The sequence below is a fragment of the Podarcis filfolensis genome (assembly GCF_964270895.1).
Source record: "Podarcis filfolensis genome assembly, chromosome: 5".
Taxonomy (NCBI): domain Eukaryota; kingdom Metazoa; phylum Chordata; class Lepidosauria; order Squamata; family Lacertidae; genus Podarcis; species Podarcis filfolensis.
This window is the reverse complement of record NC_139608.1, coordinates 64,302,220-64,363,167: the sequence shown is the minus strand read 5'-3', so window position 1 is coordinate 64,363,167 and position 60,948 is coordinate 64,302,220. Positions and strand designations below refer to the sequence as shown.

General features: G+C 43.6%; 3 protein-coding genes across 6 annotated transcripts in view; all 3 read left to right on the top strand.

Annotated features, from left to right (window-relative positions):
- Positions 1-781: 781 nt before the first annotated feature.
- On the top strand, positions 782-22,844 carry LOC310762737 (lysosomal acid lipase/cholesteryl ester hydrolase-like). 2 transcript variants are annotated; one of them, XM_083614206.1, is made up of 10 exons: positions 782-923; positions 8,177-8,288; positions 9,426-9,543; positions 10,268-10,466; positions 12,684-12,793; positions 14,148-14,287; positions 15,279-15,428; positions 19,018-19,089; positions 20,380-20,445; positions 21,984-22,844. In XM_083614206.1, the coding sequence occupies exons 2-10, from the start codon at positions 8,184-8,186 to the stop codon at positions 22,215-22,217; spliced, it is 1,194 nt and encodes a 397-aa protein (XP_083470332.1). In that variant the 5' UTR covers positions 782-923; positions 8,177-8,183; the 3' UTR covers positions 22,218-22,844. The 2 variants fall into 2 exon arrangements, with proteins under 2 accessions (XP_083470332.1, XP_083470333.1); XM_083614207.1 differs by having other exon boundaries at positions 797-927.
- Positions 22,845-27,718: 4,874 nt separating this feature from the next.
- Positions 27,719-51,363, top strand: LOC310762736 (lipase member M-like). Its single transcript, XM_083614205.1, has 10 exons — positions 27,719-27,904; positions 36,083-36,190; positions 40,426-40,543; positions 41,062-41,260; positions 42,788-42,897; positions 44,217-44,356; positions 47,302-47,448; positions 49,354-49,425; positions 49,841-49,906; positions 50,687-51,363. Exons 1-10 carry the CDS (start codon positions 27,902-27,904, stop codon positions 50,918-50,920), a joined length of 1,197 nt encoding a protein of 398 aa, XP_083470331.1. The 5' UTR covers positions 27,719-27,901; the 3' UTR covers positions 50,921-51,363.
- Positions 51,364-59,894: 8,531 nt separating this feature from the next.
- LOC310762726 (lipase member M-like) overlaps positions 59,895-60,948 on the top strand; it is a 14,515-nt gene continuing 13,461 nt past the window's right edge. Inside the window, exon 1 of one of the 3 annotated variants that reach the window (XM_083614185.1) lies at positions 59,895-60,141. In XM_083614185.1, coding sequence (XP_083470311.1) covers positions 60,107-60,141 — 35 coding nt within the window. In that variant the 5' untranslated portion in view covers positions 59,895-60,106. Of the gene's footprint in view, positions 60,142-60,644; positions 60,865-60,948 lie in introns of those variants that run through there. The other 2 variants (XM_083614186.1, XM_083614187.1) reach the window with 2 other exon arrangements.

Genomic DNA, 60,948 nt, shown 5'->3' with positions numbered 1-60,948 from the left:
CTGCAGACATGGGCGCAAACACATGTGACAATGGTGGTGCCGGAAAGTGAGAAGATGTAGGTATGATGCATTCAACTTAACTTGCAGGGATTTAATTTGCAAAGAGAATTGGCTTTCAAATAAATGATGCTGCTGTCATGAATGTACCATGAATAAGGCACATTAAACATGAGCTTAGGCGGAAGCAGAGGCAGATTTAGGGAAGCATGACCAGTTCCCCCCAAACTGGGTGCTGAACCAAGAGGGGTGCCGCAGGGTGCCACAACTGTGATGTAGCACACATACAGAATGGAAGGTGAAGGGGTACCAAATTTTGGTCTCACACAGGGTGCTAGTGAAATTTAAAAGACCAAAGTTTGCCCCTGGCTGAAGCATATGTATCCGACATGTGGTACGTGTAGTAATGACATGTGTACATGTGGTAATGACAAAGGAACTGTGGCATAAAACTTAAGGGTTGCTAAAAGGCTAATGGCAGAGGCATGACAAGAAATCGTTTATTAAGCAGATCACTTTAACGGCGTGGGAATTCATTTCCAAAACATGGGCTCTCCACCTTATGAACATTCGTGCAGAATATTAGTAATTCGGGGAAGCATAGATTTGCATCATGTCCTTTTCAAGGCACAAAATCCCATTGCTCGCTATCCTCCATCCAATGGAGTGACCCCAGATTCCACAGCTGCCTTGTGGATGCATTCCCTCTGCCATGACTGTGAGTTGCCAAGTGCATTACTACACATCACCTGTCATGTGAATTTATTTCCTTAACATCTGATGTAAGTACTGGTTGGGTGTTCCCAGCAAAACATAGAAGGCTCTGCCAGTCGAGTCTTATCGCTAAAGAAGGCACCAACAATATTATATGCTGTGGAACGCATTAAAAAATCCTGCTCCTGTTGAAACACAGCAAGAGGACTCTGGTTGGTAATATGTTCCTTGACTCTATTTTTGCTTTTTGTTTGGCTCCATTTCGAGGGTTTCATTAAGGAATAGCAAGGTATGGTGTAGTTGTTAATATTTTTTGAAAGAAAGTTTAAGCAGGTGTGGGGAAACTCATGGCCACCCAAGGCCAATGGTCAGCAAGGATGGGAACTGTCTAGACAGGCAGAAGTTAAGCATCCCAACTTAAAACAAAGGCAGCTCCAAAGATTACAAACAAGTGCACATAGAGAATGTGAGCTGCACTGACTCTGTTCTCACTTCTTGTACCTTGCAGAGAATCCCATATGTTTTCATGTTTTGTAAACAGCTATGGAAACTAGAAATGAAAATAAAAACTGGATGCAGTAGGGCTGGCAGTTGTTAACTATATTGTATAATTTGCAACACAATTCTTACTATGCATACACAAACAAGGGCTAACTGGTTTAATATGCAATGTTTAGGAAAATGAATATTAATTTGCTTATGTGAATTTGTAGCCTGTCACTGTGTGGCTTCATGTGGCAAAATGTTGCTCTGCTGTTTCCCTTCTACCAGAGAATTTTCACCTTGTGCCACGGTCTTTATAAATATGACCCAATCATTCAGAACCAGCCACACAAAATTAGTACTTGTGCATGTATGAATGATGCACTGCCGGTTTTCTCCAGTGTCTAGGAGTCCGTTTTGCAACCTTTAACTAGTATGCCAGCTGTGGCTGCTCTTTGAAAGAGATAGGTTGGCAACAGTGAGCCACAGATTGATAACTTCCAGATTTAATTTCTTCAGCGTGCTTTACCTGGGGCTGCCCTTCACTTTGGAGCAGAAGCTGCAAAACAGTATAAGTGCATGGTTGCTCTTTGAGGCAGCCTATTGGCAACAAGTGATTCCTTTGCTGAAAGCATTGCACTGGCTGCCAGTTTACTGCCAGGCTAGATTCACGATTATACATTATTATAAAGCCCTAAATAGTTCTGGACTAGGGTATCTGAGAAACAGCCTCTCCTCCTGCAGCCTCCCCCAGTCTGTTAAAATTGTTCATGGTACAATCTACCTGTCAAGCTGCTACCACAGCAACTCCCACGGCCGGTTGCCCAGGAACATACAAAGACAAGGAATGTTCTTACCATCCATTTTTTATTCAGTATTTACAGAGCGAGGCTCTAAAACCCATCCTCTTGGATAATGGCGTTGTCCTAAGTGAATCTTCACCCCACCATCTCGCCCACTTCCTCATTCATCAAGCTCAACGTCTCTCCTATGGGTGCTAAGAAGTCCCCTTTGAGCTCTTTGCTCTCCTACTTTCAAGGCTCGCTGGGTTCTGGGAGATGGTGGGTCTGGAATGCTTTCTAGTGATCATGTGTCAGCCAGCTGCTCCGGCTCAGCCTCTTCCTCTTCCATTATTTCCCAACTTTCCCCTCATCTGCTTCTGAGCTGTGACCTCCCTCAAACCCATGTTGAAAATCTAAACTGTATTCCTCTGCAAGGGTCAGGCTGGGGAGGTGGTCTCCACTATTCCTCCTCTGCCCAGTGGTGTAAGAAGGGGGTGCCGTGGGTGTGGTCTGCCCCAGGTGTCATCACTGAGGGAGGTGACAAAATGGCAAAAATATGTGTTTTTGAAAAAATGACTCCCGCACCCACTGCACCCTGTTGGCTATTTGCAGACTAGTTACGCTGCAGAGAGCTTGCTGGGGGCACCAAAGAATATCTGGTCTCGGGATTCTTTGAATGAAATTTAGCTTGCCTATAGCAGAACAATACAAAGTTTTGTTAGGAAATGGCTTATCTTCCCTGTAAAGGTGAAATCACACACCATAGGTGTTTCCTTCCCATTCACATTTTCTAAACATAACATTTCAACAAGATCATCAATTTTTGCAATTTGATGAACCAGAAAAGATCCATTTTTGCCTTTCTCAGTTTGCATGGATAAATAATTTTTAGCTATTCCTAATTCCACCACATCAAATTTGTTCTGTAACTGTGATACTACCTGTTCATATTCCTGTTTAGTTTTTGTAGAAATTAACATGTCATCTACATACGCACATATTTTTGTTACAGAGTTTGCCCTTTCCTTTATAAACACACAATTGTCTCCCTTTCCTTGCGAAAAACCAATATCCAGAAATTCTTTTGCTAAAGTTTGGTGCCAATTCCTTCCACTTTGGTGCAGACCATAAAGGGATTTTTTAAATTTGCATACCAAACCTTCAGCGGCGTCTATGCCTTCAGGAACATGCATAAAAATGTGTTCTTTTAAATCTGCAAAGAAATCTGCAGTTTTTATATCTAAATGATAAATAGAATGTCCACGTTGTGATGCATCTTTTAACAAAAGCTTAACCGTTTCATATTTTACACTTGGTGAATAACGCAATCATAATCATAATCTTTGCCTGGAATTTGTTGAAAACCCCTAGCAACTAATCTAGCCTTATACCTTACAATTTCATTTTTGTCATTCATTTTAACTCTCTAAACCCATTTTGAATCAATAAGTCTCATATCTGGGGTTTGTGGTACAAGAGACCATGTATTATGCTCTTTTAAAGAAGCTATCTCAGAGTTCATAGCTTTATATCAATTTACAGCTTGGTGCTTAGGTAAATTCCGAACATCATTGTAGCTTTTTGGCTCAAAAATCGCCTTATTGGCATACACAGTATTAAAATGTTCATCTGCAAAACGTTGTGGCTTCTGTCTCTATCTGAACATCTCAGTCTGGAAGGAGAGTCAGACTCCTCAGACTTAATGGGAGTAAACTACTAGCTTCAGGTTGTAAACTACTAGCTTCAGGTTGTAAATCATTATTATCCGACTGAAGAGATGTCTGTAGACTAAGCTCACAGTCAGAAAACTCAAGAGAACGTAACCTCCCCTCGGGTGCCTGTAACTTTAAATCATCAAACAAATTACCAGATTCAACAGGCTTTTCATCTTCTTCCATTAATTCAGAATCACTATTCTTCTTCTTCTTCCTCAGCATTATCTATACTGTTAGTATCTTGGAAAACAGCAACTCCATTCCAATTTACTGTTTGTATCATGCTTCTGGTAATATGAAATTTGCCAGTTGCTGGTATGTAAATTCTATACACCCCCTGCTGGTAGCCCATTAATTTTCCCTGAACACTACGCTCACCCAATTTCTGCTTAGCGGGATAATGCATAATTACATCTGAACCCCAAATGAGTAGGTATTTCAGATTAGGGCTTTTTTAAAACAACATCTCATAGGGGGTGACATCTAAACCAGAATGATAACATAGCAAAAAGCATTGAGTGCTTCAGCCCAAAAAACTCTGGGCAGATTAGCATTGTGCAGATAAGTTTTAACCCCTGCCTGGAAGTCACGCTGCACAACTTCAACAAGCCCATTTTGCCAGGGACTTCGGGGGCAAGATAACTCATGAGTAGTCCCCTGCGCTTCCAGGAAATTCTCAAAAACCTCAGAAACAAATTCCCTGCCCTGGTCAGAAAACAGGTTCTTAATAGATTTGTTAAAGTGTGTTTTTACCCAGCTGCAAAAAACTTTGTACTTCTCAAATGTTTGTGACTTTTCAGCTATTTCATAAGTCCAACAATATCTACTATACTGGTCTATGAGAGTAAGCCAGTACTTAGAACCTCCTAATGATGGGAGTGGCCCAACTAAATCACAACGTACACACTCAAATGGCTCAGTTACTTTCCTATCTGAGCATCTACCCTTGCGTGCAACCTTACTCTTATTTTTGCAACAGGATAGGCATTGCATAAAGAATTTACATGGCTTTAAGTTGAGGCCATTAACAATATTCTTTGTCTTAATTACATCAGCAAAATTCAGAAGTCCTAATAGTCTGTGTGCTTCATGGACACACCCGGAATGTGGCCTTACATTCCTCAACCCCTGGCTTGACTGTGCTGCTCTGCAATTTATAGGTGATTGTGAGTAGGTGCAAAAATACAGTCTATATAAACCATCAGAGTCCCGGGCATACAATAGACATTTGTTCCCATCGAAAAACTCACACAGTGACTTTAAGAATTGCACAGTTATGCCTTGACGAGCAAAACACCTTACTGACAATAAATTATCTACTGATGGGCAGTAAATCCAGTTCGCTATCGTAATGTTTAGAGAGTCAAGTATAACAGTACCCCACCAAGCGACTGCAAGACTTGTGAATTGGCTAAATGTACATTACCAATTTCCTCTTCAAAAGAAATAAACAAGCTTTGATCATTGCAAATATGCTGAGATGCTCCAGAGTCCACAATAAAAGACTTCTACTTGGCACCTTTAATTCTTTTACAATCTGTTGTCCGAACCTGAACAGCTCACAGCTCATTTCTGTCTTTATGATACAATGTCGGCTGCTGGGCTGACGACCGTGATTGACGAACAGAAGCAGACTTAGGAGTACTTTGCTTCCTTTTGGATCTGCTGTCCTTTGCAAAATGTCCTTATTTATTGCAGAACCAAAAACACTTGGCAACTTTAAATGCAGTCGTATCACCACAAGTTTGCATATGGTGTTCCTCATTATTTCTGGAAATAGGAGTGCTTATCGTGCAAGCCTCCCTTCTGTCCAACTCGCCCATTAATCTTGCTGTTACCCCTTCCACAGTTATTTGTGCTGGTGGAATGGCAGATATCTGGCTAGCTACACCATCAAAGTCCTCATTAAGGGACTCTTTTCTAATATGTACTGCTGCAAGACTGTCCCACATTTCTTTGGCAGTTTTCTTATTCCTTATATAGACTACTTGCTGGTCACTGACTGCCAAATTAATTATTGCCCTGGCTTTTGCATCTCCTTTCGACCAAGCATTAGTTACAGGGTCAGGAGGGTCATCAGTTACATAGGTCCACACTTCCCGAGAGGTCAAAAGTGCCTCCACCCGAAACGACCATAAACTGTAGTTCTCATCTGTCAGCTGTGGGAAGGTCAGAGCTTTCTCAGCTTCTGGAACCCAGTCAACCATTCTGGAACTCTTCCAGACCCACAGTACCGCACCAACAGGAGAAGGAGTTTTGGTTTTAGTAACAAAAACAAAAACTCCTTTGCACTAAATATATCAATAAGCATGACCAACCCAACCATCAGGGTACTGAGAGAGCTAGGTGCTGCTCTTTATATACTATACTCAATTGCTGACACAGCTTAATTAACACAACTTAACAGCACCTGCTATACTGCTTCACAGCTGTAAAACCAGGTCATGTTATTTGCTCTGGCCCTTAAAGACATACACATCTTGTGGAACAATAATGAACCTTCAGATTTAAAGAGACCATTCAACACACACCCCTTCCTACGCCACTGCAGGAGCAGTCTCCCCTCAAGTAATTTCCAGAAATCAGAAGCATTGCTGCCTCCAACTCTGCAGGGAGAGCACAGCCTTTATGGCTAGTAGCCTTCGACAGCCCTCTCCTCCATGAATCTGCCTAACCCAGAGGCATAGCTAGGTGAGGCAGGGGGCACTGGGCACCATACTGCAGGGCCTGAGCCACGCGTCTCTCCTGAGGGGGAAGTGGCAGGTGGACTGCCTTCAAGCTCTGCACAGCTTTTTCAAGCAGCAGGCGGCTTGAGTCTGCCCACTGCCTCAGCCGCCCTACAGCTGAGGGGGAGGCTGTGGAGAGGCTCCATGCAGTAATAATAATAATAATAATAATAATAATAATAATAATAATAATAAATTATTTATACCCGGCCCATGTGGCTGAGTTTCCCCAGCCACTCTGGGCGGCTCCCAATCAAGTGTTAAAAACAATAAAGCATTAAAAATTAAAAACTTCCCTAAACAGGGCTGCCTTCAGATGTCTTCTAAAGATAAAATAGCTGCTTATTTCCTTCACATCTGATGGAAGGGCATTCCACAGGGCGGGTGTTGCTACTGAGAAGGCCCTCTGTCTGGTTCCCTGTAACCTCTCTTCTCACAATGAAGGAACTGCCAGAAGGCCCTTGGCACCGGATCTTGGCTCCCCCATGGCAGCTTGCCCTGCCCCCATGGGTGGCTTGCTCTGCCCCCGACTGCAGGGTGCGTGTGCTACCCAGGGCACCTGAGTGGCTAACTACACTGCTGCCTCTGCCCAGTCCCTGTAGGTAGAACATGCTGCAACTCAGGCATTAGTTTTATTTAGTTAGTTCATAAAATCTAAGTACCGCTTGTTTGTATAGAAAAACTTCAAAACGGTTTGCTAAAAAATATTTTTTTAAAAAAATTATCCCCCCCCAAATTACACCATAATTTAAAACATATAGAAAGTAAAAACTACAGTGAAATAAACTGAAACTCGTACAAATTTTCTAAAAATCTGGGTAGGCTTGTCTAAATAAGAATGTATTCAGCAGGCGCTGAAAGGAACACATTGAAGGCACCTGCCTAATATCAAGAGGCAGGGAATTCCAAAGTGTTGGCACTGCCACACGGAAAGATCGAGTTCTTACAGATGTGTGGGTATTATGTGGATATTATGTGAAGTGGTCAAGTAGGCACATGTGGCGTAAGGTGATATCCTAAGTAAACTGGTGCCTTTAGGCACTGTGGCTCCAGATCCCTGGAATCATCTTCTCCTTGAAAGGAAACATGCGTCAACATTTCTATATATTTAGACGTTGGCTGAAAACTTTTATCCCCCAAATAGTCTGCTCAGGTTCTGCAATGTTGGTTTCGTGTTTTTAATACTGTTTTATCATTTGCACAAAGTTTAAAAGTTTTTGGGGTTTTTTTGTATGGTACTAAGGTGGCTCTGTGGGTAAAACCTCACTGCCTAGGACTTGTCGATCACATGGTCGGCGGTTTGAATTCCCGCGGCGGGGTGAGCTCCCGTCTTTTGGTCCCAGCTCCTGCCCACCTAGCAGTTCGAAAGCACCCCTAAGTGCAAGTAGATAAATAGGTACCACTTTATAGCGGGAAGATAAATGGTGTTTCCGTGTGCTGCACTGGTGCTGGCTTGCCAGAGCAGCTTCGTCACGCTGGCCACGTGACCCAGAAGTGTCTCCGGACAGCGCCGGCCCCCGGCCTCTTAAGTGAGATGGGCGCACAACCCTAAAGTCGGACACGACTGGCCCGTACGGGCAGGGGTACCTTTACCTTTACCTTAAAGTATTCTTTGAATGTAGAGCAGTTCATATATTTTGGAATAAATTATTAAAGTGTATATATTTTGTCAGCATTACTTGTGAAGTGATAGCTGTGAGTTTTCCTCACCCTGTCTTGTTTTCTCCTCTTCCATACCACCTTTACAAACAATACAAAGACAGAAGATGTGGTGGCTTGTTGCCATCGCTTGCTTAATACTAGCAACTGGAGGCTCAGAAGAATTGAGTAGGAGGAGAAGAGATGCAAATCCTGAGGTTCACATGAATGTCGTAAGCTGCATAATCTTTTTATAAATGTTATCACAGATGCAGGCCTGAGATGGGCCTGGAATGCAGATCTAAGGGAGCGGAAAAGCAGCACTTGTTCCTTCTCTTTTCCTTCCCCCAGTCTAGAACAGGGATAGCCAGCAAGGTGCCTCAAGCTGCTGTTGTGGGGCTCCAGTTCCCATGAGCCTCAGCCTGCATGGCCAACGGTCAGGGCCTAATGGGAGTTCTAGCCCAACAACATCTGCAGGGCACGGTGTTGGAAATCCCAGATCTAGAACATCAAAAGCATAACTATTGATTAATGGGGTGGGGATATGCAATTAGGAGCAATGACAAACAACCCAATGGGGAATGCGGAACTTTTCCTTGAAGTGATACTGAAGAGCCTGGGAAACATGAAGCAATTCTGCTTCCAGTTTACCTCCTGCTGTCATGAACTCTGTGCAGACTTCTTGGCAGAGTGGCTCAAAGGGTGGAGGAAGAACTGGACAAAAGGGGGAGGTTGATCTTTGGGAGTAGCTCAGTGGCCTGAGAGGTGCAGATCCTTCAAGTGTCCCTATTTTTCAGAAACAGTCCCAGATTTACAGAACCTGTCCCAATTTCTGATTTGATTCCAGAATGCCCCGCTTTTGCTTAGGACATCCCTGTTTCCATTGGAGAAATGTTGGAGGGTTTGGAATAAGATGTCCCTATTTCCATCAGAGAAACATTGGAGGGTATGGAGGTGCTGAGCTGGATGCTGGAGAAGGGCTGAGTGGGTAGTCATGAGTACGCCCTGCTTCAGTGCTGTCAGTGTCCAAGAAGAGCTGCCTGACTTGGCTTCCTGCTACTGAAGCACTTCTCGCTTCCGGGGACGTGCCTGAGTCTTAATCAGACAGGATGTGATGTGGCTGAAGCAGTGTGAGCGGACACAGCCCACTTACTTACCCAGTTCCATAGCTCAGGGTGGGGGCTGCAGATATGCCTATGTCGATTCCTAGGGCGGCTTCTATCAATCCAGGATGTCCCAGTTAAATTGGGACACTTGAGGGGTATGGAGTAGGTCTACCAGGATTCACCCAAGGTGGTCTCCTCTCTGGCAGACAGATTAAAACATTATGAATTAAAACATCTCAGCAATTTATTTTATTTCTTTTTCAGAGTGAGCTGATCTGTTACAGAGGATACCCCAGTGAAGAGTATGAAGTCTTAACAGATGATGGCTATTATTTGACAATAAACAGAATACCTTTTGGAAGAAAAAATCTTACAGTCAGAGGTATCTGGTAGTGTATTTTTCGCTCCTTAGGGCACACCAGACCATAGGGCGTACCTAGTTTTTAGGGGGGGAAATAAAGGGGGGAAATTATCCCCCCCCCAGCCCCAAAGAGCAAAGATGCCAAGACAGCGAGCGGGATCCATCCCTCTTCCTCTTTAGCCACACGCAACCTCTCCAGAAAGTGAACAACAGAAAGAGAGAGGCGGGAGGCACCACTGAAATTTAGAAGTCCAAAATCTGCCACTGCAACTGTCCTATGTTGAGCAGGAAAGCTGATAAGTGCTATCAGCTGAATGCAGTTCCAAGCCTCTCTGTAAGTGAGAAGCAGCCTGCTTGGTCAGAATCACATGGAAGCATCCCCATAGAAGTACATGGAAAGGTATTGAGCAGAGCATGCTTTCAAGGTCGCTTCAAACCTTCCAGGAAAGTCAGTGGTGGGGTGCGCATGCCTAGTGCATGTGGGGCTTTGGGAGCAGGGCTGTTGGCTGCACACACGCCTGTTTCAGTGTTCACATGTTCTTTTGAATGCTTGAATAGGGCTTTGCTAAGAAGCCTCTTCTACAGTCAAGGCTCCGATTCATGTGCCTAACAAAGTTATTGACATAATGGACTGAAATATAAATGATGGTTTCCGAAGATGAGAGATATTTCTTAAAATCATCTTTGTTATCATGGCACGGAAATTCTCATCTGCTTTGTTTTAAATTTTTCTTTTTTAAACTAGGTCCCAAGCCTGTTGTGTTACTGCAACATGGAATACTTGCAGAAGCTAGCTTCTGGGTCGAAAACATGGCCAACAACAGCTTCGGATTCATATTAGCAGACGCCGGCTATGATGTTTGGCTGGGGAACAGCAGAGGAACGAGCTGGTCTCAGAGACACCAGAATTTGTCAACTGACCAAGATGAATTTTGGGATTTCAGGTAGTTTGGATAGAAAAAAGTAACAATATCGTAGCAATTGACAGTATTATCTTGCACATTAACTATTAAATTATGAAGATAATATAAATATTCATGAAATTTGCAAACACCTATTATTCACTCAGATTATTCACATTACAAAAGCAAGCATGGCTCATCTACCTGAGTAATGTCAACAGTGATTGGCAGTGCCTCTCCAGGGCTGATGTCAGAGATCAAACTAGGGACCTTATCCATGTAAATAATGGACTCCTACTATTGCACTACAGGCCCCATGCCATCAGTTATTCAGATATACACAAACTGATGACAAACATTCCATGAACTTTCAGATTATGCACCTATCATCTTCTCTAAAGAGAAGCTGGTAGGTAGGATACATACCAGAAGTAATGCTCAATGTGTGAGAAGAATTTTGTGTGTGTTGGGGTGGTGGTGGCTATTAACCAGTGCAATGATATAATTTTGCTGAAACAATTAAGATATTCCCTGCCTTTTTGAAAGACTTTTTGACCACAAAGTCATGGAACTCTTCTCTCTTCTCATCCCTACCAGCAGCATCTACATGTTAGGCATGGGCTTTAGTGGGAGAGATCTGCACAGCATAAACTTATATCCAGCAAAATCAGAGTGCTGTTGTTGATCATAATAGTTAGTCCTCGTTAGGGATGGAAGGATCTGTCTGTAGAAATCTACAAGCTGGAGGTTTTTCACATCCTACAGATCTATGTGTGATTTTCTATGTCTGATGCCTGTTAGAAGTAAAACGTGGATCCCAAGACCCTCAAAATAAATTCTGAACAAAATTGGTGAAGCAGCAAAGAGTCTATTGAGTACAATGCGTTCATGCAAGAGCAGGTGTCCAAAGTAGGAACAGCCCAAATTGGCAAGGCACAATCTTATATTCTTTATACCCAAAGCACAGGTTCCCTCCCTTGTTTCCCCACTGGCTGGGTACATGCAGGGTTTACAGCCTATCATGACCACCTAATTAAAATACTAAAATCCCTGCCTTTGTTGACATCTCCCATTACTCTAGTTCCAACGACTGCTACTCCTGTTTACCTTTCTCCTTATGGTCCATGTTTCTTATGGTTTTACACATTGACTCAAGCAATAAATCCACATCCCAACCACTAGTGGGTGTAACCGAGTCCCATATTAGTTGAAACGTACAGATAAATTGCATAACGGCTGCAAACAGCCCTATCTATAAGCCTCCTAACCACAAGCTGTTCTAAAAATACATGTAAGCAAGTTTCTGCTGTCTGCGGTCATCTAACCATTGCAGCCTTGTGGCCTTTTGAAAAGGCAACATTTTTATTCCTCACAATGCCCCTTTCCCCTGATTCATATGTGAGGGCACCATTGTGGCTGGGTGAACCTGCTACTCCTAGTTAGGGATGGAAGGATCTGTCGGTTTTGGTTCTCTCAGTTTGTCATTTTTTCCCCAAACTTAAATTTGGTTCTCCACATATCTGCAGCAATTTGAAAATTTTCTTTTTAACAAGTCTTCAGGAAAATTCTTCAGTGCTTTAGTGCAGATTTCCCTTGATATATTTTGGTGTGCACATTTTATCATGTCATTTTCACTAATTTTTATTCACAGTTTTGCATAATATGTGTATTTTTGCAAACTTTTGATTGGTTGGAGGATGGCATCACAACATATGGATAAATATGAATTTTGAAAGACGGCCGTGTTTCAGTTGTCATATTGTCTTAGAAAGTGCGAATTTGAAAAATTCAGGTTTCAATGCAATCTGAATCAAATCCCTCCCCCTTCCCTCATCATACCCTTAATTTCAATAGGGTTACACTGAGCAGGACAGTAACTAAAAGCTATAGATCTCTATGCATGTTGGATTTCCACATATGTACTGTGACCTGCACGATTCCAGAATGTGTGGAAAGAAGTAGAAGTCTACACACTGAACATCTTCACATCCTACAGCCTGCTTTTATGTGTGATGGTTCTTCATGAGATTCATGTATGAAATGAAAAAACGGTGTGTGGGTGTGATGTTTAGTGATGTTCTGTTGCTGGAAGCCACCGCTGCAAAATTAAAGTGGAGAAATGGGATGGTGGCGCCATCACCTGGTTCTGGACCCACATTTCAAGCAAAACCTTCCAGAAGGCAACTCTAGGTGAACGTCTAGGAGTTCAGATGAAGATGTGTCACTAATTTTGCCATAACATTTAAACCTTTTCTTCAGTTTCCATGAAATGGCCGTCTATGATCTTCCAGCAATGATCAACTTCATTCTGAAGAAAACTGGGCAGAAGCGACTGTATTACGTAGGCCACTCTCAAGGCACTACCATTGGTATGCTAAAGTGGACTGGTCCATTTTTGTCTCTTTCTCTTGTTCTCTCTCTTTCCAAAAAAATGTCCTATGTTCTGCCCTTCTGGATCCTGGAGCCAGCTGTAAGGATTCAAGTCTTGCCCCCAACACTGGCAATGATTTTGTGAATCTGTCAGCACTGATTTGCCTGCATTCCCTTTACGATCTTGCTTGACTCACCTATAGGTTACATTGGACTCTCCAGGGAATATCGGGTGGATATGGTTTCTAGTAGACCAGGGATCAGAAATAACCACCCCGCAGGCTAGATGCGTCCCAGATCCAGCTTTCAATTGACCTTCTGGGTCCCCCCGCCCTGCAACCATCAGCTATTCAGTGGGAATGAAAATAACCTTTGATCTTACAGAATAAAACCTTACAATAAGTCCCATAGTTATCGTGACAACCCTGACCCTGTTGCGCACACAGCTATGGTCCATACCTTCCCAGTGTGAGGTCCATTTTAGGGCTTTACAGTAACAAGGGAAACAGAGCTCAGTGCTTGTCCCATATACCTAAGATTATATTACAGTTGCTGTGTAGTGATACCTTTCAAAGAATGCTTATATGACCTGAAGGTGAAGTCTAGAATAGGTACCAGCAGGGCTCTTTTCTCAGCCAGAACGTACCAGAACTCAGTTCCAGCACCTCTCAGGTGGGCGCCATTGCCATTATATGAGAACTCATGGTGAGTTCTGGTGCCTTTCCCCCCAGAAAAATATCACTGGATATAAGGATGTTGTTATGTAGTTTTGGGTAGTTCCAGGGGCAGAGTTCATTGTAAATCTGTTCATTCACCTAATGAGTATATCTGTAAAAGAGAAACTTTTAAAGAATCACCTACATTACTTTACTGGCAACTGGCTTCAACCTAAAGCGAGGAGGGGTGATGGTTGGGTTTTTCCACTCTTCACTGCCCCTCAATTTCCTAACAGCAGCTCCAGTGTCCATATAAGGCAGATATAGGGAACCCGTGGCCCTCTAGACGCTGTTGGACTCCAACTCCCATCAGCTCCAGCCAGGAATGATGGGAGTTGTGTTGCAGCAACATCAGGGGGACCACAGGTTCTCCTCTGCTATAGGGCCAGGGAGCAGAGGTGGATCTTGGGGTCTCACATTTCAGTGGTGCCCTGTGAAACGCCAAAATTCAATGCCTTCAATTATAGTAGCAGAGCCCCCAAGGATCTGCACCTAGTGTGACCAAGCCGGTTGTGCTACCCAAAGTCTGCCTCTGCAGGGAGTACCCTTTAAACTGGTGAATGAATTTCTTAACATGGTTATCAGCAGCTCCAAATGCCCACTGTGTTTTTCTCGTTCACCCTCCTCTCCCTTTCAGGTTTCATCGCATTTTCAGTCATACCAGAACTGTCTCAGAAAGTCAACATGTTTTTTGCCCTGGCTCCTGTGACTTCTCTTCAGCATGCAACAAGCCCTATATTGAAAATAAGCCCCATGTTTCCTGAATACTCATCCAAGGTACCCGTCAATCACTATTTTATGACTGCGGAAAACAAGAATTTGCAAATGGAAACTCAACCCCCTTTCAAAATTTGCTCATCTCCAAATTATGGTTCTCCGGCCAAGTAATATGTACAAAAAAATGCATAAACCAGGGTAAAATATTCATATACAGTAAATAGTGAAAATAACATACAAAATGCATTATAATAGGGAAAATTGCTCTGCAAAAAATATGTGTGCTCGCCAACATTGCATACAAAAATGTGCATTGCTCAGAAATTTTCATGCAGACTTGTTTTTTTTTGTTTTTGTTTTTAATCACAAACTTGATGTGGGAATTATGCAGAACTGAGCTTAAGCACGGGAGAATGAGAAACGGAGAAAAATGAAATAGACTGATGAGCCTATCCACACCCACTGGCTACAATCATGGCCACCCCCGGACACATGCCACGCACCCCCCACCATGCCAGGGCCTACGCCCCCGTGAGCAATGCATCAAGCCCACTGGACACGTACCATGCCCCTGCGGGAGGTGCATCACACACCCCGGGCTCATGCCACGCCCCCACGGGGCTCACGCCATGCCCCCACAAGTGACGTGCCACGCCCCTGGGATGCGTGCCAGCCACTCCCCCACCTACTCTCTATCCCTGGTGCCGGAGCATGCAGCTTTGTCACTGTCCACACCCCCAACCTTCCTGCATTGAACTGGAAGGTCTGAAGGGGACTTTTAAGTAGATTTGGTTGGACAGGCATACAACCCTCCCTGTAACTGGATCTGGGTGTTATCAGCGAATGTGGGAAGGTTGGAGATGGAGCAGGTGCAGCTGGCACATGCAGGCACACTGAGGGCACATGGTCACCACATGGTTTCCTCCTCCTGGTCTCCGATTTAAACCTTTTAGGAGGTGCAGTCAGGGAGAAGGAATTCCCTAGAGGCATGTAGCTTATTTTGCCACTTTATGAAAGCTTCATTATATGTACGGTCTTTATATCTTTACAGAGCATGCTTGCCAGAGGAGAATTTGTTTTGTCTCGCAAGCCTGCGAGAGACTTTTGGCAGAAATTATGCCGCGCTTCTTTTATGCAGAAATTATGTGCGCACCTCATGTTCACTATTTCGGGTGGATTCAATGCAACAAATCTAAATATGGTATGTAGATGTGTGAAGAAGGCATAGTAGTTGATTACTGGTTTAGCTATATGTTCTACTTTTCACAAGCTTTCGTTTTTGAGGCAAAAAAGCTTCCAAAGGGAGCAAAAATTCCATTGCTAATTTAAATCTTGGTTAGAGTCAGATAAAAATGCTTTACACACTGGAAAAGTCCTGTTGAACAGAAATAATAATAATAATAATAATAATAATAATAATAATAATAATAATAATAATTTATTACTTATACCCCGCCCAACTGGCTGGGCCTCCCCAGCCACTCTGGGTGGCTTCCAACAGGATATTAAAAACACAATAAAACATCAAACATTAAAAACTTCCCTAAACAAGGCTGACCAGCTGTCTTCTGAAAGTCAGATAGTTGTTTATTTCCTTGACATCTGATGGGAGGGCGTTCCACAGGGCGGGCGCCACTACCGAGAAGGCCCTCTGCCTGGTTCCCTGCAATTACCCTTCTTGCAGTGAGGGAACCGCCAGAATGCCCTCGGTGCTGGGTCTCAATGTCCAGGCAGAACAATTGTGGTGGAGATGTTCTTTCAGGTATACTGGCCTGAGGCCATTTAGAGATTTAAAGATCAGCACCAACACTTTGAATTGTGCTTGGAAACATAAGAGGACTTACTCCTGAGTACATACGCCTAGAATTGCACCATTACACCACAATCCTATGCAGGCCTACTCAGAAGCAAGTCTCACTGACTTCAATGGAACTTACTTTCTGGAAAAGGTGTACAGCATTGCAGCCTTCGAGGGTTGGCATGTTTGCATATGTCCAGATTGCACATGATATGATTTCAGATCAGAATGTGTTTTCAATGAAACAAATCTGTGCACATTTTTTGTTTTTCTTCTTTTTCTTCTTCTTCTTCTTGGAAATAATATTTATTAAATTTTCCATTTTAAACCAATTAAAACCACATTAAAACATTCCAAATTACAATTAATCATAAAAAAGCCAAATACAAATGCTGAATTATCTATCTTTTTGAGTGTCTTCCCATGCTCTGAAGTTCGCGGAGTGCTGATCAACCAATTTCGCATTGCATTTCATAATTCTTCAGTGAACCACTCGATGTTAATCCTTCTGTCTTTTATTTATTTTTATTCCTTCAGCCACTGGTCTGTTCAACTTTCGCTTTTATAAATCTGTGTGGAATCTTCCTTGTTGAAATCCATATTATATTTCTGCTCTCAAGGGCCGTAATATTCCAAGTCTCAAACAAAGAGACGCCAGCAGCCCTTGGCAACTCTCCTGGGTTCCCCTCTGCACGTTCGCAGCATCTCTTTGCAAGCTGATATTTCTGCCAGATCTTAACAACTCAGTCCAGGATTTTTCCCACTGAAGGTAGCTGCCAAGTCCACACTCAGACCACATATGAACAAATCAAAGCGGCTACCAAATGCTTTTCCAAACCAGCTGTTTTTTTAAGTAGTAGCCTTTCTGGGGGAGGTTTTACCAAATATAACTGGGAATACAGATATCAAGAAATAGAACATTAAAGGCTTACCTCCCCCTGGGACTATATAATTACCGGTAATCTATATGTTGATTCAACAAGCTGGTCAGACTTAGCAAAGTTACTTTCAGTTCTCTGTGGCTGCTTGCAGATTTTAAACTGCATCACTCCGCTCTGCCATAAATCTCAGGCAAACATCCAAAGTTCTTTGGTGTCTCTCCAGCTGTTAATGAAATGTTGCTTCTACGCTGATACAATAAATCAAACCGGGGTGTCCTTTCATCCTCCTCTTAATTAACTCATAGTCCAGATTCCACACCATCCTTTTCATTTGTTAGGTTTAAAGTCTACTCACATATCCCAAGCAGTGTCTTAAGTTGTAGCAAAAGTCTTTCTCCAGATCTAATCCTTCTCAGTGGCTGGTTAAATTTGCAAGTTATTTTCTCTCCGCTACTTCAAAGTAAGCCTGCTAAATAAGTCCAAATTTTATCTTTAAAAATAAGCAGGAGCCCTCTGCTCATGACGACAACATTCGGAGAGTTACCTAGGCATGTGTGTTTTCCACTCAATGCCCTCTGTCCCCACAATCCCTCGGGATGGGTGTCAGATATTGGGCAACTGCGGCTGAATCTGCCTCCTCTACAACCCTGGAGGAGTTTTGGGGAGGCTAATTACTCCCATATTCCCTCCCTTATCCGCATAAAAAGGCTCTGATGGGAAAAAACACACAGCTGTCAGCCAGTCATTTCTACTACACTTCAAATGTTTTCTGAAAACTGGTGTTTGCCCAAATTCCTCATTCTCACTGAAACTGCATAGCTTCCTGCTCCAGTCCTTTTCTCATTGCAATGTGTCCCCTCTATTCCCCACTACCACCACAAGGTGGTGCTATCTCAGTCTTGGAAACCTGAGAGAGGCAGATGTGGAGCAGCTCGGGTGACCATTGTTAAACATGAAAGGTGAGCAAATGGGATGCCAGAGAGATTAGAGTTCCTGGGTTTACAGCTCAGGGTTTGTCTAGACTGGAAACAAACCATGGCTTAGCTCACAGCAGTGCAAGAGCAGGAGGACCCCGAGAGGAATGAAGCAAACTCCTTTCCAGGAATCTTCACACTTGGAACTAAGCCAAGGTTTTTAGCTTAGCATTTCATGTAAACCAATCCCCTAAGTACTATGCAAACACAAAGTACCATACAGCAAGAAATTCAGCTATAATCAAAGGAGTAGCAGTATGACTGGGCTTTTAAAATACTTTTAAGTCAGGGCCTTTTTTCAGCTGGAACTCACCGGCACCTCTTAGGTGGGCACTGTTGCCATTCTAAGAGAAAGAGGGAGGCGACCTCTTTTTCTAGAAAAAATGGCACTGCTTTTATTACTTTCAAAAGCACAGCATTGGGGTTGGACATTACCTTGACAAGCAGCCACTGACTGATCTGTCTTCTGTGATTTTTTCTCGACACCTTTCAAAGCCAGCATTGCATCTTGCAGAAGCCAATTCCCAGCTGAGCTATGCACTGGGTGGCAAAGATCGTTTGTTTTGTCTGTCCTGAATCTGCCAACCAAAAGCTTCACTGGGTGGCTTCAGGTTATTGAAATACAAGAGGGTGAAATCCCAAACCCTCTCCCTCTGCACCATGCATAATTGTATGCCAAGGGTCAGCAAACGTTTTCAGCAGGGGGCCGATTCACTGTCCCTCAGACCTTGTGGGGGGCCGGACTATTTTTTTTGGGGGGGGGGTTGGAAATGAACGAATTCCTATGCCCACAAATAACCCAGAGATGCATTTTAAATAAAAGCACACATTCTGCTCATGTAAAAACACCAGGCAGGCCCCACATATAACCCAGCGGTGCATTTTAAATAAAAGGACACATTCTACTCATGTAAAAACATGCTGATTCCCGGACCATCTGCAGGTCGGATTTAGAAGGCAATTGGGCCGGATCCGGCCCCTGGGCTTTAGTTTGCCTACCCATGTTGTATGCTATCCTACTCACCTTATTTCTAGACTAGTTACAGATGTAGTTTCCTTTGCCTGTTCCTCAGATTATTATTTTTAAAAATAAATTTTAAAAATGTGTTTGCTTTTCAAATCAAATGTTTCTCACAGAGCCGTGCAGATGTGTATGCAGCTCATTTTCCAGATGCAACATCATCTAAAAACTTTCTACACTGGAAACAGGTAGAGTTGTGCACTTTTAAGCAGATGTGGTGGTCAAGAGGGTTCTATTGTTCTATGGTCTGTCAAAAATTGCAAACTCATATTGACTGCATTTGTGTGTTCAGACCCAGAAACCTCCCCCCTAAATAAATTCACACTGGCCTCAAATTTTGGTTTTGGTTTTTGGCAGAATTTAGGCCACAACTTTATTGATTACAGAAAGTGAATGGTTGCATAGGTTCTGGTTCAACTAGCTCCCTGCCGTGCAGGTATAATAATAATAATAATAATAATAATAATAATAATAATAATAATAATAATTTATACCTTGCCCATCTGGCTGGGTTCCCCCAGCCACTCTGGGAAGCATCCAACTGAATATTAAAAACGGTACAGCATCAGACATTTAAAACTTCCCTAAAGAGGGCTGCCTTCAGTTGTCTTTTAAAAGTAAAATAGTTGTTTAGCACTATTAGCACTGACCCAGGGTTCCAGCATAGGTCAGCCAAGGGTGAACACCTGGATAAGCGGAAAGCTGGGAACAAGCTATCTCCGCCACCCAAATGTCCCGCTGGAATCAGGCACAGGCACAGCCCCCTCTCAGGGGCTGACCAAACCATCGAGTCCCTGGATTCCTTTAATGGAATACCCTTACATAGGGATGGCGAGAGCGTTCTCCCATCCCTATCACTTGAACCAGAGCCTATCTGCAACCTTACAAATTGTGACGATTTGCTAAGTGGCAGGCGAAACCCAAATGGCAACAGCCAATCAGCCAAGTGGGAAAAACTCCTGCCATGCCCCTGTCCCAACGACACACGACAGCATAGCAAGGTCAAGCACAAAGCCCTAAAAGTAGGGAGAGGTGGACTGGTGTTCCGAATGAACGCGCTGAAAGGGGAAGCTTGCATGGGTATAAATAGGTCCCTTGAACCGTTTGGACTGCGTCCCATTGGCCAGATTGCACCCAGCTATGAGGGACCTACCAATAGGGTGTTGTGGCTGACCAATCATACCTACCCACAACACAGGGAGTCGATTGTCCAGGTCTCACTGCAATACGTGCCCTCTTTAAGGGAGGACCCGATATAACACTTAACTGTTAGAGCTTCCACCAAAGAATACTGGAATTGTTAGTGTGCGTAACATTCCCTGGGAAGCCCTTAACCACAATTAAACCATTTTAAGTTGGTACTATTGTTTTGCTTCAAGCTGTCTGCTGATAATACCAGCAGTGGCAGAGTTTTCACAATGTTCAGTAATATGTATAATGCATTATCTAATTCTATGGCTCTCCTATTATTTTGATAGATAAGAGATTCGGGGTTATTCAGGTATTTTGACTATGGGAACAAGAATGAGGCAAGATATAACCAGGTAAGAGAGAACAATTTTTAGGTGAAAAAATAAGTTTCTTCACTAATTTATATGTATTCCATTTTTCCTCCATGGAGCTCATACGTGGTTCTTCTCCTCCCTGTCATATTCTCATAACAACCCTCAAATGGGTTGTAATCCAACTTAGATCTATTCAATCTATTCAGCGTAGACCCATTGAAATGGACGAACTTGAGTTAGCCATGTATAGCTTCAATAGGTTTACTCAGATTAGGACTAGCTTGTCTACAACTCTCCATGTAAGCAGAAGCAGAATATCTCTGATTACATAGTTACTATGGAGAGACCACAGCAGCTGGTGATCATTACAGTTTGTGGGGATAACCAGTTGGCTATTGTGGGGTCAAGAATCCTAGACTAAATGAATGTGATGTGGAAGACAAGTTCTTAAGCCTTTAAAGAAGAGTGCAAACTCAGTATCACTTACCATAGACTAGAAATTAATTACGCCACATTCCACAATATGTTCTTTTTTAAAAACAAAACAAAACAATTTTTAATTAATTTTCATTTATAACAATCCAGTACAAGCCACATTAATACAATACCAAATTATAATACAATTATCCAATTATCCAATGCCAAATTAAACAATCCGTGCTCTAGATTTCAGGGAATGATATTCTTATTTGGTTCAGCTCCAATTCTCTTAGTTAGTCCAAATACGACAGTTCCGATCCTGAGTTCTCTTTTTATTTTTAATATAAGCAGGGGTGATGCAGATGCCTGGCTTGGAAACAAACTCTGCAGTAAGAGAGGCCCCCGGAGGAAGTGGCCTTACAGTGATTCAGACCGCTCGTCCATCTAGCTCAGAGTTGTGTCACACCAAGGCAGCAGCTCTCCATGATTTCAGACAGGGGTTTCTGCATGCAAAGCAGGCACTCTACCACCTCCTCAAAATGTGGGGTGAATCTCCCAACTCCCAAACTCCTTTTCCTCACTCAGATCAAGCTCCGTGTGCTTGGAGGGGGTCCCAGAGCCATTTCCATCACCTCAAACACTCTGCCATTCCCATGAAGGGGACATGGTGCTGGCAGCAAAGAAATGAGGAGAACTCTCCTCTTTCTCCTCTCATCATCATTCTAGCTGCATGATGGGCCACAGACCAGAGGGGTAGCTCTTCAGGGGAGCTTGTACTGCCACTCAGATTGCCTCAGGGTTTCCCCCCACCATTGGTTTGGGGGGGTTATAAACCACAAATTCTAAAAGCGGTTTAAATCATTTCTACAGAGGACAGAGGTACAATTACTGTATTTTTATATGGGTTTTGGTTGCAAAATGGGGGGGGGGGGAGAGAGAGAGAGCAGCTAATCCGAGGAGAGCCTCAGAGGATTCACTCATCCCAATTTAAATCATGCTAGCAGTCCATGAGTGTTCTAGTTTGGAAGAAGGAAAATCTATCCTCCATATAAACCTGTGAACAGCCCATAGGTAGTCTGAATTGTGTCAAGGTGCTGTCACGAAGAACACTTGTGTGTTTATGGGTGTTTATTGATCCTCTGTCTTTTACTCTCCAGAGTGCTCCGCCTTTGTATAAAGTAGAAGACATGAGTGTCCCAACTGCAGTGTGGTCTGGTGGGAATGACATCGTTGCAAGCCCAGGAGATACAGCCATCTTAGTTTCTCGCATCTCTAACCTAGTTTACTACAAAAATATATCATACTGGAACCACTGGGATTTCGTCTGGGGCCTCAATGCCCCCAAACTGGTGTACTGCAAAATCATAGAGTGGATGGGGAAGTCTCTGTAAATCGATATTTTGCTATAATAGATTTAATTCACTATCTTTTATTAACCATTCTTTCTTTTACACCTGTCACAACAAACCCTGTGCCCTGCTAACATGGAGAGCCCTTCTAGGCCACTGAAACCCACAGTTTGCTTGAGTTGCAAAACAATGAAGCTTGGAACTGTGCAATGGAGAACTTAAGAAACAGAAATGGAATACTAGCTCCGCCCAAGGTATGATGGATAATAGCAACAAATGACAAAAGATAGACATAATAAAGTATAAGGACAGAATAATAGCCACACACAAGAAGAGCAAAAAGAGAGTTTGAAGGCTTCACCTGAAGGACTGTAAATTATTTGATGTGTTAATGCAAATGGAAGTCATTAAAATTGCAGCTGCGGTATAAGGGTTTGTTATTATGACTGGTGTGTCATTGGAATTTATAAGTTTTTGGAATGCAGAGTTTAAGTAAATTATCAAATCATCAATTCTGGCATGCAGGGAGCCAACAAAATAATATAATTTGGCATCTGAACATTTGGCATTAATAATTGTATTATAATTTGGTATTATAATTTGGTATTGACAATGAGGCTTTTATTGGGTTATTGTAATTGAAAACTAATAAAATTATTACACAGAGAATCAATCCCTCTGCCCACATAACTGAGGTGAATAGGAGCTGGGGCCTGTCTTGTGACATTTCGCTAAACAGAGACAACTGCCATTGAATTATCACTGTAAGGACATAGCAACATAGCATGAGAGGCAGAGGATATCCAGTGAGTGAACTAGTCCAGAGAAATCACACTGATTTAGTAAGATCTTTTGACTTTGCTCAGCAGACACCTCCCTTTCATTGTCAGGCCTTTCAGACTGACCAGACCAATCAAAGGCCTGGAATGATTCTGAAACAGACCATCTAGAAACCCTATTTGGAAACTGAGACAAGGAGGGTTGGAGAAGGGAGGACAAAGAACCTGCACACCCCAAAGAAAGAGCTGAGGCCTATCCTGCAATATTTTTTTCTAAACAGAGAAAAAACAAATTGCAAATTTTCACCAGAAGAGTTTAGTGGCACCAGGGCTGAGCAACGAGACACTTAAGGACCATATCATCAACATCATCATTTTTAATTTATATAGTGTGTTCTCCCTAACAGAGAGCACGTGTTGCGGTTGGGGGAACAGGCCACCCTGCAGTGACTAGGCAAATTTGGTAAGGAACCCAAGCCTTTAAGTGGTTAAATTTGGGTTGCTGGGGAGTTTTGATTGTTGCCAATTTGGAGGAGGGGTCAGAGTCTTTAAATACAGGGGCCAGACGTTGGACGTCCTCTTGGCCGTTTTGCACCGGATCACCCGCCCTCCCTCCCTTTTATAGGGTGGTTTTTCTTGATTGCTTGACCTTGCTATGCCTGTCATGGGGTCGTCCGCCTTGGAGCGGGGGCCTGGTAGGAATTTTGCCATTTGGCTGATTGGCTGGTGCCATTTGGTTTTTGCCTACTGCGTAGCAAATCGTCACAACTTGTAAGGTTGGCGGTTAGGCATTGGTTAAATTGGTTCTTGGAGGGGTAAGTGCCTATCCCTCCAAATGATGCGGAAAGGGAATTCCGTTAAAGGAATCCAGGGGCTTGCCATTCTTTTCGTCCTTGTCCCCGGAGTCGGACTTGGGCCGTGCAAGCCCCACAGGAACATGAGGGTGAGAAGTGAGGGTCTGTGGCTCAGCTCCATTTTCTCACCCAATACTTGTTTCCCACGCTGGCTTCCGTTGGTGTCCGGAAGGCCAGCTCTGTCCTTGAGGGCAAGGACAGATAGTCATAACCAATGCCTAAGCAACCACTCACATTTTTTGTATTTTGAATAAAGTTGTGGCCAAAATTATGCCAAAAACCTTAAACAAAAATTGATGTGTGAAGTGTGAATTTTTTGGGGGGTGGCATTGTGGGACTCAACACGCAAACCGTCTTTCTAGATTACAATACCCAAGGCGGTTTACAAGCTGAGGAAATGTACATCTTATAACAATCTAATGCAGTACAAAAATGTGAAAACAAAACAAAACTTTAAAACAAGCAACTTACATCATAAAAGTAACATTCAACAATCATTAGAATAGTATAAACAAGAATAATATCAACATATAAAAGTTAAACAGAAATCCACTCAACAGTTGCAATAAATAATTTCTAAACTATAATCAATAAAACAATGGCAAGCCACAGTACATAAAATAATACAATACAAATTGAGAAGCAGAGACTAGAGGGTGGAGCAAGGCAGGTGGAAGAAGGCCTTGCCTGACAAAGTCTCTCCCCTCACAGTTCTTCCTCCAGGACCAGCTCCCTTATGAGGACTCCCACAGAGCCCTGCAACTGCTAGGGGCAGTTTTTGGCATTTGTTGCTCTGTTCTAAGAGGGGTTATGAAACAAGATGTTGATGTGTTAGATGTTGTATGGTCTCCATTTATATGCTTTATACACTGCATGTGTCGTCAGTGTCCTCTATGTGGCGAAACTAACTTATTGTTATGTCACTCTTATTTACAAAGTGTCCCTTTGCAGGATCTATTTCATCATGATATCTGCAACAGTGCACTGTTGTCTATTTCATCCTAATTGCAATAACGTGCTCCACACAGTTCTTATTCTATGTTTCTTCATTCTTTATCTTGTACGCACATTGTTTTGAGAACTCAATAAATACTTCTTAAGAAAGATGCATTGATGTTGGGTAAGGAGATGTGATGCTGGAGTGGGACTAGAAGTGTGGTTCCTCCATTGCTTCAACATGGAACTGCCCTCAATTCAAATATGGTAACTTACGAATGGGGTAATGATGAATGAAATCCAGTTGCTTGCCATATTTCCATACCAAGACATTCTTTTTGGTGCACTTTATAAGAAGATGCAGAAAGAGGTGTATAGGAGAGTATTAATGGTTAAGCACCATCCTGCCTCCCCAAAAATCAGCTGGGTATTGCAAACATTCCTTGCAAGTGCTTAGCAAGATCGCAAGAGTTTGTTTGTTTTTTAATTAAAAATATAGTTTTTGTAAGGATTGCTCATAAAACAGACTTTCCCTCCCCTACTGCATTATCAAAAATAGGCCACAAATTTTGATTCCCCTCCTGTCCCTATGAATCTCTCCTCCTCCTTCCTGAGAAAATAAAATAAATTCCTCTTACAAAGGGGGTAATGCACAGAAGTGATCAGTAGTGGTGTTGCATGTGGTGGAGCTGAACTGTGGAACCACCCAGTTAATACTGATATCACTGCTGCTTACTTATACTAGGCTGGCGCTTGGGCCCAAACCTCACTGCTACCTCACCCCAGCCTGGTCCAAGAAAGCAGCTGGTTGGGAGGGTGGCTCTGCCCCACCATGTGTGATAAGGGATAGTGAAGCCTCCTTTAGATTGGAACAAGTTGCATCTGATGTGGTTATGCAATCATAAAGTATGTCTTGTCAAGATTCTGATTAAGCCATCATTCAATGCATTGCAACCCTATAAATCACTCCAACATTTGCACAACTTGACCAACTTTCAGTAACATAGAGAAATAGGGTTGGGTTTCATCTGTGTATTGATGACACATTACCCTGTAACCCCAGATTTCAATTTAGCAATAGCTTCGTAGAGATATTATAAAGCATGGGAAACCTAAGGTACATCACAGCATAACCGCCATGTGGCCAAACACAAGACTCCCACTGCTGTTTTCTGGAACCAGTCCTTCAAGTAGGTGTGGAAGCACTGCAGCACTTGAGTGGGTCCCACTCCCACCTTGCAGAACTGGTCCAGGAGCATACTATAACCAATAGTACAGTGGTACCTCGGGTTACAGGCACTTCAGGTTACAGACGCTTCAGGTTACAGATTCCGCTAACTCAGAAAAAGTACCTCGGGTTAAGAACTTTGCTTCAGGATGAGAACAGCAGCGGGAGGCCCCATTAGCTAAAGTGGTGCTTCAGGTTAAGAACAGTTTCAGGTTAAGAATGGACCTCCAGAATGAATTAAGTTCTTAACCCGAGGTACCACTGTATCAAAAGCCTTTAAGGGATTAAGGATTACACTTCCCCGTCCTCCCAATACAGGTCTTTGATCTGGGTGACCAAAGCTGCTTTGGCACCAAAATCCATTCTGAAGTCAAATGGAAATGCATCCAGATCAGTGGGTCCCAAGCTTTTTTTGGCCATGCCCCACCTAAGCATCTCTAAAATCCTGATCCCTCCCCCCCATGACATACAATTCTTATTATTCAAAAAGTGAACTATTCATGTGGAGGAAGCCTAAAGGGCCATTAACTATTAATAACTCATTCTCCAACTCCCCCCTTAAAAATCAAATTGCCCCTCTGTGGGGCGTGTGCCCCATGTTGGGAACCATGAGTCTAGATAGTCTGTTTCATGAAAGTGCAGCTGATGCTACACAACCATCACTGCCACAAGAACCTTGCACCCAAATGGGATATTTGTGACTGGGCAGTAAAGTCTTTTTCTGGCTCAGGTTTATTCTCTCTGATCCAAATCAGAACCCTGGCATGTGCACATAGAATAGCAAATCCATTAGGGCATTAAATAATCCTTAATTAAGCTACACCAGAAAATAATTAGAAGCATAATAAAACAGTTTTTAAAAAGATTAATCAGAGTGCAACAGGTAAAACTGGATTTGGGTGCTGTTGAAATTAAAGCCGTGTGATTTGGTGAAGCAATATATGCAATATATGTGGAAGAGGTTTAGAACTGGGTATAGCATAAGCCTGATACAGAAAGGCTTCTAGCTAGGACAAATAAAAGGTTCAGCACAGGCCAAAAAAAAAAAAAGGAGGGAAGAAGGGTAGAACCCATGTCTACAGCCCTCACTCCAGTGCCTGGTCTCTGCTTGCCACCATGACCTGCCGCTGCTGCTCTTCAGTAGCTCTCTTTGGCCATTTCAGAGGCCCTTTAAATCTCCGTTTCATCTGCTTCCATGGCCCAGGATCTTCAAAGCTTTTCAGCTTTTTCAAGAGCCTCCAGCAACGCCTGTCTTCATCAGAGTCCAGGTTGGGGCCTGCGTGCAGCTGGCTTTTATGCCCAGGAGTGGACCAGAGGAACAACCTCCACCCTCAGTCTTCTTTCCAGTCCACCCCCCAAGCCATGTCTACAAGGTCACCCGCTATGGCTGCAAAGTGGCCAGCCTTCCATGATCACACACAAGCCGGATCTGTGCCCACCACGGGAATCTGTGTTGGACCTCAACCGTGGCCTTGCCCCACCAGCTGAGAAGAGGCCATGACCTTTACGTGGTAGTGACTACTGACGAGCAAATAACAACATTTAAAAATGTCACAACGTTATAAATAAGTATCAAAAGAAACCATGGGGATCCACACAAAGCATCCTCCCTTGCCGCCCACTTGACCTCATTAGTGGAATTTCTGAGGTGTGTATGAATCGGGAGTTAAGAGGTATGCAATTCTCTACTAAGAACATTGAGCCATTGTTTTCCATGAAGATGTCTAATAGCTAAAATAGTTACCACAGCATTACTGCCATGTTGCGGAGGCTGAGAATAGATGCTGAAGAACTGGCTAGCAGATAAACAAATCCCTTCTTGTGCAACATGAAGAAGGCGTATTTCTAGTGGTTACTAACGCTGGTGCTGTAGAAGGAAGCATTATTTGAAAATCCTGCTCCTGTCAAAGCACAGCAAGAGGACTCAGAATGGTAATATAGTCGCTTATTCTATGTCTGGCAAATCTTTATTTCTTACTATGTTTGGCTCTCATCAAAGATGTTCATAGCTTTGACAGCCAGCATCTCCTATAAATGGCTAAGAAGTTTGATGTTGGTCCTTCCTTGGTGCTCTCAAAGGAGACAGACTTAAATGGAAAGTGAGAACAGCACATGGGCTTATTGGGGTCAGAGTTTAAAAGGCAACAGTGGTCAAACAACGTATGGTGTAGCTAGCAACTTTTTTAAAGAAGACGCTTTAAAGCAGGAGTGTGGAAGCTGTGACCATCCAGATGTTGTTGGACTCCAGTTTCCATCACTCCCAACCAATGGTCAGGTACTATTGGTGCATGTGCGAATGACCCACTGGTCTGTCTAGGAGTCCCTTTCCCATCTTTGACTGAAATGCCAGCTGCTACTGTTCCTTGATAGAGAGAGCTTGCCAACAGTGAGCCACAGAATAACTTCTAACCTTGATTTCTGTAACGTGCTTTATATGCGGCTGCGACTAGTAAAAAAAAAAGTTATTTAGGAAAACCTTTGCTTGAAAGCATTGCACTGGCTGCCAGTTTACTACTTAGTTAGATTCAGGTTTGACTATTTTTGTATAAACTCGTAGACATTTATGGACTAAGAGGTCCGGGAAGCCATCTCTCCCAGTGCAGCCTACCTCAGTCACTGAGATCTGTGGATAAAGATTTGTTCATGGTGACACATGCACCTGTTCATAGAGCATGTTGTAACTTGAGTATGTGTCCTTAAGCACTGCTGCTCCAGTTCACTGGAATCTCCTGCCCTAGAAAGGAAGCAAGTTCTATATTTTGATGTTGGTTGAAAACTTTTCTTCCCAAATTAGTCTCCTTGGTTTTTGCAGCTTTGGCATCATGTTTTTAAGGTTGTTTCATGATTTGTACTAGGTTTAAAATGACCATCTATATAGTGTATTTTTGTATGCTACTCAGGCATTCTTTGAATGTAGAGCAGTTTATACATTTTGGTAGAAGGAGCTTCCTCCGGTCAGGGGTTGAAAAAAGATGGCGAACGGCACTTAGTCAGCGTGAGTGTGAGCTCCCTGATTTATCTTTTAAGATTGTTTTAATGAGTATAGAAACCTATTAACTTTTAACTTTAGTTTTTAGTTTTTTAGTTTTAGTTTTAAACTAGTAAGTAGGAGGACGCCTCCTTCTATCGGGGAGACAACCATCGACCTTGAAACTGGGGTGGCTGCATGAAGAGAGAAATGACTAAGCAATTATACAGCCCTGCCTGTGGGAGAGGAACTGGGAAACGTACCAGAGATTCCAGAGATTTAGACGACACAGAGGAACTGAGATGCCTGCCTCTTGCTAAACAAACAAAAATTAGTGAATCTGAAAGTACAAAGGATATTTTTAATATTCCGGTTTCAAACTCTTTCACACTGCTAGCAGAGATGAATGACGAGGAAACCATTGTGAAAGAACCTTTTGATAACCTGCCTACTAAACCTTCAAGCAATAATAATACTGGTATCCACTCGAATGACTGCGCTAGAGCCCGTGAAAGCTGCATTGATGAGATACTATTTGAACACTCGACTACTCTAGACCTAGTTGCTAAAACAGTGGACTATATCTTTAAATACATAAAAGACATCCGAGGATCCTTGGAGAAGATTATCTCGCTTGTATCCCTAACAGGTAAAAACAGTTCCCCTGATGTACCACCTGAGATGAAGCCCATACAAATGCCCAGAGCACCCATTTTACCTCATACCTCCTGTATAATTCCTCAAGTTGCTGGCAATCAGAAAAGTGAGCCAAGTGAGCAAAATAAGAAGGAACAACACTTTGCACCTCCTCACAAACTGCTGCTGCAAGCTACCAAAATCTGCCTAACGGTTTGCCCCTTTAGAGGCAAGGTGATAAACTGGCATTATAAGAGTGATATAAGGAGACACCTAGCGGAGCTTCTGAGGGTAATCCCTAGCTCTATTGACCTGAAGCATACTGACCATATTAGCAGCAGACCTCAGAGGCAGAGAGTGCTGCTCTCCTTTAAAACCAAAAAGCTCCCTGCACTTATTATGTCCTCAAGAAGCCTTCTAATTAACTATGGAATCCTTGCTACAAGAGTCTTTACCAATACCAAGATCTGCCCCCTCTTACCAAACTGCTTGTTCAAAAAGAAAGCAGACTAGTCTGAGGGTCCGCCAATTGCCACGACCCCAACTCCCCTGGCCGCAGATCTAATCAGCTGGATTGACGCCCCCCTGCCTCCACTGACAAAGGCTATACATCTGGAGAATTCTACGGAGCGTGAGTTCATAGAATCATAGAATCATAGAGTTGGAAGAGACCACAAGGGCCATCGAGTCCAACCCCCTGCCAAGCAGGAAACACCATCAGAGCAATCCTGACATATGGTTGTCAAGCCTCTGCTTAAAGACCTCCAAAGAAGGAGACTCCACCACACTCCTTGGCAGCAAATTCCACTGTCGAACAGCTCTTACTGTCAGGAAGTTCTTCCTAATGTTTAGGTGGAATCTTCTTTCTTGTAGTTTGGAACCATTGCTCCGTGTCCGCTTCTCTGGAGCAGCAGAAAACAACCTTTCTCCCTCCTCTATGTGACATCCTTTTATATATTTGAACATGGCTATCATATCACCCCTTAACCTCCTCTTCTCCAGGCTAAACATGCCCAGCTCCCTTAGCCGTTCCTCATAAGGCATCATTTCCAGGCCTTTGACCATTTTGGTTGCCCTCCTCTGGACACGTTCCAGTTTGTCAGTGTCCTTCTTGAACTGTGGTGCCCAGAACTGGACACAGTACTCCAGGTGAGGTCTGACCAGAGCAGAATACAGTGGCACTATTACTTCCCTTGATCTAGATGCTATACTCCTATTGATGCAGCCCAGAATTGCATTGGCTTTTTTAGCTGCCGCGTCACACTGTTGGCTCATGTCAAGTTTGTGGTCAACCAAGACTCCTAGATCCTTTTCACGTGTACTGCTCTCAAGCCAGGTGTCACCCATCTTGTATTTGTGCCTCTCATTTTTTTGCCCAAGTGCAATACTTTACATTTCTCCCTGTTAAAATTCATCTTGTTTGTTTTGGCCCAGTTCTCTAATCTGTCAAGGTCGTTTTGAAGTGTGATCCTGTCCTCTGGGGTGTTAGCTACCCCTCCCAGTTTGGTGTCATCTGCAAATTTGATCAGGATGCCCTTGAGTCCATCATCCAAGTCGTTGATAAAGATGTTGAATAAGACCGGGCCCAAGACAGAACCCTGTGGCACCCCACTAGTCACTCTTCTCCAGGATGAAGAGGAACCATTGATGAGCACCCTTTGGGTTCGGTCAGTCAGCCAGTTACAAATCCACTGAGTGGTAGCATAGTCAAGACCGCATTTTACCAGCTTCTTTACAAGAATATCATGGGGCACCTTGTCAAATGCCTTGCTGAAATCAAGGTAGGCTACATCCACTGCGTTCCCTTCATCTACCAGGCTTGTAATTCTGTCAAAAAACGAGATCAGGTTAGTCTGACATGACTTATTTTTCAGAAATCCATGCTGACTATTGGTGATCACAGCATTCCTTTCTAGGTGCTCACAGACTGTTTGCTTAATGATCTGCTCCAGAATCTTCCCTGGTATTGATGTCAGACTGACTGGGCGGTAATTATTTGGGTCCTCTCTTTTCCCCTTTTTGAAAATAGGGACAACATTTGCCCTCCTCCAGTCTGCCGGGACTTCGCCTGTTCTCCAGGAATTCTCAAAGATGACTGCCAGTGGTTCTGAAATCACATCTGCCAGTTCTTTTAATACTCTTGGATGCAGTTCATCTGGCCCTGGAGACTTGAATACATCTAGACTAGCCAAGTATTCTTGTACTATCTCCTTAGTTATTCTAGGCTGTGTTTCCTCTGCTGAATCATTTGCTCCAAATTCTTCAGGTCGGGCATTGTTTTCTTTATCAGAGAAGACTGAGTTACTTCTATCCTTCTCCCAATTGCCAAAACTGGAGCGAACAGAGATAACGGACAGATTGGACGAGTTGCTACTCTGTCTCCGTAACGCAGAAGATCATGCTCATGTAAATAAGATGAATTCCTCACCAATTGTAGATCAGTCTACACAAGCCCAAGTGGTACCTGTTTTAACGACCTTTGATCTGCAACCTGGCTGTACACGGCCTCGGGATGTCAAGCCCGGGCAGGATACAGTGGAAGATTCGACAACCCTCTGGTCAAACTCGGGAGCTGTGGCTCTTTTGGAGGCAAACCGAAAAGGATGCCTCCCACCTGCCTTACACTGCATGTTCCCTACAGCAACCGCAGATCCAAAAGGCCCACCCCCCTCAATCTTAGAGCATACTTTAAATGCAGAGTCTATGGACCTGTTGTTAAGTGATACTCCCGTGCACCAGAATCCATCCCTGCAGCTACCAATAATTAAGCCTCAATCCATGGCTGCTGCTGCGGTAAGTGGTGCTCGGAAATTGCCTGGTAAGCAAGCTACAATTACTTCCTTCTTCCAGCCTATTGCCCCCCCTCGCCGCATGCATTCCCAGGTTGATTCTGCCGTGCTGGTTCCGCAAGGCCCAGCATGACTTGAAGGGGTGACCAGGAGATTACTTACTTTCTTGTCCTGGAATGTAGCTGGCATTAAACCTAAGCTGATGGATTCATGCTTTGTCGCCTACATAAAAGGCAGTCGTATTCTTTTGCTGCAAGAGACCTGGGCTTGTGAGGGCTTCTCCTTATCAGGGTATAAGGGCTTCTACCTGAATGCACAACAGAATTCACTATCACCTGGTAGACCACAAGGTGGGTTGGCTACCTTAGTTTCTTTGGCCTTAAATCTGCAGGTGGAACAAATCGACATCCAGTCGTCATCCATGCTGGGTGTAAAGCTACAAACAGCGGAGGAAGTGTTCGTGGTGATTAATGTTTATTTGCACCCAACCTATAAGAAAAACCTGGTGGACCAAAGATGGAGGGGAATTCAACTGACTCTTGAAACTCTCCTAGAGAAATATCCTGAAGCCACCTTCCTAGTTGCAGGAGATTTCAACGGCCGATTGTCTCACTCTGATAAATCATTATTTGCTAAATATAATAAATATCCCTCACCACCCATTTTAACCTCAGACCTTTTACCCAGGAATTTTAAAGACAGTGTTGCTACATACGCAGGTTTTAAATGTAGACAAACTTTGATGGCTCTTAATTTTCACCTTCTAAACGGAGCTCTCAGTTCTGATTACCCTGCCGAATTTACTTTCTGGTCAGGCTCCCGAGCCTCTACCATAGACTTTATTTGGACATCAGTAGACTTAATTCCCAAAATTTCCAACTTTAGGGTGGTAACGAGGTTGGAAAGTGACCATTTTCCATTAGAACTCTCTCTGACCCTGGATGGAGAATTGGCTACCTATTCCTGTGTGCCTATTACAAATAACCAGCTTCAGATGAGGCCCACTGCCTTAAAATGGACCGACAATATGGCTCAATGGATAAATGAACTCCTGTGGTCTGACCAACTGCAAGAGACAAGGGACTCCCTTATCCAGGCAGTTGAGCCACTGCCAATATATGACAACTTAGTAGAACTGCTAAAACCTTCGTTGGCTAAGGCCCCGGTAATGAATAGTAACCATTTCTCTCATAAAAAGTGGTTTGACGAGGAATGTAGACACTTCAAGAACAACCTATATAATGAATTATTGGCATATAGGGCATCAAATGACCCCGCACCTAGCAGTCACCTTATGAACCTCAAGAGAAGGTATAAAGCACTATTAAAGGAAAAGAAGCTTGCGGCAGAAAGAAATGATTGGAAGGACCTTCTAAAAGCTGCAGAAAATAGAAATCCCTCCTCCTTTTGGCACCAAATCTCTCAATACCTGGGTAGACCGTTGTCAAGGATAGAACCCCAAATTTCAGCTGACACCTGGGAAAGCTTCTTCTCCGATTTATATGCAGCTCACGCTGCCAGCGGAGGAAGGTTAGATTTGGCCCCCTTGCCTGAGTGGGATCCTGTTACCTGCTCTGAAGTGGAAACACTTATAGGCCAATTTGAGGCGGGCAAGGCGCCCGGAGACGATCTTATTTCCATAGATGTTATTAAAGCCAATAAGGATTGGTGGTGTCCACCCCTAGCAGCTCTTTTTACTTATATAAACAAAACAGCACAATTTCCTCCAAGCTGGAACTCTGCACTGATTGTGTTAATTCACAAGAAAGGGCCGCACACAGATCCGGCCAATTTTAGACCAATTAGCCTGCTAAATGTTATCGGGAAGATCTATTCAAGATTTCTACTTAACAAATTAACGACCTGGATGGAAAGCAACAATATCATCGCAGAGGAACAGGCGGGTTTCCGCCCCGGAAGATCAACAACAGACCAAATCTTAATCCTAAATCACTTGGCCACCAAGTACGCTGGCAATGGCCTAAAAGCCCTCCACGTCGCCTTTATAGACTTTAAGCAGGCCTTTGATCTAATTCCCAGGAACCAGCTATGGACAAAATTGGCAGCGACATCTATCAACCGCCGCCTTCTCCTGCTGATTATTAATTTGCATACAAATACCCTCCTGAGGATTAGGCTAGATAGTAAGGGGCTAGTCTCCAATCCGGTTGCCACCACTAGGGGGGTAAGACAGGGCTGTTTGCTTGCCCCTGCTTTGTTTAATTTCTATATTAATTCGCTAGTGGTGCATATGGCAAATGCTGATTTCCATCCACCAAAACTGGCAGGACGAGCCTTGAATGTCCTACTGTATGCGGACGATGCCGCCCTATTAGCTACCTCCCCCATCGGATTAAGGAGGATGCTTCGAGCTCTTCATGAATATGAGACCCAACACGAGCTCCAACTAAATTATGCCAAGACCAAAATAATGGTCTTTGCTGCTTGACTGAAACCTAATTTATGGTCAATTAATGGTATCCCTTTAGAGCAGGTCAGTTGCTTCAAATACCTGGGTCAGGTTGTAAGATCAAATAGGTCCTTCTTGGTGCACAGAGAATACACAGCCTCGAACGCATCCAAAGCAGCCTTGGTGATTAGAACCCTGTACTCCAAGAAACAGGCACAAACTGTCAAAGTTGCCTTGCGACTCTTTCAAATGAAAGTCCTCCCTCTTCTGCTGGTGGGCATTGCCTTGGGCTTACGTAGGGACTTTGAAAAATTGGAATCTATCCAAACCCAATTCCTCAGGGCCATACTCAGGATCCCCCCCTCTGTGGCAGGCGCGATCATGAGATTGGAAACCGGTTGTCAAGCCTTTAGGTATGTGGCCCTGAAAGCGAAGTTATGGCTATGGCTCAAGCTCTGTTTCAGACCGGTGGGTTTGGCCCCCTTGATTCTGAGGGATAACTTTAAATCTCCATGGGAAGGGGAGATAGTGGAGGAAGTGCAGAAGTGCGGGTTGTCCTCCCTTTATATAGAGTCCATGACGTATAGCCACGCAAAGGCGGTGATCGCTCAAAGATTAAGGGATATTGCCAGACAGGAGGACATAGCCCGTGTGAAACCTGGGTTGTTTCTGGGGGAGCAGCTGTATCGGGCTGCTCCAGCTCGCTACCTGGCGGATATCCACTACGTGGAATACCGCAGACTATTTACTGCGGCTAGGCTGAATGTTCTTGACTCGGCGGTTCTGAAGGGAAGATATGGAGGAGTCCCATATGACCAGAGATTATGCCACTGTGCATTGGGTGAGGTAGAATCCACAGAGCACATTTTACTGAGCTGTCCCATCTACAACGATTTAAGACAGTACCTTATAACTCCATACTTACCCCAGCTCAGTTCCCGACAAAGAGGAAAGCAGACAGCATATCTGCTAAATAAGTCTTCTGGGAAAACAACTTTGTCAGTGGCTAAATTCCTTTTCCTGGCACTCAAGTGTCGGAAACGTATAACTGAATGCTTTGATGTGGGTTATCTGTGAGAGGTTTAGTACTGTGGCCCTACCTTATTTATGTACCCCTATGATGTTATAGTTTACAATTATTGTGTAATGTTTTATTTCTGACTATCGGTCGAATAAAGGAAATTGCTTGCTTGTTTATACATTTTGGAATATATGAATAAAGTGTATATATTTTGCTAGCATAATTGATTGATGTAAGATCCCCCCCTTACTTTGTTGTCTCCTCTTCCACCCCGTTTATAAAACAGATTTATGGAAAGAAGTTGTGGTTTCTTGCACTTGCTTGCCTATTTGGTATCCTAGAAGACTTGAGTAGGAGAGGAAGAGTTGCAAATCCTGAAGTTCACATGAATGTCGTAAGCTACGTAATCTTTTATTAATCTTATTAGAGGCAGGCCTGAGATGGGCCTGAAATGCAGAAGAGCAGTGTTTGTTCCTTCTGTCTTTCCTCCCCCAGTATAGAACAGGGGTAGTCAACAAGGTCCCCTCAAGCAACTGTTATGGGGCTCCAATTCCCATGAACCTCAGCCTGCAGGACCAATGGTCAGGGCTTAATGGGAGTTCTAGTCCAACAACATCCACAGGGCAGCGTGTTGGCAATCCCAGGTCAAGAACATCATGGGGTGGGGAGATGCAATTGGGAGTGATGACATACAAGCTAAAGGGAAATGCAAAACTATTCATTGAAGTGATACCGATGAGCCTGGAAAACAGGAAGCAAAGAGTACCAACAGTGCTTCCAATTTCCTTCCTAGTATCATGAGCCTTGTGGAGACTTCTTGACAGGGCTGGCCAGGAGGGAGGGATAACGGGGGGCAGTTTGATCCTGGGCCAGTGGCCTGTGAGCAGTGGTGGAGGAAGGGGTGGGGGGCGGATTGCACCAGGTGCCATCATGAGGGGGGTGACAAAATGCCGGCTGAACTCGATGCTGCCTGTATAGTGGAACCGAGTGGGTTTGAGTTTCATCGTGATGCTGATGCATCCCCTTCCCACCTCTGTGGCTGGGTGCATGCGCAGTTGGCCAGGTCCTGCTCTCCCTGCCTATCCATGCCCCTCCCTCACTCGGGAAGCACTCCTCTCGCAGGCAACCGCCTTGCCAGCTGTGTCCCACCTGCCCGCCCGCCTCTCTCTCTCTCTCCCGGCTCCCTTACCTCTCCAAGTGCTTGCTCCCTCGTCAGCCTCTATCCCCGCCCGGCTTTGCCTTTCCCACTCAAGCCATGGCAAGCGTGCCCCCCCCCAGCTACCGTTCCACTGTCAAACAGCTCTTCCTGTTCTTCCTCAATTCATCAAGCGATGTGACATAAAATTTCCTCCATCCCTCCAATCAAGGAATAAGGCAGGGGTGGGAGACCAGCAAAATGCCAGCGTAGTGAGTGATCCGTGAGAAGGTTTTTTTTTAACGAAAGGAAGGAGAAGGGGAAGAAAAGAGAATGAATGCAGATGCAGAGAGAACAACTGTGACAACAGCTCAAACTGAACAGAAAGGTTTAGGGAAATCATGTTCTGTGAAGGACCTCTCTTCTCCAAAGCAGACACTGAAAAGGGGAATAGCTTGCAGCAGTGGCGTAGCGTGGGGGGTGCAGGGGGGGCCGGTCGCACTGGGCGCAACATCTGCGGGTTAGGGTTAGGGGGCGCAAATCCACGGGTTAGGGGGCGCAAATTACTTGCCTTGCCCCGGGTGCTGACAACCCACGCTACGCCTCTGGCTTGCAGTCTCAGAAGCAGACAGCTTTCCAATCACTCAGTCCCCTCTTCTTCAGAACTCCTTCTCCTCGCCACCAACTTCCTGGCCAACTTCACAGAGCTCCCTGGTTATCTCTGGCACGTGGAGACCCACGGAGATCGGATGACCCCTCCCCACTTGGAGAGCCCCCCCCCCCGCAAAAAATCTTACCTCCCTGGAGATCAGGGAGCAGAAAAGCAAGGGAAGACAGGATCGGGCCCCCAGGATTTTTTTATTTTTATTTTTGCTAAGGTGCTTCTCTACAACGCTGCCCCCCCTTCCTCCTCCACTGGTTACAACATCCAGGTATCACTAACCTGCCAGTCATTTGACTGTATGGGCTTCAGGCAGAGCAGCTCTCACTGCAGCTCCTTGTGAGTGAGAAGGTAGGATGGGGTGGGGGGAAGACTCTTCCTGCTTTCCCTTCGTTCTGTCACCCCCCCAAATCCTTTCCATCCTCCCTTCTTTCCCTGTTCTATGATGGATGAAGATTGCACAGCTTTTCACCCCTCCCCTCCTTGTCTTTGCACTCAGAGACACTCCCCCCCTTTCATGGGCGTAGCCAGGCTTTATTTGGGGGGTAGCCTTTATGTTGGGGGGGCGTGCCCCCTCCCATCCCCATTCCGACTCTCTGCTGTGGGGAGGAAACCTGCCTGACTTGCACCAGCATTCTGCAAGGATACAAAGGATTTTCTCCCCACTCACCATGGGTGTAGCCAGGGGGTGTAGCTGCCCCCCGCAATCAAGTAAATAAATATAAATACTTAACAAACCAACCAATTGCATTGCAGACAACTCAGTTCTGACCCCCCAACATAAATCCTGGCTATGCCCATACCACTCAATGCAGAGCATCTGGGCAAACAATGACAATTAATACAAAGGAGGTTCATAGATATAGGAGAGGAATCCCTTCAATAACTTCCCCTGATTGCTCTCTGCCTACCTGTTCTCAGGCAAGGGGGATTAAGGAGGCAGAGGAAATATTTAGAGTCTTTAGGAGAGCCAAAATGGTTTTTGGGTTGCGGGTGGCGTTGTGGTCTAAGCCACTGAGCCTTGAGCTTGCCGATCAAAAGGTTGGCGGTTCGAATCCCCACGACGGGGTGAGCTCCCTTTGCTCGGTCCCTGCTCCTGCCAACCTAGCAGTTCGAAAGCACGTCAAAGTGCAAGTAGATAAATAGGTACCGCTTCGGTGGGAAGGTAAACGGTGATTCTGTGCGCTGCTCTGGTTTCGCCAGAAGCGGCTTAGTCATGCTGGCCACATGACCTGGAAAAACTGTCTGTGGACAAATGCCAGCTTCCTCGGCCAATAAAGCGAGATGAGCGCCACAACCCCAGAGTCGTTCGCGACTGGATTTAACTGTCAAAGGTCCTTTACCTTTACCTTTACAAATGTTAAACTTCTAAAAATTAGAAGTTCTGCCTTAATAGCCAGGCAGGATAGAAGATACAGAAAAGGAAAGGAAAAGGAACTAATCAATGTGCTGCCTGTAAGTAAGCAGAGTAATCTAATTTGCAAGTAGGTGACCTATATGTCTGGACATAGCTGGTTATTTATTTAACTAATCAAATTATAGTGGGTCATTTGATGAGAGGATATTTGCACTGCTGACACAATGTTGTTCCTTTTTTGTAACCAAATAAGGTGAATCGATTCTTATCTATAATACCCTTATTAGTCATCAACTCCTACACCTTACCTCTGCCCAAGGGAAGCATGGATGTATTTTGGAAAATTCAATAGCACACAGCATTAGGTCATAGTAGAGAGAAAACACGCTGTTGAACAAAAATGGCACCACTTGATCAGCGTTGTCTACATACCAGCATGAAGATGCAAGGTAGAGAAAAGTGTCATTTGCTGAATTTCAGCTAGTCATAAAGTTCTCTAAAAATGCAGGAGATTCATCAGAGACAGAAAGCTGCATACTGTTACTTGGACTGCATCATCAATGTTTTTCCAAAGCCAGAATAAAGGGATGCATACACATAATACAATGCGAGAAGAATGTCCCCAAGTTGGAGGCTTCCCATATGGTATTTCCAGCTTCTGCTTTTAGTCGTGGTGTGTTTGCTCTGACACTTCACCTTGCCCCTCATGAGATATTTTGTGTGTTTCATATTGTTACAGGAATTCTAGGGTCTCAAATACATAATGAATGTTGATAATTGCACAAGGTAAACACGCATGCATAAGTACATAAACTGCATGTTTAAAGTAGTTCAGGTAAAGGTAAAGGTAAAGGGACCCCTGACAGTTAAGTCCAGTTGTGAATGACTCTGGGGTTTCGGCGCTCATCTCGCTTTACAGGCCAAGGGAGCCGGCATTTGTCCACTCCGCAGACAGTTTTTCCAGGTCATGTGGCCAGCATGACAAAGCTGCTTCTGGCACAATGGAACACCAACACCAGAGCAGCACACGGAAGCACCATTTACCTTCCCGCTGGAGCGGTACCTGTTGATCTACTTTGGCACTTTTGGGGAGCTCACCCCGTTGCAGGGATTCGAACCGCTGACCTTCCGATCGGCAAGCCCTGGGCTCAGTGGTTTAGACCACAGCGCCACCCACATCCCGTACCACCCACATTTGTACCAAGACTTATATAATTCATATGCCCTGGCTTATGTATTTATACAGTGTATTTATATTCTGTCAAACCTGAATAAAAATAGCAGAAAATGTAAGACAAATAAGCATGGTCCACTGATTTTATGAGCAGAAACTCAACCATCTCCTGTGCCATCTGGTGACTAAACCGTATAATGACACTGTTCACATACTGCTTAAATGTCTCCTTCCTGGCAGATAGATTAAACCATTCCGAATCAAAAGCTCTCAGCATTTTATTTTATTTTATTTCTTTTCAGAGTGAGGTGATTTCCTACAATGGATACCCCAGCGAAGAGTACGAAGTGTTAACGGATGATGGCTATTATTTGACAATTAACAGAATACCCTTTGGGCAAAAAAATCTTCCAGTGGGAGGTATCTTGTTATGTGTGTTTAACAACAGCAGCAGCAGCAACAACAAAATCCATAATCTACCAGCTGAACATCCTTACCGTATAGTCCTCCCCATAAGTGAGAACCCTGACTTTCCAGGACCACATGGAGGCATCCCCATGGAAGCACATTGAGCAGGGCATGCTTCCAAGCTCCCATGAGACTTTTCGGGAAAGACAGTGAGAGGGCAGACACATCCAGTGTTGACTAGGGCCTTGGGAGCACAGCTGGTGGGTGCCTGCCTATCTCCCATTCCCATTTTAATCCCTCACAAATATTTTGAATGCTTGAATAGCACTTTGCTAACAAGCCTCCTCTACAATCAAGGCTCAAATCCATGCCATTGGATGAGACCACAGCCTAACCAACTTATGGGTGTAATCTACTGTAATATAAAGAATGTTTTAGGAATATGGGAGATTCATCAAAAACATCTTTGTTACCAGGGCACAGAAATTCTTGTCTGCTTTGTTAAAACAAAGACTTTGTTTTCAAAACAGGTCCCAAGGCTGTTGTGTTGTTGCAACATGGATTGATTACAGAAGCTAGCTTCTGGGTTGAAAATTTGGCCAACAACAGCTTTGGATTCATATTAGCGGATGCTGGCTATGATGTTTGGCTGGGGAACAGCAGAGGGTCAAGCTGGTCTCGGAGACACCAACATTTGTCAACTGACCAGGATGAATTTTGGGATTTCAGGTAGTTTGAACAAAAAAGGAACAGCTTTACAGCCATTGACAATGTTATCTCCCACTTCAACCTATTTGTCACTGTTGGGACATAGGTTATTAGCCAATCAGCTGTGATACAATACCAAATTATGAAGGTAAAAAGGTAAAGGTACCCCTGACCGTTAGGTCCAGTCATGAACGACTCTGGGGTTGTGCACTCATCTTGTTCTATAGGCCGAGGAAACTGGTGTTTGTCCGCAGACAGCTTCCGGGTCATGCAGCCAGCATGACTAAGCCGCTTCTGGCAAACCAGAGCAGCGCACGGAAACACAATTTACCTTCCTGCCGGGGCGGTACCTATTTATCTACTTGCACTTTGACGTGCTTTTGAACTGCTAGGTTGGCAGGAGCTGGGACCGAACACGGGAGCTCACCCTGTCGCAGGCATTTGAACTGCCGCCTTCTGATCGGCAAGCCCTAGGCTCTGTGGTTTAGACCACAGCGCCACCCACATCCCAATTATGAAGGTAGGTAATATTAATGAAATTTCCAAGCATAGTCAAATCTCGATTTCCAAACACCTCCGTTTTGGAACATTTTGGCTCCTGAACACCGAAAACCTGAAAGTAAGTGTTCTGGTTTTTGAACTTTTTCGTAAGCCAAACATCCGATGCGGCTTCTGTTTGAGTGCAAGAAGCTCCTGCAGTCAATCAGAAGCCGCGCCTCGGTTGTAAAACATTTAGGAAGCCGAACAGGCTTCTGGAATGGATTACGTTGTTGGAATGTATTTATTCTGATGTCATGGTTCATGGTTCAAGCAAACATGGTTCATTTACCTGAGTATTGTCTACACTGACTGGCAGTCACTGGGGATCTTCACACTCTACAGCCTTTTTCTATGTGTGATTCCCCTTCATGAGATTTTCTTGTGTGTGTGTGTGTGTGTGTGTGTGTGTGTGATTTTTAGTGATGTTCTGTTGCTGGAACCCATAGCTAAAAAAATTAAAGCGGAGAGTAGAGATGGTGGCTCCATCATCTCATTCCACACACACATTTCAAACAAAACTTCCCAGAAGGCAACTCTAGGGAAAACAGGGGTGGTGCATCCCATTTCACCACTTGAAATGGGAAGTGGTGCCCCACTATGTACCCACTTCCATTGGCACCACCACCATGCGCCCACTTCCACTGGCACCACCTCTGCCCACCCTCCACACTCTCTTCGCCACTGGAGGAGAAGCGGCATTGGCACTGGTTTATGGTGCAATCTCGCCAGATCTCACTGAAATCTCACCTGATCTCTCATGCTCCATGAGATCTCACCATAAATGGGTGCCAATGCTGACACCACTTCTCCACCAGTGGTGGAGGTGGCAAGGTGTGAGGGGTACTTGCAAGGCTGCTGCCTCAGGGGCTTCCACCACCTGAGGCAGCTGCTTCACCTTGCTTCATGAGTGGACCGGCCCAAATGTGAAATATTTGTGAGCTCATAGGAGTCACTAATTTTGCAATAAAATTTAAAAAGCCCAATCTTATTTCCCAATTACTATTTCAGTTTCCATGAAATGGGCATGTATGACCTTCCAGCAGTGATCAACTTTATTTTGAAGAAAACTGGGCAGAAGCAACTGTATTATGTAGGCTACTCTGAAGGTGCTAGCATTGGTATGTTAAAATTCAACAATCCCATCTCTTTCTCTCTTTCTCCCTTCTCTCCCCCCTCTCTCTGTTGCTCACTTTGTCCTGTGTTTTGCTGTTTTGGATTCTAGAGGCAGCTGTTACACTATAAGCTGTTCATCCCCTTTTTCTGTGTTGGGAGTCAATCTTGCGCCAACCCTGGCACTGTTGTGTCTGCATTCCCTTTGTGACCTTGCTTGACTCCACTATGGAGTACATAGGGCTTTTCAGGAAAAGTGAGAAGACAGCTTTTTAAATATAGATAGATAGATAGATAGATAGATAGATAGATAGATAGATATAGATAGATATAGATAGATAGATAGATAGATGATAGATAGATAGATAGATAGATAGATAGATAGATAGATGATAGATAGATGATAGATGATAGATGATAGATAGATAGATAGATGATAGATAGATAGATAGATAGATAGATAGATAGATGATAGATAGATAGATAGATAGATAGATAGATGATAGATAGATAGATGATAGATATAGATGGTAGATATAGATAGGGGACAGAAATCACCAGCCTGAACGTAAGATACATCCAATGACCTGTCTTCAACTAGTCCTCTTGTCTCCACCACCCATCAGCTTCAAAAGAGGGGAGGAAAGAGGTTCTGAAGTTAGGTGACGGAACCTTAAAACGTGCCCCATCATCTACCATAAGAGCTCTGGCCCTGCTGCTTACGTACACCTAGAGTTCACAATTTCTCAGAGTGAGATTGATTTAAAGGCTTTCCGGTAACAAGAAAATGTGCTTGCACCATTTACCTTAGACTATCTTTCCATTGCGGTACAGTGGTGCCAGTTCTTAAATCAAGAAAGACCTACAGGATCTGAGTGCAGAGTCTAGAACGGCTACGACTACGTAGTTTTTGGTAGCTCGAGGGGCAGAGTTCATCTGCTCATTCACCTGATGAGCATATAATTAAGAGGGAAACTTATTTCAAGAACAGAATAATCACATCCACTGCCTTTCTTTCCTGGCAAGTGGCTTCAAAGTTGCAGTGGTAGAGGTAGCACTTGGGTTTCTCCATCCTTGGTAGATCTATTGCTATCCCTCAATTTCCTCCCAGCAGCTGCAGTGATCATTTATAATACATATGGGGAATCTGTAGCCCTCCAGATTGCTGTCAGACTCCAACTTCCATCAGCCCCAGTCAATAATATCAGGCCAGCCACAGGCTCTGCATCTCTGCTTTCAGGTCAAGGAATACCCTTTTGGTTAACTGGAGAATCACTTAACATGATTCTAAATGCTGTGTTTTTTCTCCCTCCCTCTTTCTCCTTAGGCCTCATAGCATTTTCAGCCATACCAGAGCTGTCTCAAAAAATCAAAACATTCTTTGCCCTGGCTCCTGTGATTTCTCTTAGGTATGCAACAAGTCTTCCTTTCGAACTTGGTGTCTTCCTTCCTGAATATTCATCCAAGGTACTGGTCAATCACTATTTCATGACTGATGAAATCAAGAAATGCAAAGCTAATGGGTCCCTAAAAGTCACTTCTACCATAAATCCGTGACAAATATTTCTAGTTACTCATCTAGGTTACTGTGTGCAAGAAAAGAAAGATTCTATAAACTGCATGTATCTATAGAAGAATATAACAGACTACAATTTTTGCAGAAATGTTGTGTTCCCCTGAGATTATTCTGAATGCAGGGCAAGTTAGAAATATGCTAGATAAAAGGTAAATTTGGTTCACATGCAATTCATGCACTGCAAAATTTCATCTACAAAAAATGTGTTTGAGAACCAATCACATCAATTGGCTTTACTATTAATTTCAGTGAGCTGTCGATTGCACTGTCAATGAAACGAAGAAAGTAAACTAAAATACAAAGAAACTAAAGTTTAAATAAATCAGTTCTTGGGGGGGATATGCATCTGTCAGGTGTGTCTGCTGCACACCCAGAAAGGGATGGAGGAGAAATTTAATACAATTTGCATTTATAAGCAAATGTACCAAATATGCACTTTCAAAAACAATATACAATCAAATTCAGCATCCCGGGTCACAACAGTCGCTTAGGGGGTGGAAGGTTGCCACCTCTTACCTACATCATGCCGGCTGCATTGTTGTTGCTGGGGTTCTGCCCTCATGGGACAGCACCAGCCAATCAGCTCTCAGTATGAGTGTGGCTGTGGGCGAGTTAACCACGGCGCAGCCATCCGTTACCCTGTCTCTCGCCCCATCGCTGGATCACCTGACCCACTCACCCTCTTTTCATGCTATGCTCAGATATGACCTTGTGATGGACAATTGTCGGTTGCTATATTGTTGGGGCTGGGTAGGAATTTTTTCACTTGGCAAGTTGGCACCAGCCAATAGGTTTTCACCCACCTAGTAGCAATCGTCACAGGTTTTCTGAGGTTAGGCATTGGGTGAGCATTTGTTTGGATTGGGAGGTTGTAGCCTTCACCTGTCCCCCTCAGTAAGGTTATCATGTTAAAGGGATCCAGGGTGTGAATCCTGTTCAAAGCCTGGGTGTGGGCTAGGGCCATGTCACAGCCCTTACAGGGACCCCTCGGGCATCAGCGGAGCAAGCTGATTGGGTGCCTGGGGTGGCTCGCGTGGGGGCGGGGCCAGCAGGGGCAGGACACTCTGTGGGGCCTCCAAGGAGTCTGCCTACATCCTCCCCCTCAGCCACCCTACAGCTGAGAGGGGTGGCGGCGGGCGGGTGGTTTGGGGCAGTGCAGAGCCTGCAGGCGCCCAAACCACAGGGTCTCTCCCAGTCTTTTTCCACTGAGGGGGGTGACAAACTGGTGGGTGGCACTCACTGCGGGGCCTGCAGCACGCTGAGCCACGCATCTCAGAGACCCTGCACGCCAGTTTGTAACCCCCCTCAGTGGTGACACCCACTGCACCCACCTTGCGATGCCCCTGCCCTCGCGGTGCCCCTAATGGTGGTTTACCCTTAAGTGGACTCCCTGCAGGTGGGCAGGAGTCAAGATATAGCCTGGTTTCACCCCAGGCCCTAAGCCAAACCACTCACATCTGTATCCAATTAAGTTGTGACCTATTTGAACCCATAAACCAATATATTTCGTGTCAGTGTGCTTTATTGTTCTCCTGGGCACTTTGTGGCTCAGGTGCCTTGGCACGCAATTGCTCATTTCTCAAAAATTCCTAATCTGAAGTAAAATGTGCAAATAAATGCATACATTAATTAAAATAGCTTCTGGAATGCATTATAAAGGGAGAAATGCTATATAAAAATTGTGTGTACTAGGCAAAATTACGTACAAAGAAGTGTGTATCTGGGAAATGGACAATGACAATTTTCATGTGGACTTTTTAAAAATAAAAATTGCAAACTAATGTGGAAATGTGAAAAACTGAACTTAAGTGTGAGAAAATGAGAAACCGAGAGAAATGTAATTGTCAGATTCATCCATCCACACGTATCCGAGCACAATTCAAAGTATTGGTGCTGAGCTTTAAAGCCCTAAATGGCCTCGGTCCAGTATATCTGAAGGAGCGTCTCCACCCCCATTGTTCTGCCCATACACTGAGGTCCAGCGCCGAGGGCCTTCTGGTGGTTCCCTCACTGCAAGAAGCCAAGTTACAGAGAACCAGGCAGAGGGCCTTCTTGGTAGTGGCACCTGCCCTGTGGAATGCCCTCCCACCAAATATCAAAGAGAGAAACAACTAAAAGACTTTTAGAAGACATCTGAAGACATTTAGGGAAGCTTTTAATGTTTAACAGACTATTGTATTTTAATATTTTGTTGGAAGCTGCCCAGAGTGGCTGGGGAAACCCAGCCAGATGGGTGGGGTATAAATTTATTATTATTATTATTATTATTATTATTATTATTATTATTATTATTATCCCAACCTTCCTTTGCTAAGTAGATCAGTCAGATTATCCTTGCAAGCTTCCCTGCAATTAGAACCAGGCATGTTCAGCTGAATGGTCTTACAATCCCCTTTCAGCTTTCTCACTGAATGTAGCAGGGTTGGAGATGGAATAGGTGCCCCTGGTGCATGCAGGGACATTGGGGTCACAATTTAGGTGCCCCCTCCCACTCTCCAATTTTAACCTTTTAAGAGGTGCAAACAGCAACAAGGAAATCTCTAGAGACACAGCTAATTCTGCAAACAAAAACAATTGAAGTTCAATATAAGTAACACATTTTGCGAGCCCACGTGCTAAACCCTGTCCCTGGAGCCTACCCCCCCCCAAATGAGACATGACAACAGTGTATGGGTTTAAAATTAGGCCACAACTTTATTGAATTTCAGATGTAGGAACCTTGTCTTAGGCCTTGGAAGGGATCCCTCTCATACCCTACAGGGGCTGAGGATGCGCAGGGCAGTCGGACAAAAACAATTAAAGTTCAATATAAGTAACACCTTTTATATCTTTGCAGGGGCTGCTTGTCAGAGGAGAATTTTACCTACCTTACAAGGCTTTGAAATACTTCATCAACACAATATGCAGTGTTTCACTACTGCATACAGGCTGTGCATATACCATTTTCCTTCCGGGTGGAATCAATTTTACAAATATAAATATGGTATGTAGACGTGTGAAGAAGTCACAGTAGCTAATTACTGGTTTGCTGAATTTTCATGAGGTTCCATTTTTCAGGGGTGAAAAGCCCCATGGAAAATTGAAAGCTCACTTAGAGGAAGACTGAAGTCAGGTATGCATGGAAAGCAAGTCTCACTGAGCAGAAGAGAACTTACTTCTGAGTAGATGTGCCTAGCATTGCCCTGTTACAGCACACTCCTACACATGTCTATTCAGATGCAAGTCTCATTCAGTTCAATGGGATTTATTGTCATGGAAATGGGTGTAGCATTGCAGCCACTGACTTTTACTGGTTTGGGGGTTGGGGATGCACATGTCTGGAGCCCTGATATGATCTGATTTCAGATCAGAAAGTGTTTTTTTTAAAAAAAACCAACCAACCAACCAACCAAAACAAATATGCCTTCATTTCTACTATACTTCCAATGTTTTCTGGAATCGCTTGCCCAAATTTCACTTTGTAAAACGGCTCAAGTTCTTATTCTGGTCCCTTTTTCAATCAGATGTATCTTCCTAGTTCCCTATTACCACCACAAGGCTATCCCAGGTGCTTATTTCTGTCTTTGGCATGCAAGAGAAGTAGATGGAGCAGCTGCCAACTGATATTTCCTGTGAAACAAGACCCGGGAAATTAGCATAAATAAGACTAGAAATGTTCTGTACTGCAAAGAGGGGTGTGGGGGTGTATAGGGAGGGGTAGTACCTTTGATGGGGGACATGTCATGTTCCTTCTGGGGTAGTTTGTCCACCTTTGTCCCCCCACCCTGCACTCAGCTCTTACTTGTGGCTCCTAGAAGCTGTCAGCTTTGCTAGTGGCCGCACTCCAGGAACAGCTTCGACTGGCTGGTTAAACCAGATGAGGGTAGTTGATGGGTCTCAAACTCTCAGTGAGTTAGGGGCTTCCCCTGCATGTGAGCGGACCAATAGTGGGTCCAACAGTCAAGAAGGTGTTTTTTTGCACATGCTCTAGAGAGAAGTGAGGGGCAGATGGGGCTCATCAACTTGGGAAAGTAGCCCCTCTAATAAAAGGAAGACTCTGATCCTAAACTTCTGTTGCCATGTGGGATATCTTCAGAAGAAGAAAAGGCTGAGTAAGCCCTACACAAATCCAAAGACTGCTTGGATGGTGCCTTGTACACCTCCTTCTGGCAACTCCTGCAGTCAAACTGTTGCCAAATGTATTGCTCTGCTTTCCTTTGGACCACATCAGCAAAGCTGAGAGAGGGGTCTTGTTATTTGGGCAGCCTCTATGCACATTGCCCAGACTTGCACTCCAAGGAGGTGACTTTAGCAGTAGCTAACGCACTGCGGAGGTGCACTCTACCCACTTCTCAAGACAAACAGATGCCAACAACTGCAAAGAAAACAAACATGGAGTCATCGCATACATTTGAAGCCATGCACGTCTGGTGTGTTTCACCCCAATTTTGTTCTACTTACTTTGGGATTCCTCATGGAGTTGGCATGCCTGCATCCTGTTTTCATAGTGGCCAACCTGATTCCTATAGGAAATCCACAAGCTGGGCCTCAGTCTCCCTAGTCCTTTTCCCCAGCAACTGCTACTCAGAGGTATATTGCCTCTGTCACTAGAGACATTACATAGCCATGTAGTTTTGTCACCCATGAATTTGTATTAACCCCTTTTAAAGCCAATCTTGTTCTTGTAATGCAAGGGGGAGCATAATGTCCCTCTTCTCTCCATTCTTTGTAAACTATGCATAATTGTATACTTTCTAGCTCACCCTTTTTCTCAACTAAGCTGCCCCAGCAATTGTTGTAGCACTAATTTGTAGGGTAACTGATGTTTTTCTTCTTCTTTCCACTAGCTTTTCTGTTTTCTTTTCTTTTCTTAAAAAAAAATGTGTTGTTTTTCAAACTTTACTTGCAGAGTCGACTGGATGTATATGCAGCTCACTTTCCAGATCGAACATCATCTAAAAACATTGTACACTGGAAACAGGTAGAGAGTTGTACACTTTGAAGAATAGAGTTCTATGCTTGCATGTACTCAAAATCACAAATTCATATAGGTTTTATATAACACTAAACTTTCAAAGCTCACACCTAAGAATTACGGAAGAGTTAGTACACTTAACATTCCCTGGGAAGTCGCTACAAAAATTAAGCCATTTTATGTTTGTACTGTTGTTCTAATAGGAGTTTAAATCCTGGTTTTCTTTATGTAGACAGAGCTGACAGGTCTTTGCTAATGAGGATATCTATCTATCTATATATATATATCCCTGTAAACCTCTTTGTAAGCTGCCTTTACATTTCCACAATATTGTAGATTTAGTTTTCTCAACGGCAGGGTTTTCACAGTCCTCAGTAATACGTATCATATAATATCTATGGCTTTCCTATTATTTTGATAGGTAAGAGAATCGGGAATATTCAGGTGTTTTGACTACGGGGATGAGAATCAGGCAATATATAACCAGGTAAGAGAGAACAATTATTTTTTTTACAGTGAAAATAGAACTCTGCATCAAGGACACTTATTTAGATTGGGTCTGAAATGAGACTTGTTGCGTACCAGCACAACCCAGATAATATTAACCATTTAGATTTCTTCCCAGATGAAAGCTCAATTATTTTATTCATTTATTTATATACATCCCACCTTTTCTCGGCAGAGTTCAAGGCAGCACACATGGTTCTCCTCCTCCCCGTTATTTCTTGATAACCACCCTATGGGGAAGCCTAGAGTGATTGTGACTGATCCAGGGTCACTCCATGAACTTCATGAATGAGTGGGGATGTAAACTTTGGTCTCCAAGTTCTAGTTCAACAATCTAACCACAATAATGCAATAGCTCTGAGTTAATGTGAATATGATCCCTAAAGGTGTTTTCCTCCACAAGCTGAGAGCATGGTGGGCACAGGGATGTGTGTATTAGCCCCTCCTTCAACCCCACCCTTCTGCTGGATCCAACCTCAGACCACACATTTGGCCAAAGTCTGAAGGGAGGGCCTGGATGTGTGTAGTTGTGTGCTTGTGGTTTCTCTCACATGACTAGAAGCTTAGAAATATGTGAGCTCCAACCCTATTCAAAGCATGTTAGAAAACCTTGAGTGTTCCAGTCAGAATCAAGAAAAACCCATCCTTCATATAAGCCTGTGAACAGCCCACAGGCAGTCTGAACTGTGTCAAGATGCTGTCACTAAGACCACTTGTGTGCTTATGGGTGTTTAATGATCCTCTGTCTTTTACTTTCCAGAGCTTTCCTCCTGAATATAAAATAGAGGACATGACTGTGCCAACTGCAGTGTGGTTTGGTGGGAATGACATAATTGCAACCCCAGGAGATATAGACTTCTTACTTCCTCGTATCACTAACCTGATTTACTATGAAAATATATCACACTGGAACCACTGGGATTTTCTCTGGGGCCTCAGTGCCCCCAGGCTCCTGTACAGCAAAATCATAGAGTTGATGGGGAAGTCTCTGTAAATAAATACTTTGCTAAGATGGTTTTAACTTCATTTCCTTTATTGACACATCTTTCTTTAACACCTGTCACAACAAACCCTGTGCAGTAAGCTACGCTGGTGTGGAAAGCCTTTCTAGTATTTAAAGGTGCTTCATTTTTTTCCTGGATCATGTCCATTGTTTTGGTCACATTTGCCCCATACATCTGAAGCACTGTGGTACCATTTTAACAGTTATCATTTCCCCAAAGAATGCTGGGAAGTGTAGTTTGTTAAGGCTGCTGAGAGTCCTGTTCCTCTCACAGAGCTACAGTTGTCAGAGTAGTTTAACAATCAATCCCTCTTCCCAGGGAAAGTTTAATGTGTTATTATGTTTTTATACATGTTGGAAGATGCCCAGAGTGCCTGGGGCAACGCAATCAGATGGGTGGGGTATAAATAATAAAATTATTATTATAATTATCATGGAATAGCATTTCATTGGAGAAATGTTGGCGGATATGTTAAAGCTTTCTTGCATTCATGCACACTTGCAAAACCTGTCCTAACTGGTTTCTCAAGCAAGGTGTTTTAGTAAATTGAGAAGTTCTATAAGTCCGTATAATTAAAGCCATGGTTTTCCCAGTAGTGATGTATGGAAGTGAGAGCTGGACCGAAGAATTGATGCTTTTGAATTATGGTGCTGGAGGAGACTCTTGAGAGTCCCATGGACTGCAAGAAGATCAAACCTATCCATTCTGAAAGAAATCAGCCCTGAGTGCTCACTGGAAGGACAGATCGTGAAGCTGAGGCTCCAATAGTTTGGCCACCTCATGAGAAGAGAAGACTCCCTGGAAAAGACCCTGATGTTGGGAAAGATGGAGGGCACAAGGAGAAGGGGACGACAGAGGACGAGATGGTTGGACAGTGTTCTCAAAGCTACCAGCATGAGTTTGACCAAACTGCGGGAGGCAGTGGAAGACAGGAGTGCCTGGCGTGCTCTGCTCCATGGGGTCACGAAGAGTCGGACACGACTAAACGACTAAACAATAACAACATGTATGTGAGAGTGTCTGTGTATGAATGACACTCAAATGAATCTCATCCTAGGTTTGGTTTAATCTCACTTATGAGCAACACCATCACTTTTGGATGGAGTTCCTCAGGGATCCATTTCCAAGCCTCTCTCACTAGTTTCCATTTCAGCAGGATCCATATCCTGGTGGCACCCAGCTCTCTCTTCAGAAATCTTCATCTCCATCCGGTCTTGCAGCTCCTGCTGCCTGCAGCAACATTCGGCTTGGATGTTTCATCACCATTTAAAACTCAGCACAACATAAAGCAAACTTCTCATCTATCCTTCCAAGTCTTTGCCTCCTCACAGAAGACATTGTAACACAGAAATGGGCTTTTTCACTGCTGGTGCCAGTGTTGTGGAATTCCCTCCTGGCTAAAATACAAGAGGCCCAATCTGAGTTGGTATTCCATTGGATCATGTAAATCCAAGGCAGGCATTCTCCTGAAATGAACTCCTGATTTTATTGCATTAGTTTTATGCTGTTAATTGTGTGTGTGTGTGTGTGTGTGTGTGTGTGTGTGTGTGTATATATATATATATATATATATATATATATATATATATATATTCTAATTAAGGGTGACTTAATGCCCCAATGGATTGCCCATTGTTTCGTTTAATTATGCATTGATTTTGCAATTGCAAACCACTTAGAAACTATTTGCTAAATAAACAAATAAAATATTGCTCATTTTCATTCATGGACAGTGTCTCCATCCACCTTATTGAAGTAGGAGCATTGTGATGCATCCTTCCTTCTCTTTTTCTTGCCATATTTTATCCTGAAACAAATTGTTTGGCAACTCTGGTTCACATGTTTCTGCACAGGAGAGCCTAGTAGTCATCTTACGACTTTGACTACAGCAACCTCTCTTTCCTGTCCTTCTGTTATGGCTCAGGCCTCTATCCTGACTACGGCCATTAAAACCATCAATGCCATGATCATCAGAGAATGTGACAGGCACCCTTAGATCCTAATGTGAACTTCCTGTTTGCTCATACTCCTAAGCCCTTTTCAGGCATTCCTATGAAGCATGAATCAGATGTGCCCCTGTCATTGCCACAAGAGCAGATGCCACAAGGTGAGAGGGCAAATAGGTAGGAATGGAGGGTGATGAAGGCAATTTGAGGCCGGCTAGTCACTTTTGAATATTACTGAGCAGGACCCAGGAAATATCATCTTTCCTGCAGCCCCAACCTATGTACCCTACAAATCTGCTGTAGAAGGTTGGGTGGAGATTTTGAGGGTTCACAGGAAGAAGGGGGGAATGGCAAATCACTCCCTCAGGAATGCAGGCTGCACAGTGATGGGTGCAACCAAGTTCCGTTAAAAACACATCTTAATTTTAAAACTTAAACTTTTAAAATAACAAAATTTAAAACAAAAAGGGTGGGGTGGTAAGTGTTTTATGAGCATTACATGTAACGTCATAGTTTATATGAAGGAAGAAATTCCTAGAAAATAAAAGACAGTGAATCATATTTTTTTTGGGGGGGGGAATACTACACATTGTTCTTAACGACAGCACCTTGACACAATTTAGACCATCTAGGGGCTATTCGCAGGCTTATATGGAGGGTGTTTTCCCCCTTCTTTTTAACTAGAAGACTCGTGGTTCGCTAAGAGGCTTTAGCTAGGGGTAGTGAATCCTCTGAGGCTCTCCTCAGATTAGCTCCTGCAAGGATTCCAGCTTCTCTCTTTTTTTATGCTTTTGTCTCTGTGTGCTGCAAAGTTAACTCTCACCACTCCACTCTCTGCTGCTGGACTTCTCCCTTCCCATATGCTGCTGTTGAGTCTTATCTGCTTGACTCCCACCACTACCTTTATCTTCATTGCCCTCCAGCTGACTGTGGTGCCCAACTTGGGTGCAGTTGGACTTTATCCCCATCCTGGCTCCACCCCTCAGCTTGATCCTGATAGGGTAATTTCAAACTTCACGATGGTGGCCAGTCAGGAAGATGTTCCAGTGGCCAGCTGCCATGGTGAAGTAATTTCACCCTCTTGGGGGAGGAAGGGAGGGGCTTTTTCACAGGGCCACAAGCGCTGTCCACATAAGTGGCCATTTTCCACCCAAAGCCCAATAAAAAGTACATTAATTTACACCCGTTTGAATGGTTTTAATAGTTTTTAGGGTTTGTAGGTATGGTTTTCATTTTAAAAATATTTTGTATTTTTTATATTATAGCTTATTTTTTATATATATTGTTGCAGGAATGTTAAAAGGAACTGCACAGTAAAATGAAGGGTGGCTTAAAAACTATTGGCATAGGCATTGCATAATAAAGTTTATTAAGCAAATCACTTTAAGGTCATGGATCGTCTATTCAGGATTCATTTCCATAACATTAACTCCACTGTTTCTGAATATTTGTGCATAATACACCTCATTAGTAAATTGGGAGAACATAGATGTGCATCAAGTCCTTTTCAGGGAAGAAAAAGCAAATTGCACACTTTCCCATGGGATGGAATGATCACAATTTTCCAAAAAGCCCGGTGGGTGCATTGTCTGTATTCACTGGATGTTTCCCGTGGAACTTATTATAACATAATAATTTTTAATAATTATTTATTAATTATACTCCTCCCATCTGGCTGGGTTTCCGAAGCCACTCAAGACCGATAAACCAAGTTCCATTCAAGACCTATGAATCAAGAAGCTGCCTACAATATTAGTGCTACGACAGTCTTTACAATAAACAAAACAATCGCAGAATCAAATAGTCTCTTGTGAAACACACAAAAGGAATCTCTGTGGCAATTGGTAGTGGTGGCGTTGTTTACAGAGGCATCATTTGAAGATCCTGCTCCTGTCTAAACAGAGCAAGACGACTCTGGAAGGTAATATATTTACTTATTCTATGTTATAGGGGTGCAGGATATCAGTAAGCAAAACTCTTGTCTTCAATATATTAGGCTCTCATCAAAGATGTTCATAGCCTTGACAGTAAAGGAATCAGTTCCAAGAAACAGTTAATATGTTTGATGTTGGTCTTTCCTTGCTATTCCCAAAGGAGACAGAATGGAATGCAGGAAGGCTATGTTGACTTGGCTTCTCTGTACTGTGCTCAGAGCTCAGAAAGTAATAGAAGACAAGTAAAATATGCTGTGGCTAGCATATATATATATATATATATATATATATATATATATATATATATTAAAGCAGTGGGCAACCTGTGGTCATCTGGATGTTGTTGGATTCTGGCTCCCATCAGCCCCAGCCAGCATGGCCAATGGTGGGAACCAGCAATGGTAGGAACCAGTGGGAACCAGCAGTGGAGAGCTAACACTTAACCATCTCTGACTTAAGGTGAAGATAGCTCTAGAAACTAGAAACAATGCAAATGGTGTGAGTTGTGCTTCGTCTATTCACACTTCTTGTCTGCTTCCACAGTCTTCCATATATCTTTATGTTTTGTAAGGAACTATGACGATGAGAGGGGACTCGGGTGGCGCTGTGGGTAAAACCTCAGCGCCTAGGACTTGCTGATCGCATGGTCGGCGGTTCGATTCCCCACGGCGGGGTGAGCTCCCGTCGTTCGGTCCCAGCTCCTGCCCACCTAGCAGTTCGAAAGCACCCTTAAGTGCAAGTAGATAAATAGGTACCGCTTTATAGCGGGAAGGTAAACGGCGTTTCCGTGTGCTGCTCTGGTGCCGGTTCGCCAGAGCAGCTTTGTCACGCTGGCCACGTGACCCAGAAGTGTCTGCGGACAGCACTGGCTCCCGGCCTCTAGAGTGAGATGAGCGCACAACCCTAGAGTCTGTCAAGACTGGCCCGTACGGGCAGGGGTACCTTTACCTTTATGAAGATGAGAATCCTGTGGAGGACTGGAATTTTCAGAGTTGTTTTTTAACAACGTAAAAAATAGATGCAGGCATTGTCTATATCGTATAGTTTGCAACATAATTAGTACTATGTATATGCTAACAAGGTCTAACTGGTTTGACATGTGATCTTGAGGGAAATGACTATTACTATATTTGTATGCATTTATAGCCTAGTTATCACCATATGGTTCCCAGGCAGGTTACAAACACGTAAAATATGGCCTGCTGTTTTCTTCCATGGGAGAATTTTCACCTTGTGTCATGGTCTTTATAAATGCATGACCTACTCATTCAGAACCTTCTACAGAAAGCCAGTTCCTATTTGTACTAGTGTAAATAATCCACTGTTCAGCTGTCTCCGGCGGTTCGAATCCCCACAGTGGGGTGAGCTCCCATTGCTCGGTCCCTGCTCCTGCCAACCTAGCAGTTTGAAAGCACATCAAAGTGCAAGTAGAGAAATAGGTACTGCTCCAGCGGGAAGGTAAACAACATTTCCGTGCACTGCTCTGGTTCACCAGAAGCGGCTTAGTCATGCTGGCCACATGACCTGGAAGCTGTACGGTGGCTCCCTCAGCCAATAAAGCAAGATGAGCGCCGCAACCCCAGAATCGGTCATGACTGGACCTAATAGTCAGGGGTCCCTTTACCTTTACCTTTACAAACCAATTATTAAAGGAAAGAAATAACAAGATAAGAGCCATTTTTCATAAATGGCTTAGATGGTACACCAGTGATAAAACTATACAAGATCATTCATAGGCTTCTTCACACAATGAACACAGGTAGAAGGTGTCTCTTTCACATTTGTAAGTGTTTGTGTGAAGAAGTCCTTAGCTTCTATATACAGTTCAACTACTGTGTACACAGACTGTACGCTCATTGAACATTACCTGTGAATAACACTTTGACAATACAGCTAGATTATTTGTGAATGTAATGTGTGAACACCCTTATTGTGACTTTTAAACAAGAACATAGGAGGCACAAGAAATTCCTGACTTCACCCAGATAAAACTATCTCCAGGGCCATCTAGTGACTAAACCATATAATGACCTTACCAACATACTGTTAAAAGTGGCTGCTTAAAGGTCTACTCTCCAGCAGATAGATTAAAATGTTATGAATTAAAAAATCTGTTTTTTGTTCTTTCAGAGTGAGGTGATTTGCTACAAAGGACACTCCAGTGAAGAGTATGAAGTGTTAACAGATGATGGTTATTATTTGACAATAAACAAAATACCCTCTGGAAGAAAAAATATTGCAGTTGATGGTTTCTCATAATTTCTTTTTAAAAATAAGTCCAAAACAAATCCCTAGCCTGTCAAGCTGGTATAATAACAGCCTTGACAGCTATGCCAGCACAGAGTTATATACATGCTTGAAGCGACTGGGCCCAGAAGGTTATTGGTTGACACCTAGAGCCCCATTACAGCATTAAGAATAACAAATATAGGTTTAAACTGGATGGGTGAAGGGGCAGCACATCTGCTCCACTCCTCAACTGTTTTGTGTTGAGCAAGAAGGTCAGAAGAGGACTTCTAAGTACATTCAGTTGAACGCTCTAACAAGTCTTCCTGCACTTGAGAATTCAGACTTACCTGCATTACCAGTTAAAGTGAATGTGACCCCTGTGAGGAGAACCTGAGCTTACAGGGTTAAACAGCTCAGAGTGTGCATTCTGCCTATTGTGGGGTGGAGAGAGACCACCTGGTGTTTGCTTCCATAAACTCAGAGAATGTATGGACGATGAACAGGGCTACGTGGATTAGCCCTAGGGCTTTTTTCCAGTTAGAACTTTCCGGAACTCAGTTCTGGCACCATTCAGGTGGGAGACATTGCCATTCTAAGAGAACAAGGGAGACGTTTATGGTAAGTTCCGGCACCTCTTCTTTTAGAAAAATGGCACTGGTTAGCCCCAAAATTGTGGAGTTGATGGGGAATTCTCTATAAATCAACATTTTGCCATGATGGATTTAAGCTCATTAAATTTATTGATGCTACTTTTCATTACGCCAAATCTGCTTTCACACCAAAATCAGATGTGAAGTCAATTAGAAATGGGTCAAGATACAGTGGTACCTCAGTTTACGAACAGCCCTGTTAACAAACTATTCAGTTTATGAAATCTGCAAAACCAGAAGTAGTGTTCCAGTTTGCAAACTTTACCTCAGTCTACAAATGGAAGCCTAACGGTGGAAGGGCACTGGTGGGAGGCCTCATTAGGGAAAGCGTTCATCAGTTTAAGAACCGATTTGTTTTAAGAATGGACTTCAGGAACAGATTAAGTTCATAAACCAGGGAAACACTGTAGTCTGTCTCATGCAAGTACAGTGGAACCTTGGTTTAGAACAGCTTAGTTGACGAACAAATCAGCTCCCAAACAACGAAAACCCGGAAGTAAGTGTTCTGGTTTTTGAATGTTTTTTGGAAGCCGAACGTCCGATGTGGCTTCTCCTTGAGTGCAAGAAGCTCCTGCAGTCAACTGAAAGCCGTGCCTTGGTTTTCAAATTGTTTCGGAGTTGAATGGACTTCCAGAATGGATTAAGTTCAAGAACCAAGGTTCCACTATACAGCTGAAGCTACACAGCCATCCCTGCCTCAAGCACTTTGCCCCCAAAGGGGATATTTGTAGATGGGCAGTAAGGTCCACTTTTGGGGCTCAGGTTTGTTCTATCTTATTCAGTTTGGCCCCTGGCATGTGCTCAAACAATAACAAATCTATAGCAGTATAAAAGAATCCTTTATGGCTCAGGATTTTTTTCTGAGGCAATATGGATCCTGATATGTGCCCAGCCAGGATTGGGATGAGCTATGTTCCCTCTCACTTGTGAGCTTCCATCTGCCTCACTCTTGCTCCTATATTACCTGCCCTCTTGCCCTGTGGCATCTGCTCTTGTGGCAATGTTGGGGGCACCTCTGTCTCATGTGTCATAGGAATGCCTGGAAAGGGCTCAGGAATATGAGCAAACAGGAAGTTCATGTAAGGAACAAAGAATGGCTGCCACAGTCTCTGAGTCATGTGACACAGATGGTTTTAGTCATAAAATTCAAGGAAGAGACCTAAGGAATGAGAAAGGGGGCAGAGGAGGAAGGGGTTACTGTAGTCAAAAGTAAATGATTGTGCTCACGTGCACACAAAAGCAGAGTTGTCACACAATTTGGTAATGGATGAAATATGGAAACCAAAAAAAAAGAAGAAGAAGGCAAGATCCATCAAAATATTCAGACTTTGAGCCTTATCAACAAGTTACATTAGGACTCTTGTCTATGAATGAAAATGGGCAGCGGTTTATTTATTTATTTAGCAAGTGGCTCCTAGGTGGTTTGCAATTGTAAAATCAATGCATAATTAAAACAAACAGTCCACTGGGACATTGAGGCACCCTTAATTATAATGCACAGTAATAAATATATAATTAAAAGCACACAAACAAAAACAATAACACACCAGGAGTTCAGCGCAGGAGAATGCTTGCCTAAACAGGTGTGTTTTCAGAAGCCAGCAGAAACCCAACACAGATTGGACGTCTTGTATTTTAGCAGGGAGGGCATTCCACAACACTGGCACCAGCAGTGAAAAAGTCCATCTCTGTGTTAGCACATCATCTATGAGGTGGTGAGGATTTGGAAGGAGAGATGAGAAGTTTGCTCTCTGTTGTGCTGAGTTTTAAATGGTGACCATCCAAGCAGGAATCTTGCTGCAGGCAGCGGGAGTCGCAAGACTGGATGGAGATAAAGATCTCCAGGGTAGAAAAGTAAAGCTGGGTGTCACCAGGATACGGCTCGTGATGAAATGAAAACCAATGGATTTGATAAATGAACTATGTAGAAATAGAAGAGGCTTGGGTCCCTGAGGGGCTCCATCCAAAAGTGATTGCATTGCTCACAAATAAGGGAGATTAAACTGAATCTAGGATGAGATTCTTTTGAATGGCACTCATACACAGACACCCTTGCTCACATGGATCTTGTCAATCTACTGAAACATCTTGTTCAGAAACCAGTTAGAACAGTTTTTGCAAGAGTGTATAAATGAAGAAAAGCCTCCCGTGATATGTAATGACAGTTAAGAGGTGAGAAGGGGAACACAGAGAGTGGTATATGTTTTACTGTGTGTACGTAGGAGGAGTCAGAAGGAGAACACAGTATGGAAAGTACGGCACTGGATATACCGGTAATTGTAGAATGTCGCAGGGTATGTATTTACAATGGAGAAAAAATGGCCTTGTTGCCTCTGCAGTGGTGGAGTAACCAAAATATTTGAGTATAACATCTTTCCTGGTCAGCGCTACACCTACAGACCTGGGCACTCGCGCATATGACAGCAGTGCTGCCAGAAAGTCATTCGTACAGGTAGGATGTAATTGATTTAATTGATGCTGTCTCTATGAATGTACCATACACCTATTATATTAAATAGGAGCCTAGGAGGAAGCACAGGTATCTTATGTCATATGCCTACATGCAGGAATGCAAAAGGAACTGTGCACTAAAATGTAGGGTGGCTTTAAAATGAATGGCATAGGCATGAAAATAAAAGGTTTATTAAGTACATCACTTTAGTCATGGGTCGCCTATTCAGGATTCATTTCCATAACCTTGATTCCACTCTTTCTGCATATTTGTGCATCATATCCCTTGTTAGTAATTTAGGGGAGAATAGATTCTCAGGGCAAAAAATGCCCCAATTTCCAAAACAGAGCTGTGCATGTGTTCTGCTGTGATTGTGAGTGGTCAGGTCAAGTGCACTGCTACAGATCATCAGTCACGTGCATTTATTTCCTTTACACTGGTCACCAGTTTTAATTAGGTGTTCCCGATGGAACTAACCAAGAATGTTGTGCCATTCAAGTCATATAACTAAAGAAGCCGCCCACAGTATTACTACTATGCTGCAGATACTTTGATATCAAGAAGAAAGAGAACCGATTAGAAGGAACTGGCAATTGTAAAAACAAATGTCTTGTGAAATATGGAAAAGGAATTTCTCTGGTAATAGATAATGCTGGCAATGTTGGAGGAGGCATCATTTGGAAATTCTGTTCCTGCCTAAACACAGCAAGAGGACTCTGAGTGGTAATATTTTCATTTACTCTGGGCTTTTTTGTATATATTTGTCTGCATTTTGAGGGGCATGGGGTATTAATAAGCAAAAAATAA

Excerpts from the sequence above, each read along its gene's own strand:
- LOC310762737 (XM_083614206.1), top strand. The coding sequence starts at position 8,184 with ATGTGGTGGCTTGTTGCCATCGCTTGCTTAATACTAGCAACTGGAGGC. Across the intron at positions 10,467-12,683 it reads GATGAATTTTGGGATTTCAG|TTTCCATGAAATGGCCGTCT; the intron begins GTAGTTTGGATA and ends CCTTTTCTTCAG. Across the intron at positions 19,090-20,379 it reads ACTTTCTACACTGGAAACAG|ATAAGAGATTCGGGGTTATT; the intron begins GTAGAGTTGTGC and ends TTATTTTGATAG.
- LOC310762736 (XM_083614205.1), top strand. Across the intron at positions 40,544-41,061 it reads AAAAAATCTTCCAGTGGGAG|GTCCCAAGGCTGTTGTGTTG; the intron begins GTATCTTGTTAT and ends TTTTCAAAACAG. Across the intron at positions 49,907-50,686 it reads ATCAGGCAATATATAACCAG|AGCTTTCCTCCTGAATATAA; the intron begins GTAAGAGAGAAC and ends TTTACTTTCCAG.